Source organism: Quercus lobata, chromosome 4, assembly GCF_001633185.2.
Source record: "Quercus lobata isolate SW786 chromosome 4, ValleyOak3.0 Primary Assembly, whole genome shotgun sequence".
Lineage (NCBI taxonomy): Eukaryota > Viridiplantae > Streptophyta > Magnoliopsida > Fagales > Fagaceae > Quercus > Quercus lobata.
Genome location: NC_044907.1, coordinates 15,114,564 through 15,186,652, shown reverse-complemented (window position 1 = coordinate 15,186,652; position 72,089 = coordinate 15,114,564). Strand labels below are relative to the sequence as shown.

The following is a 72,089-nucleotide window of genomic DNA, read 5'->3' as shown; positions in this document are numbered from 1 at the left end:
TTAATACATGATACAAAGTATATCATTGATACATGATATACATAGTTAACACACGATACAAATTATCATCATTCATACACGATGAATCATTAAAAAGTATCGTCGATACACGATACTTAAAGCTCAATATTCTAAATGCTTAGATCTTGTTTAGTCTCCCAATTCTTAATTATGGCTTGATTAATTTTAGGCTTAACACACTTAATGTGAAATATACGTGATTAGCAAATTAATCAAACAAAACATTCAACAATTGCATGGATGAACATATAAGTGCAAGGCTAATATGCAAAGGGTGGTAGGGAAAAGGGACTCAAGCTCAAGATAACATGGCGATGTGTTATTGAAGAGGAAGACTGAAGAACTCTTCATAAAAACCTTTCTGCTGCCCTTCAAACCGAAATGATCCACTAGTGAATAAGTTGGAGTACAATGATACCAAAAAAACCCTCCAAGCCTAATTTACCCAATGTAATTGTGGCCTCCAAGCTCTAGCTACCAACAGACTTCTTGGAGTCTCGTCTTCACTAGCTTCTTGGATCCCGCAATACTGCTCAATTGCACCGCCAAGCCTCACTGGCTTATTTTGGGAAACACCCAATGCTTCCCAAGCTCCAAAACACCCTCTACACTTTAAATGGGTGTGGGTTGTGTTTATGTACAAATCTCCTCTCAATGTATAACAATGGGAGAGGGAAGGAGAAGAGACTATAAGAATTTCTCTCTTGAGAATGAGTAGCTCTCTCTAACAAGGTGGGTGTTGTAGAAACCTTTCTAGGGTTTTCTTTTGAATAGCCTTCTTACAATTTTGTGGGTAATGATGATATATATAGTACGGGTGAAAGGCATAAGATTCACACTTAAATTCCCAGCTATTAGTGCATCTCGTAGGTCATCTTGCAAGTTGGTCTAATCATGAGATAAGTCGCTAGATACATTGACTTTTCAGCTTCCGGCATGTGTTCCTCATTTGACCTTCAATTGTCTTGATCAAATCTTCACCAACTTAATACTAAACCCATTACAATTAAATCCTACAAAACACAAGGAAACAAATTAATGTAATTACAACATTTTTTGTTATGGACTAAAGCCAATATAAATATTATGTGAAAAACCATAACTTAAAAGATACAAACTATCATTGTTCATACACGGTGAATCATTAAAAAAGTATCGTTGATACACGATACAAACTATCATCCTTCATACGCGATGAATCATTAAAAAATATCATTGATACACGAGACAAACTATCATCATTCATACATAATGAATATTAAAAAGTATCGTTGATACACGATACAAACTATCATCATTCATACACGATGAATCATTAAAAGTATCGTTGATACACGATACAAACTATCATCGTCCATACATGACAAATCATTAAAAAATACAAACTATCATCATTCATACACGATGAATCGTTAAAAAAGCATCGTTGATACACGATACAAACTATCATCGTTCATACATGATAAATCATTAAAAAATGTATTGTTAATGCATGATACGAACTATCATCATTCACACACAATGATACAGGCAAGAAACAAAGAAAGAGCTAAGAAGACTTACCAGGAACTAAGACACAAAGCAGAGGAAAACCAAGAAGAAACACCTGGAGGAAATAAATAAAAACCCCAAAAAATAATGGGCGGGAAACATGGCAAATAGTAGGGTCGAGTCAGGTTAATCGAGTTGCGGGCTAAACTTGCCGGGTTACGGGCCATTTTAAACTGGTTGAAAATAGGTCAGGCCAATCGGGTTGTGGGCGGGTCAGGTGGGTTTGGGCCGACCTGTACTGTCACATTTAAAAAAATTAAAAAAAAAAAACTTAAAAAAAATAAATATCAAATTTTTAGAGAGAATAAATCAAATCAATCAAAGAAACAAATTTTACATAATACACTTTTTTTTTTAAGGTTAAGTGGGCACCTACTATTATTAGACTATTTGTGTTATTAGTATACATGTAAAGGGAAAAAAATAAACAAACCAATAAACATAAAACTTTCCGTATCTTTCAAATTCTGATTGTTTTGTGCCTAACTAAAATTCTTTACACTCATAATAACAAAATCTTCTATGTTAATAACTCACAGGCATAATGCTTATAATTACAAATTTACAACTTGAGATAGAGATAGATTTTAATGAGCAAAAAAGGTATATATTAAGTTTACACACTTCTAATTCAAAGTTCACTAATGATATGGACTTTTGGACTTTCTCTTTTACTTTAGTTTAGTATTGTGCTAGTTAGACTTAATGTTTGTTACTTAGTCCTAGTATTTAACTCTACTACTTAGTATTTAATTTAGTGTTAGACATTTAGCAATGTAGACGGGTAGTTGTAAATGATTTTTCATTTTGTATTTTTTTCCTCTACTACTTAGTATTTAACTTAGTGTTAGACGTTTAGTATTGTAGATGTGTAGTTGTAATTGCTTTTGTCTTTTGTATTTTTTTCATCTACTACTTAGTATTTAACTTTGTGTTAGACATTTAGTAGTGTAGATGCTTTTTCCTTTGTATTTATTTTCTTTTAATTAATTTTTTTTAATAAATGGGGGAATGGCCACTGCCATTGGTGACTACTAAATGGCTAAATAGTGTCTGTGCAGTGCTTTATGCATTTATGTTTGTACACCTAGCACCTTGGTATGTAGTCTAAATATTTTTTAAAAAAATAAAAAAATAAAAAAGAGTCAGCGGGTTAGTCAGATCGGGTCAAGTTGGCCTGCAAAAAACGGGCGAGCCGTAGGTTAGCCCATTTTTAACTCAAGATAAAATGGGCAAATTTGGGCTAGGTTAGCAAATTTTGGCTTGTTTTGCCATGTCTAGGGAAACCGAAGAAATGACTCCAACACATCCAAGTAATCATAGACCGACATATGTCACGACGAGACCAAATATTCCAATTGTGTTTGTAAATACGACGGTAGGAATAGAGTGGCAACTAAAGAGGAGAAAAATCACCCTCGTCCATTGTATAGCAGAAGAAGATAAAAACTAGCATCGTCCATGTAATGGACGAATACAATCGACATTAAATGAGTTCTTTATAAATAACATAAGTAAACACACCAGATTGGCAAAAACGTAACCGATGGACCAACGAGCAAAAGACCATTGAAATCTATAACACCCCTGCATTCATTACCAATGGATCCATAATCATAAAGAGAGGCATTTACACCCATCTTGAGGGACAAAGACCTATAAAAAGGCACAAAGAATCATAAAAAAGGTATGCAACATATGCACAACAACTCTAGCCAATTAAGCAATTTCTTTGTACAATCGAGCTTTGATCTTACTAACTCGTTGGAGGCTCCTTGGGACACACCACATTGGTGTATTCCAAGCTTACTTATCCATTTTTACAGGATTCTACAGCCATTGACTTGACATCGTCCATCTATCTTAATGAGGAGTTCAACTGACGATTTTCTATATTATCAAATATTTTAATAAAAAACTAATAATTTTATCGTTCTTTAACTATGACGACAGTTTTCGATGAACACTATGAATTTGTTAATCTTGAAAAAAAAATGTCCCTAATAATAATAATAATACTAATGAATTGGAGCACTGATTTGTTTTTTCCTGCTATGTTAGATATTTGGCAAAAATCCAAAATTGACCCTCTAACTTTCAGTTTTTTTTTCATTTCAGTCCTCTAACTTTCAGTTTTGTCATTTCAATCCTCTAACTTTCAATTTTGTCAATGTAAGTTTCTATTAGAGCTGGGTTAGGGCAATCGTTAAAGGTACTGAAACGGCGCTGTTTTGTCCTTTTTTTTTTTTTTTAATTTCAAAATTAAAAGAAAATAACAAAAATTTAAAATAAGAAAAAATAAAAAAACATTTTAGGGGAACGACGACCCTTAAATGTTTGGGGATAATGGGTCAGTTTGTGAGAGAGAGAGAGAGAGAGAGAGACTGAGTTGAGAAAGAGATCGAGTTTGGGAGAGAAACCGAAATGGAGATAGAGAGATTGAGACCGAGATAGACCTATTTGCAGAGATAGAGAGATTGAGACCGAGATACTGTGGAGCATACACGTGACGGACACGGAGGTGAACAAGAAGGTCGTCGGTTTTCCAAAGCCACCTCCTGCGTTGCTTCCTTAGGAACATCTTGGATATTGATGCTCCTATAAATGTAAGTTTTAATACCTGATCTTTCAACTATGAAAACAAAACAAATATTTAGTTAGAAGTTGATAAGAACAATGATTGAATTCCTGCAACTCAGTCTCTCTCTCATACTCGGTCCCTTTCTCAAACCGATTTAGTCACTCTCTCTTAATTCAACTCAACCTCTCTCTTAAACGGACTTGGTCTCTCTCTCTCAAACCGCTGACTAGTTCTTCCTTTTCCCCAAATTCTCACGTTAGGGATTTGGCCCATTTGGGTGTCTCAATGTTTCTTTGTTTTTAATTTTAGGTAAGGGGAACGACTTTTTTTTTTTTATATAGATTTTTCTTATTTTCTTTTAATTCCAATTTTTTTTTTTTTAAAAAAAAGGGAAAAACGGCGTCGTTTCAGTACCCTTAACGGCAATTACTAACTGAACTCTAACGAAATCATGCATTGACAAAAATTGAAAGTTAGAGGAAGAACTTTTAAGAGGTAATAATTGTGTTGGGCTGTGCTTGACAGTGACGAGGGCCAGCTGTATTTGGAGTGTGGATCCTTCTTTTTTTGTTGAATAATTGGAGTGTGGACCTTGACTACGAAGTCTAGAAATCTTTTAATTCAGTCAAAAAAATCAAATAAATATATTCCATGCAAAAGTTTCAGTTTATTTTAGTAGAAAATTTTATTTCTTTTTATACCACTTTTAAAAACATTCACAAAATAATATTTTTTATTTTATTAAAATATTAATTTTTTAATTTTTTTTTCATTGTTTCTCTCTCATCTCATACATCACAATTACCATCTATTTTTTCTTTTGTTCTCGAAAAAAAAAAAAAGAAAAAAAGAAAAAAAATGGACTATATATGCATAACTTTAAAGATGTGAATGATTTTTATGATTGGTTGGCCAAAATTTTGCATTTAGGTCATTTTATTTGGACCAATGCAAGTACTCCAACTATTGCAATAAATTTAAGACACACCTAATTTACAATTTTACAACATGATGAAATAAAAAAAAAAAAAAAATTATGTTTACATTGTATTTGCAAGGTAAACTTACATTTGCCTCTTTTAGCGTGTCTATAATACAATTTGCGTTGTAAGTACAATATAAACATATAAAGGTCTGATGAGATGATCTATAGTATAAGTGATAGATACTTTATGTCCATTTATTGCATGCATTCACCACTATTTTTTCTTTTTTCTTTTTTCATTTACAATCTACCACCTCAATAAATTATAAATTATAAATTATAAAGCTGAGTGTGAACTTCATAATAAAAATATATATAAATAAATAAACTGAGTGTGAACGTAGTATTTTACAAGCTTTGGAAAATATTGAATGAGGTTGATAGGAGTAGGTTCCTCCCTTTTCTTTCTTATCAAATGTCCCTATAATCGCTAAAAAAAATAAAAAAGGATGTCTCTATAATCGCTCAAGTCCTCGTAGTCAATGAGGACTAGGGGAAAAGTAATGCATGTAATAAATGGACATAAAGGATATAAATGGACATAAAGGATTACATAGGGGAAAAGTATATGTCATAAGATTCCCACCCCATAGGGGAAAAGTAACATGACATATAGGTCCATGAAGCATCTTTATTATCTAATCAATGGATTTTTTTTTTTTTTTTTTTTTTTGTTGAGAATTTCAATTTATGACGATTGCTCTTTGATGATAGTTTTTTAATATCAAACCAAGACATCTATCAATTTTTTGTGTAAGCCGGAATTGAAACTCATATCACTCTTCTTCAACTAATAAAGATTTTACTAACTGAGTTAAATGAATTAGGTGAATAGGTGTGAATAAGAAACCATTGATTTATTTATGATATTAACCCATAATTAATCTTCAGGACACATAATGATCATAGAGGTGTATGGTGAATTGAAGTTTCAATATAAATTAATTTACCGAGTACGGACATTACACTTTTCCAAATCTTTAATTGTTAAGGGGACAATTAGTAGTGTGGCATGTGAGAATTCAGGAAAAACTACAACATTCCATATGGATAATGGGTCACCGTCTAGGCGTCTATTACACGGTTTGATTAATAAAGATTATCAGACCGACCATAATCCCCAAAAGTTTCTTGCAATCTTGGACTGGGACCGTAACCTGCAAAAGTTTCCGAAAAAGTTACTTTGCCATTCCTAGGATGAGACATGAACCAATCTAATACGTACACGTGGCTAATTAAGTAACTGACTTCGTGCAAAACGACAACACATTAACTAAAACCCGGAACCAACGACTTGTAGTATAATTCGAACACTTATAAGATAGTTGTTAACTGACATGTCGTATGAACTCAATCAACTGTACAACTTAGTCGTTTATCTTCCTCTTTTTTAATCTGTATATCTTTGTACAGGATGCTAGTTTTCCTATGCTAACATGAGTATCAATAAATAAATAAATCAAATCAGTTTGTGCATGTTCGTCACTGTATACCGACTCTTAAAAGATGAGTTGTTTTTTTATTGTGTTTTCTTCTACGAAAATATCATTGAGTGGATTCTTTTAACTTAAGAGTCATGAATAACCCAAAAATAAGATTGTCCACTAAATCAAAATTGAGGGTAATATACACAAAATAAATAAATTGTTATCAACAATTTACCATCAAATTAAAGTTAAAAACCTTCTCAAAAAAAAAAAAAAATATTAAGGGGTGGAAACAACCTAGTAACATTGGAACCTATGTCATAAACATGTAATTTATATATGATATACAAAATTGGAACCCACTTTATCTTTGTAGTTAACTAAAAACTTTAATATCAATAAAAATAAGGGAGATCATGAGAGAAGAATTATAAAAAGAAAATTCTTACATGCAAGTTCATAACAATTTTTTTACAATAATATACAAAATAATATAAAGTCACCTCTAACCATATTTAATGATTGATTCTCAAACCATAAACATATAAATTGGATAAAACTTAAGGAAATAAGGTTAACAAAAGAAAAAAAAATACACAAAATCTACAAAATCTATTCAATTTGATGAAAAATAAAAATACATACCTCTGCAAGGTTATGTAGGTAGGAGAAGAATAGAGTAAAAAGTTGTACGGTAGGTAGTAAAAGATCATAATTTTATCACATATATTTATACTTCACGTTGAAGAAGTTGATATGAACAAAACATCTCTACATTGAAGAAGTTGATATGAACAAAAAATTGTGCCGTGCAATGAGAGGAAATAGCAAAATATTCTATACTAATGTCTAACATAAAATTTTAGATAAAAAAAAAAAATGATCAGGCACCTAATCTGAAAAGTTAGATAAAAAGGATGTATATCAATTAATTAGAACTCTTTTGTAGATAAATAAAAAATAAATAAAAAATTGCATTTCAGACACCTAATTTGAAATATTTTAGATTAAAAGGACTCATGTATTTAGAACTCTATATCTATATTAACGTTAATCATAACACTATATTAAATTTTAGAGTTTATCCAAAGAATAAAAAAGTGAAGGAAAAAATAAATAGTTTTTAAAAAATGAGTCCATGAGATGTTTTGAGATGTTAAATTAGAAAATATATGGATGAACAATTTTAGTATATCAATTAACGTAGGCCTCATGTATTTAGAATTTTATATCTATATTAACATTAATCATATATAACTGTATTTTGGAGTTTATCCAAAGAATAAAAAAGTGAAGGAAAAAAATAGTTTAAAAAAAAAAGAAAAAAAGAGTCCATGAGACATTAAATTAGAAAAGATATAGATGAACTATTTTAGTTTTTTCTATTCAAACTGATTTGATCTCTCTTAGATATAGTAGTTGTATGCCATCAATTAACTAAATTTAATTTTTTAAAAAGAAATTTAATAAGCTTTTTTGCAATTTAGTGTAGCCACTTGACGCAACCATAGCTTCTAAGCTCATTTTTTATTATATAGTATATAGATGATGTGGGTTTTGGATGAGCACTATGAATTAGTTAATCTTGAAAAAAAAATTGTCGCTGGTAATAATAATAATAATAATAATAATAATAATAATAATAATAATAATAATCAATTAGAGCACTGATTTTTTTTCCCCTGCTATGTTAGATATTTCTTCATAGGAGTACGTTGGATTGAATAATGAATGTGGCCATGTGTGACTTGCACCTCAAGCATGGAGTAATGCTAAGGATACTAATTTTAGTACAACTTTGTGCCATAACTCGTCATATGATGAGTTATGATTGGTAAAAATATGTCCTCACATGGCCTACTCACACACCCTTACCAATCACAATTCGTCATATGACGAGCTGTGGCATAAAATTATGGCAAATTGTAGCACAAATTATGTCAAAATTGGTGTTTGCATTGCTCATCAAATTAAAACGTCAGAAAGGAAAGCTGTGACTAAAAAAAGCTAAAACTAAAATCACCTGTGACAGAAAAGTTTTTTATGCACTAGATTAATGTTTCATAGTGAGACATGGGTCACATACTTGACAGTGACGATGGGTACAAAGTGTGAAGTCCAGCAATCTTTTAATTCAGTCATTATCTATCTTGGCCATAAAAGTCAAATAAATATATTCCACCTAAAAATTTCGGTTTATTTTTAGTATAATTTTTTTTTAGACCACTTTTTTTATAAAAAAAAAAAAAAAAAAAAAATTCACATAATAATATCTATTACATTTTTTATTTTATTAAAATATTAATTTTTAAATTTTTTTTATTGTTTCTCTCTTAACTCGTACATCACAATTACTATCTATTTTTTCCTTTGTTCTCGAAAAAAAGAAAAAAGAAAAGAAAAGAAAAAGAAGAATAATAATGGACTATATATGCATAACTTTAAATAGATTGATGTGAATAATTTTTAAGATTGATTAGCCAAAATTCTACATCTTCGATCATTTTGCTTGGACCAATGCAAGTGCTCCAACTATTTCAATAAACTTAAGACATGCCCAATTTACAATTTTACAACATGAAATAAAACTTTATTTAAATAAAAAACCATTGGTTTATTTATGGTATTAATCCATAATTAATCTTCAGGATACATAATAATCATAGAGGTGTATGGTCAATTGAAGTTTCAATATAAATTAATTTACCGAGTACGGACACCACACTTTTCCAAATCTTTATTTTTAAGGGGATAATTAGTAGTGTGGCATGTGAGAATTCAGGAAAAACTACAGCATTCCATGTGGATCATGGGTCACTGTCTAGGCATCTATTACACGGTTTGATTAATAAAAATTATCAAACTGACCACATTCCCCAAAAGTTTCTGAAAAAGCTATTGTACAACTTAGTTGTTTATCTTCTTCTTTTTTATTCTGTATATCTTTGTACAGGATGCTAGTTTTCTATGCTAATATGAGTGCCAAAAAAAAAAAAAAAGCCATGATCTCAACCCGATCTTAACCCACACATCTTGCGTAGATCAAACTGTAGCAGGATGTAAAATTTTTCCATTCCCAAATGTGAAATATGAAATGTGGAATGTGTTTTGTGCATTTTTGTAAACAATGAGAGCTATTTTGCATTTTTAGCTCCCCGGATGGATGGGAATGCTTGATTAGATAGAGTTCAATAAAAAAAAAAAAGATCTTTCAAACATGGGTTCGTCCCAAAAATAGAAAATTAAAAAGAAAAAAAAAAGATTCACTCTTGGGTTTCAACTTCGACCAATCATTCAAAAAGCGACTAGCAAAAATAATTTCCCCTGAACACAACCATGGTACAATCAGCTAGCCCGCTCAATATTTACCGCCTTTCTCTCTCTTCTCTGCCAGTCAGTTTCTTTTCTCTCTTCTTTTTATCGTGTAAATAGTGATTTAGTTAGTTTTTAAAGGTCATGTGCTTCTCACATGCTCATATTCCGTTAGTGTTTTAACGTGAAACTAACTAGAGTAATGATTTGGCAAGTGTATATAGATTAGGGAGTATATTGACCAATAAAAAAATTTAGGGGGTGTCTTGGCCGGCCACTAGTTCAAAGTTTAGGTGGTGTATGGGTATTTTTCCTAAATTATTTCACATAAAATTGCAAAGTATGATGAAAAGGCACAATCAAAAGGCAAAAGCACATTTACTAAAATACTAATATAATGGTTGTTAGGTTTTTGGAAAATCTTTGCAAAACTTACCTAACCAATGAAATAAAAAGGCAGAATCAAAAGTTACCTTTGGAAAATCTTGGCATACTTGACTTGTGGTCTTGCACTATCAACTTTAGACTTTGCAGAGTCTTTTAAGTAACTATACTTTGAAATCTCCCCTTCCAAGTGGAGATTCGAGATTAATTACTTGATCAAAAAGCAAAAGCACATTCACTAAATTACAAACATAATGGTTGTTAGGTTTTTGGAAAATCTTTGCAAAAACTTACCCAATAACCCAGCCAATGAAATAAAAAGACAAAATCAAAAGATGCTTTTGGAAAATCTTGGCAAACTTTTTTTGAGAAGGAAAAATCTTGGCAAACTTGACTTGCGGTCCTGAAGTATCAACTTTAGACTTTAGACTCTGCAATATCTTAAAAAAAAAAAAAAAAAAAAAATTCACACATAAGTTTTCTTATTTCTTGAACATCACGTAGTTTTGAGTCACTATGCTATGAAAATAAAATTCACCTCTTATATAGAATTTTTTGTTATTTTCAATAAAAATATTCAGAATTCAAATCTCTTATTTGCAATCGAACAAAGTTTCTCTCCAAACTAATTTAGAAAGAAATTCTATAAACTCCACATATTTCTCTATATTGAGTGTGAATTTTGAAAATCTAACTGTTAGATTGCATGTTCTTATTATATTCTTCATGCAAGTAAAATTTCAAGAAAATAAAAGATCAATTGCTATTTCATCAAACAAATATTAAAATTTCAAATTTTTATGATCTAAAATTATGTATAAAAAAATAAGTTTAATGATCGAATAGTAAATAATATCCAATTTGAACGAAATTTGATATATATGTTAAGAACACAAGAACATGAAATTAAACGGTTAGATTTTCAAAATTCACACCAAAAAATATATGAGAAGTTTGAAAAGTTTGAAAAGTACTTTGTTCTTTGCAATCTGCCCAAATTGGGTGGAATTGAAGGGTGAGAATGGTTTTTAAATAATAAAACCCACATATATAACATAATATGACATGAAGTTACATATTTTCCCATAACTTTTATGTATTTTTTACATTTATATGGGCATATCCATCAAAAAAAAAAAAAAAACATTTATATGGGTATAAAAGTAAAAAGAAACATATATTTTCTTTTCATTTTCTTTCTCATTGCAATCCAAACAAAGGAAAAAGAAATACATTATTCTCTTTTCTTTTCTCCTCCTCTCCCTATTTCCAAACGTACACAAGACAATTGTTTTTTTTTTTCTTTTCTTTCTCATTTTTTTGCTATTATTCATTTCTTTTGTCTTATCTTCTCTTCCCTCTTTTCTCTTTAGTATTTTGAAAAAAATTTCTATTCCTAACTCTAGTTAACACTAACAATACATCTTTTCCCACACCTAAATCAAGTATCTTTATGTGTCAATTAGTGATTGAATTTTAACGCTTTCACATAGCTAATAGGTTAACTACAATTTCTTTTAAAAGCTAAAATCTCTTATTGACAAAAAACTATTGTGCACCATACGAATGATTTAATTTTGAAGTAGGACCCACGTATCGTTTTTTGTGCACCATAAGAATAATTTAATTTTGAAGTAGGACCCACGTATCAATGATACATGGGTCTCATACTTAGTCATTATGCTTTTCCAAGTAATTGTACTGGGTGGTTCATGATAGTGACGAGGGTCACTTGCATGTGGAGTGTGGACCTTGGTTACAAAGTCTAGCAATCTTTTAATTCACTCATTATCTATCTTAGACATAAAAATCAAATAAATATGAATAATGTTAGAGATATAATTTTTTTTACAAAAAATTTTACAAATTGCTAATGTAGTAAGTAATTATTGGTAAAGGAAAAAGTGATATTAATAGTAGGTCTAGATGAAAAGCAATAAGAAGTTGGTCACATTAACATTTTTTAGAAATATTGTAAAATAGTTTGTAACTGTAGCATTACTCAATAAATATATCTCATGCAAAAATTTTGTTTATTTTAATATAAAACTTATTTCTTTTTAGGCCATTTTTCAAAAACATTCACATAATAATATAATTTTTTATTTTATTAAATTTTTTAATTGTTTCTCTCTCATTTTGTACATCCATCAAACAGCATTCCACAACTGAAAATTAAAACCTTATCAACACCAATATTCTTAAACAATAACGTGGGTTTTGGTCTTTTGGGTGAAGATTATGAATTTATTAATAAAAAAAAAATGTCCTTGCTGATAATAATCAATTGAAGCATTAATTTTTTTTTCCCTGCTATGTTAAAAATTTCTTCATAGGAACATGGTGGATTGGAATATAGTTGGCAATGGAAATTTAGAAAAACAAATGAATGTGGTCATGTAGAGACTGGAGACCCATTAATCGTCATGCACGTCTTGTAGAATTATGAGTCACTAATCCTTGTATAATCTATAACTACAAGAAAATTTCACCATTTCAACTGAATTTTTATGTGGTTCAAAAATACCTTCATCAATGAAAGGTCTCTTAGAAATATAGTCAAAAATGTCAAATAACAAATTTCATTTTGAATTACAAAGGAGACTCCTAAAATTTAGATTTTTTTTTTTCTTTAGGTTCATATTTTTATTCCCAAAAATTTAGCATTTTTTATTCATTTTTCGTCCAATAAAAGTAAAACAGCCCCCAATTTTAAAAAATAAAAAAAAATAAGAGAACTTCTAAAATTCAGTCTTCTTTCCCATTACGTTCATCTTATTTTTCCTACCCAAACTTTTCTCTATATATCACTATACCACTTTCAAACACACGTCTAAGAAAGAAATTACAGTTGCTTATTTCTAAAATTTATCATTTTTATTTTTTTGTAAAAAAATATATTTTCAAATTATAATAGATGCAAATTGTTAACCTTTGACCAAAAAAAAATAGAAGAGCCTCTGAGCACGAGGCTAGTAACTAACTAAAGTAATTATATATGTAAATCAATGTATATTGAAACTTCAATTAACAATACACCTGTACGATCATTATGTGTCCTGAAGATTAATTATGGACTAAGACCATAAACAAACCACTGGTTTTCTATTCACACCTATTCACCTAACCCATTGATTAGATGACAAAGATGCCTCATGGACCTACATGTCATGTTACTTTTCTTTTCCTTTCTTCTTTCATTTATTTTATACATACATACATACATACATACATACATATATATATATATATATATATATATATTTATATATTATCAATTGCAAATGAGGAACTAGACCCATTTCATGATAGACTTAATTCATCCGTTCATCATTTTAATTTAGCGACATTATGACAGATTTAACTAAATTGACAATATATTATTGGACAAATTTTAGCTACAAAGTTGGTTATAGTCTAAGACTACAACCTTATTTAACATCATTAACATTACTACATATTTCAAAAAGTTAACTATTGAATTGCATGTTCTTTACGTTTTCAATACACATGTCAAATTTTGTACTAATAAAATATTATTTACTATATAATCTACAATATTATATTTTACGCATAAATTTAAAATACAAAAACTTACAATTTAAACATTTTATTGATGACATAATTATTGATTTTTAATTTTTCAGAAATTTTGCAAGAATGGAAAATATAAGAAGAAAATTTAATCCAATGGTGGATTTATCAAAATTCATCTCCAATAAAAAGATATTGAGTAAGGTTGTACCCTTAGGCTATAATTATAAGTATTCTCATGGATATCTTCAGATTATCATAAGTTGATACTAGCTATAATTTAATAATGTTAAATGTTTTGTTCTTTTTTTTTTTTGTTGTCACTATCCCATGACCCATTTTGTATCATCTATTAAATTTTTGAAGATAACTGAAATTGTTAAGTTCAAATCAGTAAGGAAATTCTAAAACAATGCTATCTGTGGATCACTTCGTAATTATATTTTGACATTTTCCGCACCATCTGATAGATGTGATTGTATCAAATGATTATTTGACTTTTTCTAACCACCACAGGTGCTAGAAGAACAAGAGTACAAACGGCAGCAGAGAATCGTTAAGAATCGTTAAAGAAAATCTGTTAAAGAGTAAGGCATTTTCCATATTTCCATATACAACATTCCCTAAAAAGTTTACTAGCCTATGTTCTAAAGGCTACGTTATTAAATTCCCTAAAAATTATAGGTATATACATATAATCATGTTATTTGATATCATTGTTTTTTTTTTTTTTTTTTTTTTTTTTTTTTTTTTTTTTTTTTTTTTTTTTTAAGTTTCTATCAAGTTTATCCAAATTTCTTCTAGGCTGCTTTGAGCTTCCTCATTCCGAGCGGGTTTACTTCTGATCCTAGCTATAATTAGCTTTGAAATTTAGATTTTATCTTAAATCAAAGACCGGATGAATTGACCTTAATGAGTCATGCTCTATTCTTTATTATCATATCAAAACAACAATTGACTTTATGGTATAGACATAAAAACTAATAATATTTGAGCTAAATAATATTTTACTAAATGAATAAACAACCTTTCAACCAAAATTAAGTTGCATCCAAACTCAAAAGCAAATATTTATAATTGTAAATAAAGCAAAAAGGCGTTGACCAGTTAACTTGTGGCAGCCCTGCATTATGTTTCCTGACTTTAACTAGCCTAGGTGAAGTACAATAAAATTTACTTGTACGTGACCTCTCAAACCTAGACAGATACTTAATTCGGAACTTTCCCAATGCCCAACTCATATTGAAACACGTGCGTAAGACGCCATTATAGTTGGTTTATTTATTTATTTATTTATTATTTTATATATATATATAATGCTCCAGGCTTATATACACTAATGAAATAGGATGAATAAGCGCATGCCCTACGGTAGAACTCCTATAAACCTCGTTCAAAGAACGAAGGAACAGATGAGGGAAACTGATCGACGTACCAGAAACAAAAGCATACAAAAACACACATCGCTCTAGAGGGATGGTGTGGAAATGAAAAATAGGCCACAACGAATGACACGCTATCCTAAAGAAAAGATAGGTAGTCTTAGTAAGCTCAACGGACGTGATCCGAGGATCAGAACCCCGCTGGATAAATGACCCAGTGATGTATAACATGACAACATCTAAGAAGGGCGACTCATCATAGGGATATTCAGGCTCCCGAACAACCGGAACCCCAAGAGCCTCAGCCACTACCTGAGGGGTAATGGTGAACTTAACACCTCGTATCCAACTCCTAACAAGGGTGTTGGAATCATAGACATGGCAAGAGAGGTTCGAGAGGAACACTCTAATCAGGGCGGTCGGGGGTGGATGATCTATCTCTAAGAGAGGCAACCAACCTCTAGACTCAAAGTTAGCCCTAATAATGGCCGGATCAATCTCATCTAAAACCACAGCACGCTCAGCCAAAATCTTACGCTTACTGTTCAAAGTATCAAAGGCCTCTTTGCTTTTATCATTCCTAAACACCTCACTCCTAGAGGGAGACTCAGAGGAAGTGGAAGGGGTCCTATGGGCTCTAGTTTTCTTAGGCATGGTGCTAGAATAAGGACCCAAACACAAAGCAAAGGAACAAAAAAAAAAAAAAAAAAAAACAAAGGGCAGACTGCAAGTTAGCACATAAAAAATATAGAACAAAATCTATATGATGCATGAACAATTTAAATGGCATGATGCATGTCCTATTGCAGTGCAATTAAGTTCAAATAAGTTCAAATTCACAAAATTGGCTTGAACATAGAGGTATTAACACAAAAACCCCAAAATTTGGAAAACCACTTGATCAATTTGAAAGATATTGACTAATTGATCATTTTACAAGATAGATTTCAGAAAATAATGACCAATTACATCAATTGAACAAGCCAATTTCATCAATTTAACCCAATCTGAGCAAAATCCCCAATTCGGATCAATTTCAAACCCTAGAATTTTCAATTTTTCACAAATCCCCAAATTGATCAAATTAACCAACATATATCATGAATATAACAATATAGAGACAAAACCCAATGATCAATTTCAGAAAACATGGCTTGAAACATCAAAAACCCCAATGTGAAAAGTGCCGAAAATACCCAATGAAATGCATGAAAAATGCATGAAAACATGAAATAAAATGCAAAAGGAAGGGCATAAAGGACTTACCGGCTTAGAGAGAGGAAAACCTTGCAAAAATTTCGAAGGAAAACGACAAAAAATCCTTAGTGGAGCCTTGCCAAATCGGAGAGAGAGAGGAAAGTTTGAAAAGGTTTGAAAACGTGGCTTTGAAAAAGTCCAATCTGACTTTTAAAAAAACATGATTCACGAGTTTCGATCGATCGAAAAACAGCCTTGATCGATCGAAACAGACAGGGACTTTAACAAAACAATTTTTAAAAAGTTCGATCAATCGAAAAACAGTTTCGATCGATTGAAACAGTCAGAGGCTCTCTCAAACATATTTAGAAAATTTTGATTGATCGAAAAATAGAATGGATCGATCGAAATGGACAAAGGCTCACTAAATTTGAGGAAAAACACAGTTTTTTGAAAAAAAATCAGAATCAACTCAAAGCATTGAAATTTAAGAACAAAATGCATGAGTATGTGATGATGTGATTTTCAAAAACAAGAATTTTAAGCCAAAATTCCCAAAAATAAAATTTCTTGCATTCTCCATAAATTTTCAAGCAACAAATTAATTTTGCACAAAATTCAAAGTATTTGTAAAACTTGGTTGGTCAGACCATAAACACACACAATAACATGTACAAAGTTTAGCAAAGAGTAACTCTTGTAGTGTGTGCAACTAGCAAAAACTTTAGGTACATGTGAGGTGATATGTGAATAGCAATCAATCACAAAGTCTACAAAATTCATCACAAAGAATTTAAAAGAGACTATCACCTAAAGAGTTACATCATATAGCTCCCACATCTCTTAGATTATAAGCTTGCAATCATGTAAGTTTCTTGAATTTATGCCTCATAATATACACACCAATTTTAAGTCATGTGATTTTGGCATCAAGCCTAATAGTACACACCAATTTTAAGTATTAAGCAATTTAAACCGAGGCTTCACCTTATGTTCTTTTCGTGCATGTGCTACACTTTTTCGAGCACAAAATCTTATGATATGCACTAAGGTGTTCATGATTGGCTAGTGAATAGTGGTGAGATGGTTATTTATGCCTTTCTCTAAAAGTTCAAGTTCGACAGTCAAAAAACATGTGACTTCAAGATTAAGACAGAGTAATCAAAAACCATAACATCTTTCCTACACAACATGCACTACAAAGCTTCAACTAGTAAAGTGCAATAAGTAAGCTCATCAAAGCTAAACAAGGTACAAACGACATGTTATGTGAAAATAAATTGACCAACCTAGTTCTTCAAAAACCAAGAAGAACAGTACAAAACACAATTTGCTCCTTTTTCTTCCTCTTTTTTTTTTAAAAAAAAAAAAAAAAAAAAAAAAAAAACACCTAGAATGAAATGCATGAATGTTATGCAATGCAAATCCTAGAAAACAAAAAAAAACAAAACCAAAGAACAATGGTCACAAAGGGTAGAGCAATGAAGCACAATGACCAAGAAGGCCAAGACAGATCAGGGACACAAAATCACACCAATTACTTGACGAAGAGTCTCAAACTTACTTCTATCAAGAGGTTTGGTGAAAATGTTGGCATTCTGACGTTCAGTAGGAATATACTCAAGACACACAATCTTTCTTTCAACAAGATCCCTAATGAAGTGATACCTAATCTCTATGTGCTTAGTCTTAGAATGTTGAACAGGGTTCTTAGATATGTCAATAGCACTAGAGTTATCACAGTAAACAACCATGGTATCTTGGGATATCCCATAATTAGTTAAAACCTTTTTCATCCAAAGGAGTTGTGAGCAACAACTTCCAGTAGCAATATATTTTGCCTCGGCAGTAGACAAGGACACAAAATTTTGCTTTTTACTCATCCAAGCAACGAGATTAGCTCCAACATAAAAACACCCACCAGTGGTGCTTTTTCTATCATCAGCATTACTAGCCCAATCAGAATAAGAGAAACCAGCAAGAGACAGATTAGACTCTTTACTATAAAATAATCCATAATCACAAGTTCCAGCAACATATTTAATTATTCTTTTGACAGCATTTAAGTGTGAAACTTTAGGATTAGATTGAAATTTAGAACAAACACCAACACTAAATGCAATATTAGGTCGACTAGCTGTCAAATATAAAAGATATCCAATCATACTTCTGTATAATGTAACATCAACAGACTCACCTGACAGATCATTTGTTAATTTTGCGTTGGCGGCCATTGGTGTTCTGGCATGTGCAACATTGTCCAGTCCAAATTTCTTGACTAGATTCTATGCATATTTTACTTGGTTGATGTAGATCCCTAAGTCCGTTTGCTTCACCTGTAATCTCAAGAAATAAGTTAGTTCATCAACTATACTCATTTCAAACATCGCCTTCATTTCATCTGCAAAAGAATGAGCAAGAGAGTCATTAGTAGCACCAAAAACAATATCATCAACATAAATTTGATCTACAACAAAACTGTTCTTATTCTTTCTTATGAAGAGAGTAGTGTCTGCAGATCCCCTTTTAAAGCCATGCTCAGTGAGATATGCAGTCAATCTATCATACCAAGCCCGTGGAGCTTGTTTCAAACCATACAGAGCTCTTTTCAATTTATACACATCATCCGGTCTGTGAGGATCAACAAAGCCTTTTGGTTGTTTAACATATACTTCTTCTTGCAGCATTCCATTCAAGAAAGCACTTTTGACATCCATTTGATATAGCTTGAAGTTCAGATGACTAGCTATAGCCAACAGAATCCTAATAGATTCCAATCTTGCTACCGGTGCAAAGGTCTCATCAAAATCAATCCCTTTCACTTATGTGTAGCCTTGAGCAACAAGTCTTGATTTATTTCTGATAACAGTGCCATGTTCATCTGACTTATTCTTAAAGATCCATTTAGTTCCAATTACATTTACACCATTTGGTCTAGGAACTAATTTCCACACATAATTCTAAACAAATTGATGAAGTTCTTCATGCATAGAGTTTACCCAATCACCATCTTGAAGTGCCTCATCTACCTTTTTCGGTTCAAATTGGGACAGATAGCATGAGTGTGTAATTACACTTAAGGCTTTTGACTTTAATCTCATGTTATCATTCAGACTTCCCAATATATTTGAGGAGGGATGATTAAGCCATACTCTAGAGGAAGGACCTTTAACTAGAGATGTGGATGTACCTTTTTGTTCTGGTGAAGGACTAAACTCATGTTGAGCCTGTTGAGTCACATGAACTGGAGTGGATGGTTCAGGACTTGATGGCACAGAAATTGCATCATTCAACACCATTAGCTCCTCATCACTATGTTTCCCAACATAATCAACAGGAAGTGAATCATTTACCTCCATAGGCTTATCTTGGACCGGAGTAGTACTTTCCGAATGTGCTTCTGGACATACTTCATCATTGATCACACCATTAGATGATTCCATGACAGTTTTGGTTCTTAGATTATACACTCTATATGCTCTATTAGTAGAGGAGTACCCTAGAAAATATCCATTGTCACTCTTTGCATCAAATTTTTCTAGGTTCTCTCTATCACGTAGAATGTAACAATCACTACCAAATATTCTAAAATGCTTAACGATCAGCTTCTTTCCTCTCCAGAGTTCATAAGGAGTCTTCTTGGAATCAGGTTTGAAATACACCCGGTTGAGTGTATGACAAGCAGTGTTAACTGTTTCTCCCCAGAAAGATTTTGGCAATTTTTTATTATGTAGCAAGACACGTGCCATCTCCTGAACGACCCTATTTTTTTGTTCAACTATTCCATTTTATTGTCGTGTCTTGGGTAAAGAGAACTCTTGATGTGTGCCTTGTTCATTGCAGAAGGTAGCCAGCTTGGTATTCTCAAATTCTCTTCCATGGTCAGTTCTGATTCTGGCTATCACAGTATCTTTTTCAACCTGCAATTTCTTACACAGATGTATCATCTTCTTAGGAGCCTCAGCTTTATCTTTCAAAAGCACGACCCAAGTATATCTGGTAAAGTCATCCACAACCACTAGAATATACTTCTTTCCTTCTAAACTCTGAACTTGAGTAGGACCCATAAGATCAATGTGCAGTAACTTCAAAGGTCTTGAAGTTTGAACATTAGCCACAGACGGATGTTTAGACTTTATCTGTTTACCTATCTGACATGGTCCACATATGCTCTTATCTATCTTCTCAAACTTAGGTAAACCAACAACTGCATCACATTTAGAAATATTTTCTAACTGCTTATGACTTGCATGCCCCAACCGTTGATGCCATAAATCAACTTGATCAATCTTTGCACTGAAACACTTGTTGCTTATGCTTGGTGTCAATCCATAACAGTTGTCCGCTGTCCTTACACCAACACACATACAGTCACCTCCTCCATCAAGTATCTCACATTCATACTTAGTGAAGAGAACATTCAGTCCATTGTCGCAAATCTGACTGATGCTGAGTAAATTTGCCTTCAGTCTATCAACATACCAAACATCTTCAAAGACTGGTAACCCTGGGATGTCCATAGTTCCAATGCCTCTGATTACAAATTTGCTTCCATCTCCAAAAGTGACTGTCCCAATCTTTCCTTCAAAGGGGGTCTTGAATAATCCTTTGTTTCCTGTCATATGCCTGGAACAACCACTATCCAAATACCAAAGACAAGAATCACGTGCCTTTAAGGCGGTTAAGGCAGTATAACACAAAAAATTATTATCACATATGATAAGACCAAGGCGTCTAAGGAAAGATTTAACAAACTCAACAAGTGACAAATACACAAAGTAAGTAAGTTGATGAATAAGCAAAAAGAATTTCCAAGAATTCATAACAATAGGGGTCAAGGATCAGCTCAGTGATCAAAAGATCAACAACAAAAGAGCAACCCGCTCTGATACCACTTGATAGTTTTTAGACCCCTTAAAACAATTGATTTAACTTAGGTAATTAGCCAAGTTGTTACTTAGTCCAATTTAACAAGTCTAGGTTATCACAATAACAAAAATCATATCATGTAAAGCAGCGAAAAAATAAATAACACAAGATATGATCACCTAGGAAACCAAACCGGTAAAAACTTGGGGAGGATTTGACCTAGTTATCCTCAAGGTAAACTTGAATCCACTATCTTGAAAGAATCAAAGTTCATACAATAAGACTTTTAAGCCCCCACGCTCGACTTCTTATTACTACCAACTAGTAGAACTTACTGACACGACCACGTGCAAGCTCCGAATCCACGGATTCCTTCTTTCTTGGATTCACCACCAGATACAAGCACACCCGCTTGTGTTTTCTTTAAGCTTTAATGGCAGCAACTGAGTTGATCATCAAGGTGTATATAAATCTTCTCCTTGAAAACCCTAAGTTTGTGTAAAGGAAATCTCCTCTAGATCTCATAAGAGATTTACACAAACTGCAATATGGGCAACACTAAAACGTGGTTAGAGTTTGCCTTTTATACTTAGGACAAATTAGAAAACCCTAAAACGTTTTAAAACAACTAGGGCTGAGTTGGAAAATCTACAGAAAAAACATTCTGCCCGAGCTTCGATCGATCGAGCCTAAGCTTCGTTCGATCGAGCCAGGCCGAAATGCATAAAAACTTTTCTGCATTAGCTCGATTCCAACTTTATATAAATGCACAACTTTGAGCAAGACTAAAACACTTCTAAACACATTGTTTTGATCATGGTTTGCCAACAATACATATTAGAGTTCTAAATACATAACTGCCTAAGTCTTTAGAACCTAACATACACTACAAGAAAACTGAGCATTTGCGGCGGGCCTATTGCGGCGGGTGCAAAAACCGCCGCTATAGGTCACCTATTGCGGCGCATTTTTCGCCCGCCGCTACACATGAGATCTATTGCGGCGGTCTATATGCCCGCCGCAATAGCTATAGTATTTTGCGGCGTTCTATAGCGACGGGCCAATGGCCCGCCGCAATAGACATATTTTAGCGGCATTTAGCTTAGATATAGCGGCGGGTCACTGACCCGCCGCAATAGCTCAAGTATTTTGCGGCGTACTATAGCGGCGGGCCAATGACCCGCCGCAATAGACCTGTTTTAGCGGTGTTAAGCTTAGATATAGCGGCGGGTCAGTGACCCGCCGCAATATGTACTCCTTTTTGCGGCGGGTTGGACCGCCGCAATAGACATTTAAATTTCCCACTATTTTTTCGTCTTCCCATTTAAAGATCAAATAGTAAATTACACCCGATTAGCATGAAAATTGGCATGCATGTTAAAAACATATAGAAAATGTGATCCAACGGTTGAATTTTCAAAATTTGAATTGAACAATAAGTTATTGGTTGGTGTAACATTTTTTAGAGTTACATCAAGTGTAACTAGAACCCAACGATATATTTCTTAATTCGATGTGAATTTTGACAAATTTACCGTTAGATTACATTATCTTCATATATTTTTCATGCATACAAAATTCCAAGGTGATCAAAGATTCATAGTCATGTCATCAATCAATTATTTAAATTCAAGTTTTTGTAATTTAAAATAACGCATAAATGATGAGTTAAAAGATCAAATGGTAAATTACACCCGATTGGCATCAAAATTGGCATGCATGTTAAAAACAAATAGAAAATGTGATCCAACGGTTGGATTTTCAAAATATGAATTCAACAATAAGTTATTGGTTGGTGTAACATTTTTTTCGAGTTACATCAAGTGTAACTAGAACCCAACGATATATTTCTTAATTAGATGTAAATTTTGACAAATTTACCATTAGATTACATTATCTTCATATATTTTTCATGCATACAAAATTTCAAGGTAATTAAAGATTAATAGTCATGTCAGCAATCAATTATTTAAATTCAAGTTTTTGTAATTTAAAATAACGCATAAAAGATGAGTTTAAATATTAAATGGTAAATTACACCCGATTGGCATGATAATTGGCATGCATGTTCAAAACAAATAGAAAATGTGATCCAACGGTTGGATTTTCAAAATATGAATTCAATAATAAGTTATTGGTTGGTGTAACATTTTTTAGAGTTACATCAAGTGTAACTTGAACCCAACCCTATATTTCTTAATTCAATGTGAATTTTGACAAATGTATCTTTAGATTACATTATTCTCATATATTTTTCAAGCATACAAAATTTCAAGGTGATCAAAGATTAATAGTCATGTAATCAATCAATTATTTAAATTCAAGTTTTTGTAATTTAAAATAACACATAAAAGATGAGTTTAAAGATTAAATGGTAAATTACACCCGATTGGCATGAAAATTGGCATGCATGTTAAGAAAAAATAGAAAATGTGATCCAACGATTAGATTTTCAAAATGTGAATTCAAAAATAAGTTATTGGTTGGTGTAACATTTTTTAGAGTTACATCAAGTGTAACTTGAATCCAACCTTATATTTCTTAATTTGATGTGAATTTTGACAAATCTACCGTTAGATTACATTTTCTTCATATATTTTTCATGCTTAAAAAATTTCAAGGTGATCAAAGATTAATAGCCACGTCATCTATCAATTGTTTAAATTGAAGTTTTCGTAATTTAAAATAATGCATAAAAGATGAGTTTAAAGATCAAAGGGTAAATTACATCCGATTGGCAAGAAAATTAGCATGCATGTTAAAAACATATAGAAGATGTGATCCAATGGTTGAATTTTCAAAATATGAATTCAACAATAAGTTATTGGTTGATGTGACATTTTTAGAGTTACATCAAGTGTAACTTGAACCCAACCCTATATTTCTTAATTTAATGTGAATTTTAACAAATCTACCATTAGATTACATTATCTTCATATATTTTTCATGCTTACAAAATTTCAAGGTGATCAAAGATTAAAAGTCATGTCATCAATAAATTATTTAAATTCAAGTTCTTGTAGTTTAAAATAACGCATAAAAGATGAGTTAAAAGATCAAATGGTAAATTACATCTGATTGGCATGAAAATTGGCATGCATGTTGAGCACAAATAGAAAATGTGATCCAACGATTGGATTTTTAAAATATGAATTCAACAATAAGTTATTGGTTGGTGTAACATTTTTTAGAGTTGCATCAAGTATAACTTGAACCCAACCCTATATTTCTTAATTCCATGTGAATTTTGACAAATGTACCGTTAGATTACATTATCTTCATATATTTTTCAAGCATACAAAATTTCAAGGTGATCAAAGATTAATAGTCATGTAATCAATCAATTTTTAAATTCAAGTTTTTGTAATTTAAAATAACACATAAAAGATGAGTTTAAAGATCAAATGGTAAATTACACCCGATTGGCATGAAAATTGGCATGCATGTTAAGAAAAAATAGAAAATGTGATCCAACGGTTAGATTCTCAAAATGTGAATTTAACAATAAGTTATTAGTTGGTGTAACATTTTTTAGAGTTACATCAAGTGTAACTTGAACCCAACCTTATATTTCTTAATTTGATGTGAATTTTGACAAATCTACCGTTAGATTACATTATCTTTATATATTTTTCATGCTTAAAAAATTTCATGGTGATCAAATATTAATAGCCATGTCATCAATCAATTATTTAAATTCAAGTTTTCGTAGTTTAAAATAACGCATAAAAGATGAGTTTAAAGATCAAAGGGTAAATTACATCCGATTGGCAAGAAAATTGGCATGCATGTTAAAAACATATAGAAAATGTGATCCAACGGTTGGATTTTCAAATTATGAATTCAAAAATAACTAATTGGTTGGTGTAACATTTTTTAAAGTTACATCAAGTGTAACTAGAACCCAACGATATATTTCTTAATTCGATGTGAATTTTGACAAATTTACCGTTAGATTACATTATCTTCATATATTTTTCATGTATACAAAATTTCAAGGTGATCAAAGATTAATAATCATGTCATCATTCAATTATTTAAATTCAAGTTTTTGTAATTTCAAATAACGCATAAAATATGAGTTTAAAGATTAAATGGTAAATTACACCCGATTGGCATGAAAATTGGCATGCATGTTCAAAACAAATAGAAAATGTGATCCAACGATTGGATTTTCAAAATATGAATTCAACAATAAGTTATTGGTTGGTGTAACATGTTTTAGAGTTACATCAAGTGTAACTTGAACCCAACCCTATATTTCTTAATTCAATGTGAATTTTGACAAATGTACCGTTAGATTACATTATCTTCATATATTTTTCAAGCATACAAAATTTTAAGGTGATCAAAGATTAATAGTCATGTAATCAATCAATTTTTAAATTCAAGTTTTTGTAATTTAAAATAGCACATAAAAGATGAGTTTAAAGATCAATGGTGAATTACACCTGATTGGCATGAAAATTGGCATGCATGTTAAGAAAAAATAGAAAATGCGATCCAACGGTTAGATTTTCAAAATGTGAATTCAACAATAAGTTATTGGTTGGTGTAACATTTTTTAGAGTTACATCAAGTGTAACTTGGACCCAACCTTATATTTCTTAATTTGATGTGAATTTTGACAAATCTACCATTAGATCACATTATCTTCATATATTTTTCATGCTTAAAAAATTTCAAGGTGATCAAAAATTAATAGCCATGTCATCAATCAATTATTTAAATTCAAGTTTTCGTAGTTTAAAATAACGCATAAAAGATGAGTTTAAAGATCGAAGGGTAAATTACATTCGATTGGTAAGAAAATTGACATGCATGTTAAAAACATATAGAAAATGTGATCCAACGGTTGGATTTTCAAAATATGAATTCAACAATAAGTTATTGGTTGGTGTAACATTTTTTAGAATTACATCAAGTGTAACTAGAACCCAACTATATATTTCTTAATTCGATGTGAATTTTGACAAATTTACCGTTAGATTACATTATCTTCATATATTTTTCATGAATACAAAATTTCAAGGTGATCAAAGATTAATAGTCATGTCATCATTCAATTATTTAAATTAAAGTTTTTGTAATTTCAAATAACGCATAAAATATGAGTTTAAAGATCAAATGGTAAATTACTCCCGATTGGCATGAAAATTGGCATGCATGTTAAGAAAAAATAGAAAATGTGATCCAACGGTTAGATTCTCAAAATGTGAATTCAACAATAAGTTATTAGTTGGTGTAACATTTTTTAGAGTTACATCAAGTGTAACTTGAACCCAACCTTATATTTCTTAATTTGATGTGAATTTTGACAAATCTACCGTTAGATTACATTATCTTCATATATTTTTCAAGCATAAAAAATTTCAAGGTGATCAAAAATGAATAGTCATGTCATCAATCAATTGTTTAAATTCAAGTTTTTGTAATTTAAAATAACACATAAAAGATGAGTTTAAAGATCAAATGGTAAATTACACCCGATTGGCATGAAAATTGGCATGCATGTTAAGAACAAATATAAAATGTGATCCAACGGTTGGATTTTAAAAATATGAATTCAACAATAAGTTATTGGTTGGTGTAATATTTTTTAGAGTTACATCAGGTGTAACTTGAATCCAACCCAATATTTCTTAATTCAATGTGAATTTTGACAAATCTACTGTTAGATTACATTATCTTCATATATTTTTCAAGCATACAAAATTTCAAGGTGATCAAAGATTAATAGTCATATCATCAATCAATTATTTAAATTCAAGTTTTTGTAATTTAAAATAACGCATAAAAGATGAGTTTAAAGATCAAATGGTAAATTACACCCGATTGGTATGAAAATTGGCATGCATGTTAAGAACAAATAGAAAATGTGATCCAACGGTTAGATTTTCAAAATGTGAATTAAACAATAAGTTATTGGTTGGTGTAACATTTTTTAGAGTTACATCAAGTGTAACTTGAACCCAACCTTATATTTCTTAATTTGATGTGAATTTTGACAAATCTACCGTTAGATCACATTATCTTCATATATTTTTCATGCTTAAAAAATTTCAAGGTGATCAAAGATTAATAGCCATGTCATCAATCAATTATTTAAATTCAAGTTTTTATAATTTAAAATAACGCATAAAAGATGAGTTTAAAGATCAAAGGGTAAATTACATCCGATTGGCAAAAAAATTGGCATGCATGTTAAAAACATATAGAAAATGTGATCCAACGATTGGATTTTCAAAATATGAATTCAACAATAAGTTATTGGTTGGTGTGACATTTTTTAGAGTTACATCAAGTGTAACATGAACCCAACCCCATATTTCTTAATTCGATGTGAATTTTGACAAATCTACTGTTAGATTACTTTATCTTCATATATTTTTCATGCTTACAAAATTTCAAGGTGATCAAGGATTAATAGCCATGTCATCAATCAATTGTTTAAATTCAAGTTTTTGTAGTTTAAAATAACGCATTAAATATGAGTTTAAAGATCAAATGGTAGATTAGATCTGATTGGCATGAAAATTGGCATTCATGTTAAGAACATATAGAAAGTGTGATCCAACGGTTGGATTTTCAAAATATGAATTCAACAATAAGTTATTGGTTGGTGTAACATTTTTTAGAGTTATATTACGTGTAACTTGAACCCAACCCTATATTTCTTAATTCGATGTGGATTTTGACAAATCTACCGTTAGATTACATTATCTTCATATATTTTTCATACTTACAAAATTTAAAGGTGATAAAAGATTAATAGTCATGTCATCAATCAATTCTTTAAATTCAAATTTTTGTAGTTTAAAATAACGCATAAAAGATGTGTTTAAAGATCAAATGGTAAATTAAATCCGATTGGCATGAAAATTGGCATGCATGTTAAGAACATATAGAAAATGTGATCCAACGGTTGGATTTTCAAAATATGAATTCAACAATAAGTTATTGGTTGGTGTAACTTTTTTTCCTCTCTCTCTCTCTGAGCTATCAATTTTGGGTGATGGGTTTTGTTGTGTTGATCATTTGAGTTAATGGGTATGTGGATTTCTCTTGGGGGCATCTTGGTCTTTTTTTAGGTTTAGGGGGTATTTTTTGGTCAATTTCTTTGCCGCCCTGTTTTTTTTTTTTTTAATTAAAATCACATTTTATGTGGTTGTAATTTTAAGGGTGTATTAGTCATTTTTTTATTAATATATGTTAATAACAGCATCATTTTAAGTTTTACTAAAATAATTTTAAAAAAATTAATCAAGAAATTTATTTATATATATATATATATATTTGATAAACTATATATATGCAAGCCCAACTTGAATAAAAATAACAAAAAATAAATCATTTATTCTGAACTTATATATATTATTATGGGTAAAATACGTTAAGTAAATGTATTTTGCGTTAGTGGTAAGCACGTGTCTTTTTCAAGTTCCTGGCCCTGGTTCAAACCTTCGAAATAGCTTTTTTTCATTTTTTAAGTTTCTATTATCAAAACTACGTCGTTTTGAATTTATATAAAACGAAACATCTAAAACTAAAACCCTAGCATCTCTTTCTCATTCAGACGCCCCATCTCTCTCTTCACACACAGCCTCCATCACTCCATCTCACACTCTCAGATCAGATCACGCACTCAACGTCTCTCACTCTCCAAGACGCCAATTGTCGCCGCCGCCGAGCTCCGATCCACAAGTCTCTTGTTTTTTCTGCTCTTCGTCTCTTTATCTCACTCCTTCTACCTTCCTGGCGTTGCTCCTAGCGATTTCTAAAGTATGTTCCCTTATAATCCAAACCCACTTCTCAACATCTGTGCTTTATTTCATTCTTTCACCTCTCATTGCTTGCTTTCTTCTATAGGTTTTTTTGTGGGGTTTCTTTATTTTCTATGTTTTTGTTGTATTGTTTGAGTTCTCTTTGCTTTATGTGGAGTAGTATTGGATCTGGGTTTTTGAGTTTGATATAATTTTATATTGTTGTCGATCTGTGGGATTGTTTTTGAGCTGTTTTTGGATTATGGGTTTTGTTCGGATCTGGGTTTTTTTTTGACGTTTTGATTGGTATTGTTGGGTTGTTCTAGTTTGTGGGTCTAGGAAATACTGGATTGGTTTGATCTATGTGTATGTTTGGGTTGCACATAGAGAGCGGATTTGACAAGCTAAAGCCTACTGTTACGTCTCTATTGCGGCAACCTTTTCTTCCCTGAACTTTCTAATCGTAAAAAAAAAAAAAAAAAAAGTCCTGCCTTATTATTGATGAAGCTATACATTTCTCATTGTTGATAATTTGTGCGATTGACATTGGCATAATCTGCTTTTTGGTTGGCTAAAACGGGTCTATCAGAAGGGATCCTCTTGGAGAGACTAAACTGGAGGAACTCTATTGTAAACGTTAAGTTATATAAAGTTGACTGTTGAAAAATATAATATCATTAAAAAAATAAAGATTATTATTGAAAATACATAATGACTGTTTCAAAACTAGTTTTTATTCATCAATTTCAATATTTCTTATAAAACTAAATGATTAATGGTGGTGATAATATGTCTTTTTAATTAATATGATTAATGGTGGTGGTTGCAATATGCCTTTTGCAGTATGATTTCAGTGGAAGATGTGATTTAGTAAAATTCATAAAGGAAATTCATGCACACGGTTTATATGCATGCCTTAGGATTGGACCCTTCATTGAGAGCGAATTGTCTTATGGGTAAAGCCACTTCTTTTTTCTTCTTTCTTTTGATACCTCTCCTTATTATATTATATATAAAATATTTACTTCTCAAATATAAAAAGCTCGATAATGTAAATTATTTTATACAATTAGTGCATGAAATTTAATTTGCAACTAAGCATTTTTTGGTGTTGGGCTCAGGGGTCTGCCATTGTGGTCACATGACATTCCAGGCATTGTCTACCGTTCTGATAATGAACCAGTCAAGGTATTGACTTTTAATTTCCCAAATTCAATACAAGTTGTGATTTTCAACAAGAATATTTATCATTCTCATATTTATCTAATCGGTTTTTTCAGACTTGTGTTTCCTATATTGCACGGATGCTTCTAGAAAAAAGAATCATATTTGTATTAGATACAATACCAATGCAACTTGATATATCATCTAAAGTTTGTAAACTTATGCATCAAATACATCCTAAGCTCTTAGATATGTTCCTCTTTGGTTGGCTGTTATTGTTTTGATCATCTAAGTACAGGAAGGAAGAGCATGGTGGAAGCTTAGTTACCTGATTGTTTTGTGGATTATTTATGTTCCTCTGAGAATAAACTGTATGAGAAAAGTAATAGCATGAATATAATTGGTTGATTTAGATCATTTTGCATTACTACTTTGTATAAAAATGAATTAGCAAAACTGTCACGGGATTATCATTTCATAGAGAAATAGGCCAGTTTGATGCTTAATTATGCATTTTAAGCAAAACAATTGTATTACAAAGTGTCAATCCTTTCAAAGTCTAAGAGGAAATTTATTTTCAAAATATCCAACTACCTCAGATGCAGTGCAAGGTACAGTCAGCCAGACAGCGTGAGTATGATGGAGCACATACAAGATATCTTGAGCCTTTAAGCCCCAGCTCCCTCTCCCTCCTTAATCATCTCCGACTCTATATCCCTGATGTAATTACCCATTATTTTCACCGCATCTTCTCTAAAAGCCTATATATATATAGATTTTTGGTGTTAAATTTTGGGTATAGGAGCTTTGGGATTTGTAAGGGTTTATATTGTGTTGTAACGTGTTTAATTTTGTTCGATATAGGCCGAAGGTTTCATCGGCACTTTTCTTCAATTACAACACCTCGATGGGACTGCTATATCGGGTTTTGGTAGATACCAACTTCATATTTTCTCTATCCAGAATAAAGTGAGTGATTAGTAGTTTTATTCCATTTTATTTTAAATGGGTTTGGTTCAAAAAAATGCATAGTTTGAGAGAAATTTTTATTGTTCATGACTTACTGAATGTGTGTAATTACCAATTGAGAAGGAAAAAAAATCTAAGAATGATATAGAAATCTTTATTCAATTCTAGAGCTTGTTCTCTTTCCATTAATGCATTGAAGCATATGTTCTGGAAGCATGGATAAAAATAATAACTTTATGTATTTTGACTTGGTAACTTTGCATTATAATCCTAACTTATGCAATTTTTTTCATTGTTGTGTAGCTGGACATGGAGAAGGGAATGACGGACTGCCTATATGCAAAATGTGAGTTTAGAATCACAGGTTTCTTCAATTTAATGTGAATATTAATTTGCTGCAAGAATTGTTGTGCCGTGTTGATGAGGTATCCTAAGTTCAACATAGTTGTTAATGTGGTTTTATAACAAGCATTGAGTGCCATGTATCATTGGCAAACACTTAAATATGTGTTGGTTGCTTAATGATATTTATCAAAATATTACTCTTGGTTGTGTGGATGTCCATGAGAATGCTTAAGGAATAAAATGAGGATCTTTTTTTAAATTATGATTTTATTGAATCCGCCTAGCTTGTGGATTGAAGGCACTTCTTGTATCACACAATGTGTGATGGCACTCCTGTGTAATGACTACGTCTTTTCTTTTGTTAATTTTATGACGATGGTTATAGGCATTGTTATGTATTAGATAATATAATGTTAGTTTTGAGATAATTGTGGTGTTATCTGGTTAAATTTATGGTATTGTCTTAGTGGGGCTAAAATTATTACAGGATTATTTGTAATAGAAAAGTGGTTTTAAAACCCACTAGAAAATTGGAAAAAAAAAAAGACCTATAGCGGCGGGCAAAAACCGCCGCCAAAGGTGCACATTTTATGTTTTAAATGATTCCCTATAGCGGCGTCGCTTACCCGCCGCTAAAGATAGACACCAATAGCGGCGGGCATGACCCCGCCGCTAAAAGTCAAGGCCACGAATTCTTAACACGTATGGCGGCGGTTTTATGCCCACCGCAGTAAACCTTCACCCGCCGCTAAAGGTTACATCTATAGCGGCGCTTTTTTCGACCGCCGCAATCGACCTATAGCGGCACTGCAACACTGACGGGACGGCCCGCCGCAATAGCACCCGCCGCTATAGGTCGAATGTACCTTTAGCGGCGCTTTTTTGGGCTTTAGCGGCGGTTTTGGCCCGCCGCAATAGCCCAGTTTTCTTGTAGTGATACCTCTTTGCTTTTGTTTTGTGTGGGATTTTATAGCCCTTGTCTTCATTGTTTGAATAAATATCTTCATTTATGAGATATGAAGCCGCTGGTATTAATAGCTAGTTTTTATTTTCTACCAACGGCTATTCGTCCGTTGGTGTCTGTACGTTACTCATTGGCTACCTGGGGCATTGAATATGGCTTTGTCCGTCATTGATGTATGTACGTTACGCCTTGCATTGAATAACATTTAATTTATCCGACAAGAGATAGCCGGTCTTGATAAATTAAGACTTATCAGTAATGAATGTGGAGGCATCATAGACTTCAATGGTCTATTGCTTGTTGGTTCGTTGGTTACGCTTTTGCCTGTCTTATGTCATTTATGGAGAACTCATTTAATGTGTGTTGTAGTCATTCATTATATGGACATTGTTGGCTAGATGGACGATGCTAAATTTTTCCTCTTTTGCTATATAATGGATTGGTGATTTTTTTCCTCTTTAGTTGGCCCCCTATTCATACCATCGTCTTTATGGACGCGGTTGGAGTATGAAAGGTGATGAAGTCAAATTCGTTAGTCGATAGGTTTATCCAGGTAGAATCCGACATGAATGAGTCTGAGACCTACAAGAGAATAACAATGATGTTTCTCTCCTTCTAGCCACCGTCGTGGTGCCAGACAAGGTTCTTTTTATTATTATTTAGTTTTAAGGTGATTTATGTAGGATCTTTGACTTCTCTAACCGTTGGAGGTCATCAATGGTCATTAATGACTCTTATAATGCCTCTGGTGGCTTTATAAGGTGATTGATTATCTTGCCAATGGTCATGTATACCTTTAGGTGACTTTATGTTTAGATCGTTCACTTGTAGGCAACTTTGGTCATCCATCCACCTGTAGGCGACTTTGTGTTTGGAATGTCTACCCATAGGCAATTTTGGTCGTCTGTCCACCTATAGGAGACTTTGTATTTGGACCATCCACCTATAGGCGACTTTAGTCATTTGTCTACCTGTAGGTGACTTTAGTCATTTGTCTACCCGTAGGCGACTTTGGTTGTCCATCCACGCGTAGGTGACCGTCCACCCATAGGCAACTTTGGTCATCCGTCCACCCGTAGGCGACTTTGTGTTAGACCGTCCATCTGTAGGAAACTTTGGTCGTTCGTCCACCCGTAGGCAATTTTGTGTTTAGATCATCCACCCGTAGGTGACTTTTGTTTAGACCATCCACCCATAGGCAACTTTTGTTTAGACCGTCCACCCATAGGTGACTTTGGTCGTTCATCCACCCGTAGATGGCTTTGGATGTTCAGCCAAATGTAGGCAACTTTTATGTTTAGACCGTCCACCCCTAGGCGACTTTGGTTGTTCGGTTCCTTCTACCCAAGCACCAGAATTGGAGAAAATGTTTTTATTCAAATAGTAAGCTCACAAGAAAGTAAGTTAAGTCTCAAATAAGCAAATAACATCATACTATAAGTTGCGTCAAAACATGACACTTATAAGCAATGTATGCAAAGGAAATGCAAGCAAAATAAATGTAAACATGGTTGAAGGAGTGAACTACCAATAGTAAAGTGTTTGGCGTTCCAAGGGTAAGGTAGCTTCTACCCATCAAGTGTCTCTTGTTGGGTGGTTGCCGTCCAAAGCGACATATTCCAGTTCCTCCATCGGTTCTACCATCTATCTTTGGTCTTCAATGGGTGCTCTAAGTCGCTCTTCTGATCTGCCGTCAATCTTGCAATGCCTCTTGTGATCATTCTTATCTCTCAAAGGGTTGCTCTAGGCCGCTCTTCTGCTCTACCTAGTTGATTTGGTCCTTGTAAAGGTTGTATCCCAAGTCCACTTTTGAAAATTGCTACAACTTCCCCTTTCTAATAAGGGCTTTGATTTGACTTTTCAGCTCTTAGCATTCGGAGGTTTCGTGTTCGTGGTCACAATGGAAGCGGCAATATTTTTCCTTGGATCACTTGTCTGGGTCTCCTTTTAGCATTTCTGGCCAATTAAGTGCGGAGTCATCCTTGATTTGCATCAATACTTGATCCAGTGGAGTATACAGTAGGGTGAAGTTAATGATTCACTCGGATGGAGTATAGATTGAATTAGTATAGGGATTCTATTCCCCAAAGTTGTATATATAAACAAAGCTCTATAACTGATTTTTTTCACTGAAAAAAGGAAAGTAATAGAGACTTTGTGGATGTGGGCTTTTATAGCCAAACCACATTAAAATTGTCGTCTTCTTTCTTTTGTTTGCTTTCATTTTTACAAAGCAGTTTTACATCTTGGAGCCTAACATAGCACCAAGAGCTAGCCAACAAGGCTTCTGGTTTGATAATGATTAGTTCCTTTGTCACTGCAAATTATTAGCACTAAATCATATGTTTGTCACCCATAATTTGATGATTACGAACAAAAAAGAGCGATGCGTTCTGGCAAGATCATACCATCAAGGTTACTAAGAAGCATTCAATAGTTGCTTATAGATCTTGTAATGAGAGCCTTTTTATGTTTAAAGAGAACCCTTTTTTTTTTTGGCTTTCCAGATAATATCTTTTGAAGTATACTTAAATAAAAAGGGAGAGTCCATTTCACATTATATTTTATGAATTTAACAATATACACATTATAACGTTATTTTAAAATTTGAATAAAGCAACATTAGATGTATATTTAAATTTCTAATAATTAATTTTAGAGATTAATTTCTGTAAGAATATAGTGTAAAACTCATGTTTTACCCCTCCAATCTCAACATATCACATCATCTTATCATATATTTAAGAATAAGTACAATCACACCCAATCAATTCTAATATCCATATATAAATCCAACCAAATTAGGAGTTATTGAGATATTATTAGGTGTTGTAGAATGTATTGAATTTTAAGTAAAATGCAGATGTGGCAATCTCTTATTGGATGGTGTAAAACATGGATTTTACACTCCATCCTTACCAAATTTGGACTCTTAATTTTAATGAAGAAATTGATCATTTTTCAATTCAAGAAAAAAAAAAAAAAAAAAAAAAAAAAAAAAAAAAAAAAAAAAAAAACCAATGAATGGTCAGCTGTGAATTAGAACGAAGTGGACGGAAGTGGATTGAAGTGAACGAAAATTGGAATGAATTGGACCAAAGTGGACCGAAATTGACCGAAAATGAAGGTACTTGTCTATGAAACTTGAATGCCAAATAGCATTGACTGAATTAGTTGCACTCTCCCAGCGACAACATTTAAGCTGACCAATTTAATTTATCCAGCAACAAACTTTGAAGAGATGAGGGGAAGGCCAAAGTATTTGAGATTAAGAGAACACTCTTTAAGTATTAAAATATTCTGCCAAAACAAAATTACACTTAAAAGTTAAAATACATTAAAATCAGTTGAAATCGGGTCTCCAAAATACGATTTTAAAAAAGAAGCCAAGTTTCCAAATAATTTCAGGGCAATGCCAATTTAAGTAAATAGATAATATTAAAAGTATTATTTTACAAATCTAACCAAAATCTTAGGGTGATTTTTATGCACATAGCTCTTGAATGTAGATCGATCGTGTCTATTTGGACTGAACCAAAGGCAGCACTTCTAGCAGTTCCAAAAGCGAATGAAAAGGGCTTGTCAAACACGATTCTTGAAGGAGAAATGTTGAATTTTATCAAACTTATTCTATACTCACATATGAGTATATGCCATATCTTTCTTATAGCTTTTATAATGGAAGACATTATTAGCTTCGATACTTGAATGTTGCCCAACTTATTCAGTGCTCACAATTCTGTCCCCTCACTGGTTTATTACTTTTATAGTGGAAGATACATTTAGTTTCTACCCCCAAAACAACGGTGTTGTTTATATTATTATGTACTAGCTTGTAACATCATGCATATGCATGGATACATTTAAAAATATACAATAAGATGCATAATATAATTCCTATATATATAATTTAAATACTATTGATAGTCATTTTTATATTTTGTTAACTCTTTAAAAAATTTTGTAAGGATATTATTAGGTATAAAATGTAAATTGTCCATTTAAAAAAAAAAATTTTTTTTTTTTTTTTTTTTTTTTTTTTTTTTTTTTACGATTCATTTATTATAGACTTTTTGGTTTTTGTACTTAATAACTTACTTAGATGAATATTTATAATGTGATCTCATATTTGATTCTAAAATTAATAAATAAAACTCTTTAAAAATAAATAATTTAGGACACATGGCGCAAAATTGGAACTCTAATTTGGAATTCTAATTTGAGTTTCTCTCAGCTTCACTTATTATTATATATATAGATATAGATTTATGAGACAATTGCTCATTCTTTAGTAAACAATGAATACCCTTGTGGAATATTTCATGTGTTTAGGTAGGGTAATTAATACTACTCCCTAATCCCTCATTGAATGATTACTCCTTAATTCATTGTAATGATGATGAGATTGACATATTTAGTCTTTTAATTTGATGATGGCGGATATGAAAATTTTAGGACTAGGGCTTGTCGCCATCATCATATTTTTGCGGAAAATTATTAGGTACTCCCGGACAGTGGCGGGTCTAGGATTATTTTCTAGGGGGTGCAATGAGAAACATAAATTATATAAAATCTAAAACAAAAATGAAGTTGAATATATTGGCATTAAAAAAAAAAAAAAACCCAAATGCAAGAAGTTTTACGATTACCTTCTTTGAGGTTTCATATTTTGAAATCGTTACATGATATCTTCATTATCAATTCTATCAATTACATTTTTTTCAATGTACATAGCCAAACAATTATTCATCCATTGATCTCCCATTTAATTGATTGATTTCAAATTTTTTAAGATCTAAATGAGCTTTTTATAAGGTTTAAGAATTAAGATTAACAATTTTATACTTTCCTTGTTGGGCTTTTGAAAAAAAAAAAAATTAGATCAAATTAGTTTGTTATTGGACTTTTTTGTGTGTTTAAAAAGGAAAGATATTGTTAAGAGCATCAGATTCAAACTTATTTCAATTGTGTTTAACAAAATTTTAGAGTTAGGGGGTTCAAATTTTTATTTAAGGGGTCAAAAAAAAAAAATTTACATTATAATATATATTTTTTGGGCTAGTTCAGGGGGTTCATTTGAACCCCCTGAGCTTAATGTGGTGCCGCCTAGCTCCCGGAGTACTATGAATGTATACTCCTTCCTTTCACATGAATGGTGGGTCCCACCTTGAATTTAATTAGTGGGACCCATCATTCAAAAAGTTTTATAAATGATTATGATTTGCGATTCCACCTACCTCTCACGATTCTACGTAAGATCTCGATTTTGACAACCTTGGTTGGTTCCCTATATTGTTCCTAATAAATTATTATCCTTATTTGCGAAAGCAATTGCATGCATACCAAATATGAATTCATAATCATTTTTGGTGTGGTTTAGAAAATCAATACTAAAATGCTCTCACCATGCCAATGCATCCCCTAAGAATACTCATGCATGCAACTGTGCACGGTCTCAACTCTAGAGCCGACTTGCTGAAACTTGAAACAATTTGAAATAAAAGAAAGACTATTTATTTCTCACAATTAAAATTTCAAATTTCTATTGGTTCATATCAAATTCTTGTAATGAAATAGAGCATTGAGGGTTTTTCCATAAAATAGGTTTAAGGCTTGTAGAATAAATGGTCACACATTTGACAATTTCACTAAAAAGTATTAAGGGAATTCTTATATTTTAGAACAGCTTAAAGGCTAAAGTTAATAAAAACTATTAATTGACATAATTTTGAAAAATATTTTAATATTTATAACTATTAAACATTTTTTAAGATGTAACTTTTAAAAATAGAAGTTGTCCCCTCAAGCAAAAATTCCTGATTTCACCCCTACATGCTGATAATAGTCAATTGGAGCATAAATATCTTTCCTCCTATGTTTGAAATTTCTTCCGAGGAATACGATGGATTGGAATATTGTAGGCAATCAAAATGTAGAATAATCAATGTGGGACTTGAGAGACCCGTCAATCCGTCATACACGTCTTGTACATGGGACCATTTTTAGTCACAAAGGTCAAGGGTCAGCTATGGACTTTGCCTCATTCATTCTCATAGTTAGTAAGGTGACCTTATGTAATCTGACATAGATCAGATTACTCTTACACATAAAAGCGAAACAAATATACATGTCCTATAACTATTTCTATAAATCTAAAGCACGTCAATTTCATACACAATTTCATTGGAATATCATTGGCAATGAAAATTTAGAAAAATGAATTATGTGGTCATGTGGATACTGGAGACCTTTCAATCCGTCGTGCACGTCTTGTGGAATTAGAACACGACTCACTGTAAGTAGGACTATTTTTAACAGTGACTATGGCCCGTTTGGTAAAAGATTTCTAGTAACATTGTTTAAGTGTTGTGGAAATATATATGGGTGAAAAAGAGTTATGGAAACAAGCAAGGGTGTAGCCAGGAATTTTTGTTTGGGGGGCCAAGTTGCAGCACTAATATATTTATTAAGACAACCTCCACATACACATATATACACTCGTTTTTTTATTATATACACACTTTTTTATTTGATAAGTTATATCTATACACACACCAAAAAAAAAAAAAAAGATCTTAGTATTTTCAATCAAAATTACAGTTAATGGCTATCTTTCATAAAATGAAATTCATTTTTACCATTTTTATAGTGAAATTCTTAAAAAGTTTCATTTTCGATACAAATTATCAAATTTTATACTAAAGTAAGTAAAAAAAATATTTCAATTGAACTAATGAAATTTTCATAAACATGAATGATCCAAAACGTGGAGGAATAAGTTAGGCTTAAACATATTTGAAGTTATTTTGCTCTAACCCTTTATGTGGCAACTAAAGAGACATTTCATGTGTAGTTTTATTGATGATATTTTTTTAATGAGTCAATGACTTGTTAATTGCTACATAACAGGTTGAAAAAGATATAGATTCAAACATATTTGGTGCCAAACTTTATCAAATATTTAACAGATATAAGAGCATAATTTACAATAACAAATAGAATTGCAAAAAATAAAGTTATGTCTCTATAACTATTAAACCAATTATTTTTTTAAGAGTATCATTGGACTAAATCTATTTTTTTGGGGGGGTGGGGGTGGGGGGAACTCTTATTTTTTAGACTAAATTTTGAAAACATTAAAATAATTATATATTTTTTCAAAGTTTTGGGGGAGGCCATGGCCCTCCCACCCTTGCACATAGTTATGCTCTTGGAAATATGTGTTGTGGTGTTTAAACAATGAAAACTATTTTGTAAACAACAGTACCAAACTAGCCTTATGTGAGCGACAAATTGTTTTGGGTTGTCTTTACCTTGACAGTGACCCATGTAATTTGACAAGGGCTGGTCAAAAGTCCATCAACCTCTTGCAATTCAACCAAAACTCTCCCATACGGAAACTTACTTGCTTCCAAGAGTTCACTTTTATTTATTTATTATTTATAAGAGTTAGGTGATCAAGCATCTTGTCCATCTAATCTTAGCACTTAGATTCAAGACTTGGACAATATTAGAACCATATTTTACAAGGTTATTTAGAGTGGGAGTTTAACTCATTATGGTAGAAAGTGAATTGTTCCCACTATTCCACCTTTTCTTAATAAGCAAAGGGGGAAAAAAAACAAACAATAACTCTCTTACACATAAAAACCAAATAAATCGTATGTACAATAACTATATTTTTCAATAAATTTAAGACCCACCCAATTTGCAATCTCACACAATTTTACCACATGATGAAATGATCTACTATAAGTGATTCATAACTTTTTATAGCATTTTAGATGAATGACCATGTTTTTTTCTATAATTTTTAATCCCCACTTCAACAAATTATAAAATTACTTGCTAAAAGAAAATTCAGTGGAACATAGTATTTCGTGCATATGACTTCTAAGTTCTAAAATTGAGTAGGGTTAGAAGCTTTGAAAAATATTGATGGACAAAGTTTCTTTCTAAACTAGTTTAAAGAAAAATGTTTTAAACTCTCACTAAAAAATTAACATGATTGCATATTTTGAAAATCTAACAATTGGATTAAATGTTCTTTATATTCTTAACATGCATGTTGACATTTACTATCATTTGACGTCAAATTTCTTTTAAATTTAATATCATTTACTATTTGATCCATAAACCTATTTCTTATACATAGTTTTAAACTACAAAAACATGAATTTATATATTTTCTTGATGACATAACTATCGATATTTGATTTTCTTAAAAATTTGTAAACATAGAGGATATAATAAGAAAACTCTATCTAATAGAAAATTTATCATAATTCACTTTCAATAATAATTAAAAAAAAAAGAAAAAAAAAAACATATGTCCAATATTGAATGAGGTCGATTGGGGAAGTTTCCTCCCTTTTGTTTTTTTTTTTGTCAAAGGACCCTTATTAAGTGGAGGGGAAAAAAAGAAAATAGAAAAGAAAGGAAAAGAAAGAAAGAAAGAAAGAAATTTCTATAATCCCTAAAGTCCTTGTAGCCAGTTTGTTCTTCTCTACCTTATTATAAATATGTGCTTTTTCCTGAGTACCTAAGTAGTGAAATCAAACTCAATTTGTCTTCACACCAAAAAAAAAAAAAAAAAAAAGACCCAATTGTAGCACTTAGCAAAAACAAAAATTGTTAATATTCAATTTGAGCATTGATTTTTTTTTTTCCAACTATGTTAGAAATTTCTTCATAGGAATATGATGGATTGAATAATGAATGTGGCCATGTGTGACTTGTGAGACCCGTCAATCCGTCAACCACGTCACAAATTATTGAACATTGAATGTGGCCATATAGAACAAAACCCCTTGACCGTGGGACCATTTTTAATTAGATATTTTGATCTATGACTATGTAAGCCACAAAGGAAAGCTGTTCTCTATTATTTTGGGAAAAAAAAAATTCCTAACTCTGGTTAACACTAACAACACACCTTTTCCCACACCTAAATCTAGTATGTTTATGTGTCAATTACTGATTGAATTTTAACGCATTCACATGGGTGATGGGTCAGCTAAATTTTTTTTAAAAAGCTAAAATCTCTTATTGATGGAAAAATTATTATACACTGGATGAATAAGACTCAATTTTGAAGTAGTAGTAGGAGTCCCAAGGAAATCAATATTGTACCGGAGGCTGTATCGGTTTGGCTAACAATACAATATATTTCGAGTACCGGTCAATACCGGTGTACCATTTCAAGTTTACCTCTATTTTATATATTTAATATATATACACACACAAATCTATATTTACTATAAAACATTACCTCAAAAATCTTTGTTTACCATAAAATATTACTTTAATTGTTCATTGCATACAGAAAAAAAAAAAAAAAAAAAAAAAAAAAAAAAAAAAAACAAAAAAACAAAAAACTTAATTATTCGTTGTATACAAATAAAACTAAAAGGTTGTTACTCAAAAAAAAAAGAAAAAAAGAAAAAAAGAAAAAACAAACAAAACAAAAAACAAAAGGTTCTATTGATGTGATGCAATTAATGCATCACATAATGTGGGGCTCAAAACTGAAAAAGAAGTAAAGGCTGAACCATTCAGCCCATCCTTAAAAAAATATAAGTTTTCAACATTTCCAAGGCTAGTCACGTGTAAAAGGGCTTAGGAAATTTCAAATAAGATACATAACAAAAAGAGAAACCACATAGGAATGTTCATTGTTCAGCAAAAAAGAGAAGAAATCAGAGCAGTGGAGAAGGACAACAGACGAGAAGAAGAAAAAAAAAAAAAAAAAGGAAGAAGAAGATCTAATCGACGATGTCAATGTGGTGGCAACTTGCTGCACTGGGGTTTGTTCAAATCGTGCATTTCTTCTATCTTTCCTTTCAGTTTTTGTACCGGCCGAATTTCTATTTTCTGACCGAAACGTCCGGTATACTCCGGTACGGCTGGTATCTTGAGTGGTACATTTTGAAGGTGTTTCGGTACCGATTCATCGACCGGTACGAAAAATTCCGGCCATATTGGCCGGTACGATACGATATCAACTTCCTTGAGTAAGACTCACATATCGGTGATACATGGGTCTCGTACTTACTCATTCGTCCCTTATTTAGTTGAGGGGAAGAAAAGAAAATAGGAGAGAAAAGAAAAGAAAAAAAAAAAGAAAGATATTTCTATAATCCTTCAAGTCCTTGTAGTCAGTTTGTTCTTCTCTACCTTATTATAAATATGTGCTTTTTCCTGAGTACCTAAGTAGTGAAATCAAACTCAATCTGTCTTCAAAAAAGAAAAAAGATCCAATTGTAGCACTTAGCAAAAACAAAAATTGTTAATATTCAATTTGAGCATTGATTTATTTTTTCCCAACTATGTTAGAAATTTCTTCATAGGAATACGATGGAATGAATAATGAATGTGGCCATGTGTGGCTTGCAAGACCCGTCAATCCGTCAAGCACGTCACAAATTAAGGAACATTGAATGTAGCCATGTAGAACAAAACCCCTTGACCGTGGGACCACTTTTAATTAGATATTTTGATCTGTGACTATGTAAGCCACAAAGGAAAGCTGTTCTCTATTATTTTGGGGAAAAAAAAAATTCCTAACTCTGGTTAACACTAACAACACACCTTTTTCCACACCTAAATCTAGTATGTTTAATTGTTTATGTGTCAATTACTGATTGAATTTTAACGCATTTACATGGGTGATGTGTTAACTACAAAATTTTTAAAAAGCCAAAATCTCTTATTGACTGAAAAACTATTATGCACTGGATGAATGAGACTCAATTTTGAATTAGGACTCACATATCAGTGATACATGGGTCTCATACTTACTCATTCATCCCTTATTAAGTGGAGGGGGAAAAAAGAAAATAGGAAAGAAAAAAATCTATAATCCCTCAAGTCCTTTCAGTTAGTTTGTTCTTCTCTACCTTATTATAAATATGTGCTTAGCACCTAAGCGGTGAAATCAAACCTACTCTGTCTTCACAAAAAAACACCCAATTGTATCTCTTAGCAAAAAAAAAAGTGTGTACCAAGCTGCGTGACTGTGCATGGGGCTTTACAACATGAGTTCAGCTCCACTATCCTCATCTTTTTACATGCATGCTTTTATCCTTCTCTTGTGGTGTGGCTTGTTAGTCACCTTTGTGGTTGGTGGGAATAATGAGACTGATCGGTTAGCGTTACTTGAGCTCAAAGCCAAGATCACTGATGATCCTCTCCAAGTTATGAGCTCTTGGAATGACAGCATCCACGTTTGCCAATGGCGAGGAGTTACCTGTGGTCGTCGACATCAAAGGGTCGTTGTGTTGGACCTGCAATCTTCGAAACTGGTAGGCTCCATATCACCACATGTTGGTAATTTAAGTTTTTTGAAGAATCTAATACTCTCAAACAATAGCTTTCAAAATGAAATCCCTCCAGAAATTGGCTATTTACGTAGATTGCAATCACTGAGCTTGTACAATAACACACTTAGTAGAAAAATTCCAGGCAATATATCTGGTTGCACCAACCTCAAATACATTCATTTTGGTCACAACCTTTTGGATGGGGAAATCCCTACAACTCTTGGCACTTTGTCAAAACTCCAATTCTTTTCTTTTAGAAAAAATAATTTGATAGGAAGTATCCCACCTTCTTTCGGAAACTTATCCTCTCTAGTATTGTTTTCTACACTTTATAATAACTTGGGAGGGAGTATCCCTACTTCTTTTGGCCAACTGAGGAAACTTACAATTTTTAATGTCGGTGAAAATAGGTTGTCTGGAATAATTCCTCCCTCAATCTTCAATTTGTCTTCGCTAAAAGAATTTGATTTAGGAACCAATCAAATCCAAGGGCATCTTCCGTCAGACATTGGTATCACCCTACCAAATATCGAATTTTTAAGCATTGCCTTCAACCAATTTATTGGACCTATCCCTATTTCAATATCTAATGCCTCAAATCTAAAAGTACTTGAATTTACCGGAAATAAACTAAGAGGAAGAGTTCCTTCTTTGGAGAAGTTACATAGAGTTTCATTTTTTGTCATGGCTCTTAACGAGCTTGGAAATGGAGGAGCAAATGACTTGAGCTTTCTCTGTTCTTTGACAAATGCCACATATCTGACCACATTGGAGATAAATTTCAATAATTTCGGAGGAGAGTTGCCCAAGTGCATTTTCAATTTCACAACTACTCTCATCAAATTTATTCTAAATAATAATAAAATATCTGGAAACATTCCTATTGGAATTGGAAATTTGACGAATTTGGAGTCACTAGATATGGGGAACAATAAATTATCAGGTCATATTCCTTTTGAAATTGGAAAGCTTCATAAGTTACAATATTTGGATTTATCTGCAAACAATTTCTTTGGGAACATTCCATCTTCTCTTGGAAATTTAACTTCTTTGATAACTTTGTATTTAGATGATAATAATCTTCAAGGAAGCATCCCCTTAAGTCTAGGCAAGTGTGAAAATGTGATTGATTTGAGTCTTGCTAAAAACAATCTCAATGGTACCATATCATATCAAGTAATTGGTCTCTCATTCTCACCAATTTCTCTAGACTTGTCAGCCAACAAATTTACTGGTGTCCTTCCTACAGAAGTAGGAAATTTAAAAAATTTAGAATACTTGGATATTTCTGAAAACATGTTGTTTGGAAATTTTCCAACAAGTCTTGGTAGCTGTGTAAAACTAGAATCTCTAGCCATGAGAAGCAACTTCTTTCAAGGGGTCATTCCTTCATCTTTGGAATCATTAAGGGGCCTTCAACTTTTAGATCTTTCTAAAAACAATTTCTCTGGCAATATTCCAAAATTTTTGGAAAGCTTTATCTTCTTGGAGTTATTGAATTTGTCTTATAACAATTTTGATGGGGAGGTACCAACAAATGGAGTTTTCAAGAACATAAGTGCTACTGTGATTAAGGGAAATAGTAACTTATGTGGAGGCATGCCAAAGTTTGATCTTCCTATATGTAAATACAATAGACCCAAGAAGAGGAAGTTGACTCTTTCCTTGAAGCTAATAATCTCTATACTTTCTGGCCTTCTTGGAGTAACTTTGGTAATTTTATTTTTACATCTCTGCACTTTAAAAAGAAAAAGGAGAGAATGTATTTTAAATAACTCGAGAATTACTTTTGAATGTATCTTACCAAAGTCTCCTAAAAGCTACAGATGCATTCTCTAGCACTAATTTAATTGGTGTGGGTAGCTTTGGATCTGTGTATAGAGGAATTCTTGATAATGATAGAGGTAAAGTTGCTGTCAAGGTGCTCAACCTCTTGCACCATGGAGCTTCGAAAAGTTTTATTGCTGAATGTGAGGCTTTGCGAAATATCAGACATCGGAATCTGGTAAAGGTATTCACAGCATGTTCAGGTGTTGACTATCAAGGTCATGATTTCAAAGCATTGGTATACGAGTTCATGACTAATGGCAACCTAGATGAGTGGTTGCATCCAATTTCAAGAACAAATGAGGTTCCTGAGGTACAAATGAATTTGAATTTTCTTCAAAGATTGAATATTGCCATTGATGTTGCAAATGCATTGGAATACCTCCATCATCATTGCCATACACCAATTGTTCATTGTGACCTCAAGCCTAGCAATGTTCTTCTCGATGATGAAATGATTGGACATGTTGGTGACTTTGGCTTAGCAAGGTTCCTTCGCGAGGCCACCCAAGAGCATTTCACTAATCAATCAAGCTCTTTCGGATTAAGAGGAACAATTGGTTATGCTCCGCCAGGTGAATATCTTTCCACTTTTGTGCATTAAATTCTTTTCTTTTCATAATATTTCTTAATGTACTTTCAAGTATGAAAATAACTTAAGGGAGCCTCTTAGAAGATGGAGCGTGTCCTAGAAGAAATTTCCACTAGTCGTAATTATTTTTGCCTTTTATATGCCACTAAAGAGCTATTTCAAAGTTGTGTTGTTATATTGTTTACTTTTTTTTTAATATGAAACTAGATCAATCATATTGTAATGTTATGTGCAATTGCAGAATATGGTATAGGAAATGAGGTGTCAATAAATGGTGATGTCTATAGTTATGGGATACTATTATTGGAGATGTTCACAGGAAAAAGGCCAACCAATAACATTTTCAAAGACAACTTGAACCTTCATGATTTCGTTAAAGGAGCTTTGCCAGAACAAATGATTAACATTGTGGATCCTATTATTCTTTGGGAAAGAGAAGATATGGAAACAAGGACAAATGATACTCACATTCAAAATCAAGTAGGAAGTCCCAAAATTCTAGAGTGCTTGATTTTGATATTTGGAATTGGAGTTTCTTGTTCTGTGGAATCTCCAAGAGAAAGGATGAACATTAGTGACGTTGTAGCTCAGTTGCATTTGATTAGAGACAATCTCCTCAGAACAAGAAGACGCCAAGAATGACTTCAACTTACAGGTAAATTGCTCATGACATAGTACTTGTTGCTCTAACACCCATTCCAAACCTTTATGGAAGGAGGGGGATCATATATCCAACACAATGCCATGTGCTTGTCACGATACTTTCTTTTATTCTAGTGAAATTGATAATATTGATGCCATGTGAAATTTTATTACATGATGGTACTATTCATATGATTAAGATTCATCTAATCAGTGATATTGGCTTAAATTACTCTAAGTATGGAATTTAATGGGTAAGAAGTTTAACTAATTTACTGGGAATGATTTAGTTGTTTATAATCTTAACTATCTCTCAAGTACCAGGATAAACATTTCCATAAAACATTTAATGAGTTTAGGATTCGAAAATTGAACCTTCTTGCATCATTATGAATCCCCTTAATATTTTGAAAACAAAAAATTCTTCCTATGCATTGAAATGATTTCCCTTAATTCAATGATTTAGAGGGATGATTGTCCTCCTTGAATGTAGGTGCAGAGGGCCGGTGACCCTATTGGAAGGCATCATGACTTGATGAGGTTTTGATTTGGTATAATGTTGGAACAAATTAATCAGATTTGTAGCACCTCCTTTTGTTTCTTTTAACACTCATTAGTTTATCCTGTATTTGTCATGGCTCTTTTTTGTTTTTTATTTTTTTTAATATCCATGGAGTAATTTGTGGCTGTAACATTGCTTCTAAAAAATAATAGAGACTCTATGGATGTAGGCTTTTATGGCCGAACCACGTTAAAATTGTTGTCTTTGATCTTTTATTTGCCTTCATTTTTCACAAAGAAATTTTCCTGCTTCAAGCCTTGGATAGCACCAGTGGCCAACAAGGCTTCAAGTTTGGTAGTTATTAGTTCCATTGTCACTGCAAATTATTAGCACTATAAAGATGTTTGTCACCCATAATTTGATGATTACGTACAAGAAAAAGTGAGCATTCCTATTAAGAGCATTCTCATCAAGAATGCTAAATATTTTAGCATTTACCATTTCAAAATCATACTTTATCAATTTTAACATTCCACTTTACAATCCACCAAACATCAAAAGTTCCATTATTTTACCACTTTATTTAAATATTCTTTTTTTATGTTTTCTTTATTCTTTCTTTATGTTTTCAAATAACTACCATTAACTACCATGTGAGCTGTACCCAGCAGCAACCCTAAAAATAAAGCCTCTACATATGCATGTCACTCAAAATTTTTCATTTGCCAAGTCTGCATTACTACACGGATCACATACACAAGATCTTCCCATTACATTTTTCTCTGAATAGAAATCACATAGCTTTCTATTCTGATACCTAGTGACAATAGAATACTACTAGTACCATAAAACAGAATTCAAACATTTTAGATAACTAGTTTAAGTAGAAGTTGGGCCTCATCAACGGTCTAATTCAGACAGCGCTTTGAACTTGAAGCTGGCTGTCTTGAACCTGCCCTTGCCTTCAGATTTGAAGGGTACTTTTAAGGTGTCTTTAGCAGCAAATGCTTCACCAAGTTATCTGCAAAAAATTATTTACAGTTAAAGATAAAACTAGAGTTGTTCATAGATATAAAGAAACAAGCACAAGTCTCATGTAATAATACTATAATGGTACAATGTTCAGAGCAGAGAGTGGAATTCAGATCATAGTAAAATTTCTTGGTCTTTATTCTTAGTTGTTTCAGCATCAAAATTTGTGTAAGATTGTTATTTTATATTTTGTATCTTCAATCTTAATATGCTAAACTCCACATTTCCAAGCGACATTCATCTGGTTTGGGATGGGTTCATTTAACTCTAAACACATTCAAATCCAATTGAACTCCCTAAATTTTAAGCAAGCAAAGAAGAGAGAGAGAGAGAGAGTGAGCAATGACCAAGAATAGCATTAATCTCCCACACCTTTCAGTTGATCGGCACCCAGGTTTACAGTAACCAGATATCCATTGTCAAATTTTCCATCAATTGTTCCAGTCACCGAACAGCCAGGTGATAGTATTGGAGAAGCTGCATATAAGATAAATAGCATAGATCTTTATTGCAGCCACACATGCTAACATATAACCAACCACTTGAAAAACTATATCACATAGGCATAATGCTCAAAATGGGAATCGTGATGCAGGGTGTTAACAAATGTAAAAACTTCTCAAAGCAAGTTTACAAATTTCACAGACAGCTTCCCTATTAAAATTTCTATAGCTGATTGACTTTCTTAATTACAATTTGATGAAGCCAGTGCAAAGGGGCATTGTACAAGCTTAATCACTAATAATGACTTTCTGTACTCAACTATTTAACTTGAAATGATGAAAAAAAGCAATTCTACTTCAAAGCTTAATATGTTCTCCAAAGAAATTCTAAACTTTGCAAATAAAAGGTAATCTAAAAAACTATTATGCTCCAAAGTGCAATCTGGACCTGCAGACATGGGAGGAAAATTACAGAAAAGGAGTGATTTGAATTTGAGCCTTGTAACTTGACCGTGAAACATGCCCAGCAGTGCTGCACACACTAAAATCAATGCCAAAGGCCATTTCATCAAATATTTTAGGCCATCTAATTAAATTCATCATAAATTTTTCAAACAAAAGTTGTACAACACTTAGAAATAGCATTGTCAGATCTCATGATTCAAAATCAATCGTTAAAAAAATTTCAGCATTGTGAGACCCACTAAATTTAATGTCACAATTATTTGTTGCAACATATCTGAATAAGTATGAATATAACCACCAAAAAATACGGCATCAACAAGCTCCTACAGAAGGCAAAAGAACAAACTGTACTAATTTAATCCTCTATAACTAGTGTCAGAAGTAAGAAGTTAAATATGCTATTTAGAAGAGAACCTTAACAAAGACAAATATGAATATTAGTGATATAATCATAACCAACACAATAGAGCCTAATGCTGGTGCTAAGGTTCTTCCCTTCTATTTACTTCTACATTAATAATGCTTTAAAAAAAAAAATTGTAATCATGTGGAAATAACAATGAAATTTCAAGAATGTCTTTCGATGACTTATGCAATGATTGTTATGGCCTTGTGATGCGCACACCAAACAGGGAGATACATCCTAATCTCAATTCTTAAATAGTGATTGCCAAGAAAATGTAACAAAAAAAAAAAAAATCACTTGATAACAATCAAACTTAACACAACACTTGGGCAACTCAGGACAATCCTTTGTGAGAAACCTAAACTAGATGTGCGTTCCAAAGATACTCTCTTTCTTATCAATGAAGTCAGAGACACTTTCAACTCTGAAAATACAAGAAGAAGAATGCTTTCCAATACATCATCATGATAAATTCCACAAAAACATTTCAAAAAGAAACGATTAAAGATTCAGACTGTAAGGTTGAATTTAATCAACCATGTGTTGGCTTTATTCCGTGACAAATTTACTTGTAATACAGCACTTAGAAACCCTGTATTTAGGTGGGAATCATGTAAGGGTAGTGTGTGAGAGAGTGTGAAGAAATGCTCAAGACAGTGCAGTGAAGCAGAGACTCACGGCTAGGACTCGTGGGAGGTTCGCGGCTTGCAAGCCGCCAAAAGTTGCATACGTGCAGAGCATGCAGGGGAGCTGAACAGTCATGCCACTTGGAGCACTACAGGACAAAAATCCAGACTGGCCATTAAGTTAGCTCGAGGCTTGAACTTGCGACTCAGTCAAGTTGCGAGGTCAAGTCGCCAGCCAGCTCTGTTTTGGAAAAACTGACTCTTTGCATTCCATTCTCACACTAGTATAAATACCCCTCATTCCCACAAAATATGGGTGGCTATTTAGAAAGAAAAACCCTAAGAGATGTTTCTTCAAAATACCCACCCAATTAGAGAGAGCTACTCATTCTTAGAGAGAAATCTTTGTAGTCTCTTCTCATTTCCTCTCTCATTGTCATACCTATTGAGAGGAGATTTCTATCCAAACACTACCCACACCCATTTAGAGTGTTGAGTGCTTTTGGAGCTTTGGGAAGCAATGGAAGATGCCAAGGATGGCGGATGCTATGGATTATAGCGGAATCCGGTAAGCTAGAAAAGAAAAAGGTTCAGCGCAACCTTGTTGGAGCAAGAAGCTTGGAGGGCTTAGGTACATCGGGTAGATTAGGCTTGGAGGGTCTATTGCTGTTCATGTATCCCAACTACATTTTCTAGTGGATTATTGACCGCTTGGAGGGCGGTGGAGAGGTTTTACGCCGAGGGCTTCGGTTTCTTCTTCGATAACACATCGTGTGTTATTCTTGTGTTTGCATTTCTCTTCCCTTAATCTTTGCCTTTTATTTCCTGTTGTGGATGTGATTTTAATTGGCTTAGATTGTTTACCAATTCTGTTTATAGCTTTTGTTCATTTTCTGCACACTAGTTGTTTGACATAAAGCTTGAATTGGTTGTTTTGTAATTGGGGGTCTAAACGTTCAAGGGTGTTTTATACACATATTTGAACTTTCAATTGGTATCAAAGCCAGGTTCACTTGTTGTGGTTTAAATACCTAAGTGTGATCCTTGACCCCTTGTGTTTATTTGCCATGGATTGTGTTTTGTATGCCTCTTTGTATGATTTGGTTGGTGATGAATGTAACATGCCATGTGTTTGTGAAAATGCCTCTATGAGTGTTAATCCTCATAAGTGTGATGACATGTCATTTGAATCTATGGGTGTTGTTGACAAACTCTTGAAGAAAAATGCTAAGAAGTTTCAAAAGAATTTGAGCAAGTTATTTTGTGAAAGGGATGATTTGATTGCTAAACTCAATGAATCTAACAAATTGGTTGAGAAATATAAAAAACTTGCTGAAATTTCTCTTGAAAAGCTGAAAGAGTTTGAATGTTTGAATAAGGACTTGGATGCTAAACTTGTTTTATCTAACAAACTTGTTGATGATCTTAAATTTGAAAATGAATCTCTTAAGATGCATGCCAAGTGTTTGATTGCTGAACCTGTTGCTAAAATGGAAGAAAATATATGTTGCAATCATGTTGTGGTACCCAATTTTGTACCTATTGTGTGTTCTACCTCAAAGGACAAATCGGTGTACATTCCTCCACACAAAAGAAATCAAAAAGTGGAGAGAAAGGCTCTTAAGCCTAAGCCTCTGTTTAGGTCCCAATCTAGGAAATTGAGTGGATCTAAGTTTGTTCCTATTTGCCACCATTGCGGTGTGATTGGTCACATAAGACCCCAATGCCCCAAGTTAAAAAGAGAACAAACCCTTGTTGTTAGATCCCTTCCCAAAAAGCCTAATGGACCTAAATACATTGTTTGTCACCATTGTGGTGCCTTTGGTCATCTAAGACCTCATTGCTCTAAGTTTCAAGCTCTTAAGAGAATCAAAAGAAAAGAGAAAATTGAGCTTTTTGGAAGTTGTGCTTTGAAAGCTAAACCGGATTGGATGGAAAATGGTAAGTTGTTGAAGAAAATGGTTAATGCTCTTACCTCCTTGTCTATGTGCATCTCCGGTTTTCATTCTTCCAATCCTCGTCTCACTTCCCATGAGACACTCATTCCAAACAATCATTCCGTTTGGATGAGGAAGGGTTCCTATGGTTGAGCTTTTGCTCTTTTGGTCCTTGATCTAATTTTTTCGATCTTTGTAGGACCCTTCATGCATTAAATGTCATAACTTCATGCATTTTGTGCATCTTGCATTTATTTGTATGCATTGTTTCGTTTTTTATCTTACTTTTATGTTTCTGTTTTGTGTGAGTAAAAATCCAAAACCACATAAAAAGTGAAAAATTCAAAAAGTTTGATCGTATTTGTTTGAGCACATATCACATGTGAGTTTGGCCTTGTACCTTTGTACAAATGACTTTGTGCATTTTCGAGCTTAGCTTGTTATTTTTGCACTTATATCCTTGTGGGAAAAATCTTGACATCTTTGTGTGATTGTTGTAAATCGATCTTCAAGCTTGTCATGAATGATTAGTCAATAGTCATGTTGGTTTTGATACTTGCATAGACTTGTCCTTATATCTCTTCCCACTCTTTTATTTTTTTTGCTTAAAGAGCTCAATAAATGTAAATCTCAAAATGAAAAGAGATAATGAGCTGCAAAAGCCGTCGCACATACTAGTATTTGACTAGGAAAAAAGGAAAGCAACTTGTATTGAAAATGTTTGATGCCCAAAAGCCAAAGGCTTGTTCATCAAATTGGAATATCAAAATTTCAGGCATCAATCTCAAAAATGAGATGTATTGCTCAAAATGAGTTGTATTGATTCAAAATGATCAAATGATATGAATTGTAAGAAGCCAAATGAAAAGCTTCAATCTTATGTAATCATTTTCTTGTGGGAGGTCATATATAGACCACTTGACTTAGTACTAGTTGTGTATGACTTGATTGAATTGATCATTGAAATTTTACTCTAGACTAAGGACTATTCCACATTCGATACACACACACAACACACATGCCTAATGTTCAATGAATGTCTTATTCATTTGTTAGATTGTACTTGTCTAAATGTGATGTGTGTGTGCTCAATCATATATGGTTCAATCCAAAAAGATTTTTGATCATTTTATATGTTTTTGGAAGTGATTTTTATCACTCTTTGTGTTCATGTTTAGTGTTTACTTTGTTTTTCATTGTTTAACCATGTTCTGTATTGAAAAACAGATGTCAGTGTTTTTCGCGGCTCAGCTGGCGACTTGCTAGTCGCGAAACCCCAGTCGCGAGTTCATCCAGAAACTTTTGCCGACTCACTTGCGGCTTGCTCGTGACTCACTCGCAACTCGCGAAAATTTTCGCGACTGAACCTTGCGACTCGCCCAGTCGCGAAACGCCCAGAAATAGCTTTTTAAAGGGCTTTTTGTGGGAAACTTGTTTTAAACCTCTCCCATCCTCTCTAAAACCCCTCTTTCAATATTTTTTCATCAAAACCCAACCAATTTGAATGGTTTTTCATTCCATTAACATTTCTAAGATAATTATAAATTCTTTTCATTAATTTTAATCATTGGATTATGTTTTGGAGAGTTTTGTGCTCTTGGTTGGGATTTTCATCATAGGGGTTGGGAAAACTTAATTTTTGTCAAATTTTTTCATGGGATTGGTTTCTTTTGTTGATTTGCATTGGATGTTGGCCACTTGTGGCAAAAAGAACATGTATTAAGGGTGGATTTCATGATGTTCATGCATTGTTTCACATTATTGTTCATAGTATGTATGCTAGGTGTTTGATAAAATGCTTCTTAGACATTTTCTCGCTTGTTTGAACTCCGATGAGTACCAAACTTTGGGGTTTCTCATGTTTCCTCATTAGGAACATGTTTGGTTCATTGGTTATGTATTTAACACACCTTGCCCCACATGTGCATTTTTCATGCATTGCACTTAGCCACCTTTTGCATACACCTTTGCTACCCTTGTCATGCATTGGTCTAGACCCTGCTTCTTCATCCTAGCATGTCATGTCTACCTTATGCTCTGTAGCATTTTACTTTGTCTTTGATTTGAGCTTCATTTTCTCATTCATCTCACACCCCTCATGCATCATTATCATTGTTCGTTCCTTCATCTCTTGCCCTCGTTTCTCCTTGACCCTTTGTCTATTCCTGACAAAAAGGGGAGAGTATACTCTAGAGAGTATACCGGAGTGTTTTGTCGTTTCTATATGACTCTTATGCACATCCTTAGGGGGAGAAATTCTATTTCTCATGCACATTTGTAGGGGGAGAGATATTCCATAGGGGAGATGCATATACCAAGGGGGAGAAGACATTGAGATAATAAGAAAACTTTGTTATGTTTGTTTTCTTGTTGGCTTTATGGTGCTTTGAGTTATGCTTTGTGGTTCTCATCGCATCATGTTTTTGTTTTGGACATGCATATATCCCTATGCTATTGTGCTCCATTGAATGCATGTTTGGATGATCATTTGCTTTGCTATGTGATCATTGTAGTCATTTCTATATGACTGTTTTGGTATATGATCAAGTTGCTCACATGTTTCACATCATGTTTACTTGATCGCAATTTACTTGTTACATTATACTTGTCCTTTTATTACTTGCTTTACCTTGAGGGTCTAATGTGTTTTGTGCAAGTGTTTCAGGTTACAAGTATATATGTTCCAAGTGCATCACAGCTTCTCATCACTTTGAAGGGAGAAACTTTAAGAACTTTTAGTTTATATTGTTTAAGTTTATATTTAGTATTTTGTGCTTTGTACCCATGTTACTTTTGTAAGCTTTTAGGGTTTGTTTTCATTATCTGTAGACTTTATGGTTTGTACCATGCTTTATGCAGCCTTTATGCTTTGTTAAATCAGTACTTTTAACTAAATGTCATGCATTTTCTTGTTAAGTACTGTCACTCTTGTGCCCTTGTAGGATTGTTCCTAGATGCATATACTTAGTGTATTATGCATTGGTTGAGTGTTGGGTATAAAAGTAACTTGCATTGTTCTTGTTAGCTTGTATGTTCAAGTGTTCATTCCAAGTGTGAATGAGCATTGTGATCACTACCTTGTAGTGATTGCTTGTTTGATCAAGCCATGGTTTGTTTCTTAACTCCATCTTTGCTTGATCACATATTGCTTGCTTCATATGCATTTCATGCTTTTCTACATACAATGATCATGGTGTATTGTTGTGTTTCAGGAGATTCATGTTCATATGATTCAAGAGCTGCACAGCTTCTAGATTTAGGTGTGAGTGAGTTTTGCCATTGTTCTCAAACTCACGTTTAAGTCTAGAGTTTGTTTTAGGGTGTTTTGTCACGGAATAGCCAAAGGGGGAGATTGTAAGGTTGAATTTAATCAACCATGTGTTGGCTTTATTCCATGATAAATTTACTTGTAATACAGCACTTAGAAACCCTGTATTTAGGTGGGAATCATGTAAGGGTAATGTGTGAGAGAGTGTGAAGAAATGCTCAAGACAGTGCAGTGAAGCAGAGACTCGCGGCTAGGATTCGCGGGAGGTTCGCGGCTAGGACTTGCGGGAGGTTCGCGGCTTGCAAGCCTCCAAAAGTTGCACACGCGCAGAGCATGCAGGGGAGCTGAACAGTCATGCCACCTGGAGCACTACAGGACAAAAATCCAGACTGGCCATTAAGTTAGCTCGCGGCTTGAACTCGCGACTCAGTCAAGTCACGAGGTCAAGTCGCCAGCCAGCCCTGTTTTGGAAAAACTGACTCTTTGCATTCCATTCTCACACCAGTATAAATACCCCTCATTCCCACAAAATATGGGTGGCTATTTAGAAAGAAAAACCCTAAGAGAGGTTTTTTCAAAACACCCACCCAATTAGAGAGAGCTACTCATTCTTAGAGAGAAATCTTTATAGTCTCTTCTCATTTCCTCTCTCATTGTCATACCTATTGAGAGAAGATTTCTATCCAAACACTACCCACACCCATTTAGAGTGTTGAGTGCTTTTGGAGCTTTGGGAAGTAATGGAAGATGCCAAGGATGGCGGATGCTATGGATTATATTGGAATCCGGTAAGCTAGAAAAGAAAAAAGGTTCGGCGCAACCTCGTTGGAGCAAGAAACTTGGAGGGCTTAGGTACATCGGGTAGATTAGGATTGGAGGGTCTATTGCTGTTCATGTATCCCAACTACATTTTCTAGTGGATTATTGACCGCTTGGAGGGCGGCGGAGAGGTTTTACGCTGAGGGCTTCGGTTTCCTCTTCGATAACACATCGTGTGTTGTTCTTGTATTTGCATCTCTCTTCCCTTAATCTCTGCCTTTTATTTCCTGCTGTGGATGTGATTTTAATTGGCTTAGATTGTTTACCAATTCTGTTTATAGCTTTTGTTCATTTTCCGCACACTAGTTGTTTGACATAAAGCTTGAATTGGTTGTTTTGTAATTGGAGGTCTAAACGTTCAAGGGTGTTTTATACACATATTTGAACTTTCATAGACTAAAATCATAGAAAGATTGACAGATATAACTAACCTGTTTGGAGTTAAATCGGCTAGAAGTTTAGCCCCAATCGGTGATGAACTTGTGACAGCAATACAAGACCCACAAAATCTCTAACCCAAAACAAAACCTAAATGGAAGCCTGACCCATGGAGCTTCAGTCTGACCCAAATGGAAGCCTAATCCCCTCCCTTGAATCTTTGGTTTTGAGATGAGAATATGGGTTTCAAGACTGGGATTTTGGGTTTGGTCAGGGAGAGAAGAGTGGGTTCGGTATGGGTTCACTCAGAGGAAGAAGAGCAGAGGCTGTGTTTGTGATGATGGTTCGGTCAGAGGGAGTAGTGAAGCGGAGATGGGTTTGGCGGCGTGGGTTGAGGGAAAGGAAGAGCGGCTTGGGTTGCGGGAGAACGAAAAAAAATAAAAGAAAGGAGGCAGAGGTGTAGAAGTAGGCGTAAAAAAAAAAAAAAAAAAGGTGCGAAAAGGCAAGCGTGTGAGAGGAAAACTGAAACGTGTTTTATTAAACAAATATATATATATATATATATATATTTTTTTTTTTTTTATAATTCTGCTACAGTGGCTGCTAGAGCAGTCTACTGTAACTGGAATTTATAGGATTTAAGAGCTTTAATGGAGTATATTTTTTGATCTTTTGATGCTAAAATTTAGCATTTATAGCATTTAAAAGACTTAATGAGAATGCTCTAAGGATGCTAAAAAGATAAATTTATCACCAACACACAAAAACACCCATTACATCAAAGATCCCATACTTAGGGGTGTGCAACCAATCCACCAAAATCGACCCAACCCAACCCAACCCACCGGGTTGGATTGGTTTTTAGGGCTTAGTGGGTTGGGTTGGGTTACAAAATTTTTTTTGATAGTGGGTCAGGTTGGGTTTGGGTCATAAAATTCCAAACCCGCTAAATCTAATCCGACCCTCCCATATATTTAATATATATATTATATAATTAATACAATTTTTAAAATAACTAGCTCTTCCTATCCTATATAAAAGCCAATTAGTTCACACAAACCCTAATAAATTACTATTGTTATTTAGTTATTAGTGTTGTTTGATTTTAAGGAGTTACATTGATACTAATTTTTGGTGTTTTTTAAAATATTTATATTTATATTTTTTTTCTATTCAATTTAATAATAATAATAATAATAATAATAATAATAATAATAATAATAATAATAATAATAAATTTGTCCAACCCATGGATTCAACTCGACCCAACCCGACTCATGTGGGTTGGGTTGGGTTGGACTTATGTGATGGGTTGAATTTTTTTTTACCCACCATGGTGAGTTGAGTCAAAAAATCTCCTTAACCCAACCCAACCCATGCACACCCCTACTCATACTTGAAATATTTTGGCACTCAGCTACAGTGAGTTGTTATCTCTAACAGCGCACTGTAGCTGACTATTATAATAAACTAATATTAAGTTAATTCACCTCTTTTATTATTATTATTATTATTATTATTTATTTTTATCTTTCTTTGCTTTTCTCCCTCTCCGTGTCTCCGAGTCTCACTTCACTTCTCCCTCTCATCTTCTCTCTATCTCTTCTTTGTATCATCTTCATCCTTTCTCTTTCTTCTATTTTTTTTCTTCTTTTGCTATGGCTGAAAATATCTCTTTTCCTATTGTGTGTATGATTTTTGGTTGATTTGGGTTTGAGTTTAGGTTTGAAAGGTTGGATTTTGTGGTGGTTATTGGTTTGATTTTGGCTTGGCTTGTAGGCACTATGGCGGTGGTGGATGGGTTGTAGTCACGGTGGTGGTTATTATTATTATTTTAGTGGGTTGATTTATGGCAGTGGTGGATGGGTTCACAGTGGTGGCAAGTGGTGGGTGGGTGAGTGGGTTTTGGGTTATGGTGGTTGATGGTGGGTGGGTATGGTTTGCAGTGGTGGTGGCTAATGGTGGGTTGATTTTGGGTTGGGGTTTATGGTGATGGCTGGGTGAGTGGGTTTTGGTTTATGGTGGTTGATGGTGGGTGGGTGTGGTTTGTAGTGGTGGTGGCTAGTGGTGGGTTGATTTTGGGTTGGGATTTACGGTTGTGGCAAGTGGGTGGATGATGGTGGTTGGTGATCATGAGTTTGTTAAGTTGAGAAGAAAAAAAATGTGACTTTGTTGATGATTTTGGTTCAGAGAAGAGAGGGAGAGATGGGTTTGTGTTTTGGTTTTGAGTTTGTTTTTATCTGTAATTTTGGTGGTTGTGGGATGAGGTTCTGGGTGGTGGTGGGTGTGGGTGTGAGTGTGGGCAGTGGTGGCTGGTGGCATTGGCAGTGGGTTGGGTTTTGCAATGGGTTTGTGGGTAGTGGAAAAAATGAGATGAGAGTAAGAATAAAAATAATTTTAAAAAACTAAAAAATATTATATTTTATTGAAGTGGTAAAAAATATAAAACTTTTGATGTTGGGTGTATTATAAAATGTGGTGTTAAAATAAATAAATTAATGTTTTGAGATGCTAAATGTTATATTTTTTAACATTCTTGATGGGAATTCTCTAAGCTTCGAATAGTTTCTTGCAGATCTTATAAAGAGAGTCTTATTATGCTTAACAGGAATTTTTTTTTCCAAATAATATCTTTTGAAGTTTACTTGAAATAAGTAAAGATGGTCTATTTCATAATTAATTTAGATTGTATTTTATGAATTTAACTATATACAAACTATAATGTTATTTTAAATTTTAAATAATGCAACACTAAATACATATTTAAATTTGTTATATTTAGAGTTGGTTTGACAACAACTTATTTAGCTAACACTGAAAACTTTTTGCTGAAAATACTATAAATAAAGCTAAAAGCTAGCTGAAATAGTACAGGGAAACCCATGAATAGTATCAAAAAGGGTAATGAGACCCATGAATAGTAGCAAAATAAGTTGAATAGTAGCAAAAATAAGTTAAATAGTAAAAAAAAAAAAAAAAAAAAAAACTGCATTTTTCAGCCAATGCCAAGTGCAACCTTAATCTTAATGAAGAATTTGATCAATTTCCAATTCAAGAAAAACTCAAAATATGGTACATCGGAAGTGAGAAGAATGTATATAAATAAAACATCTTTGCAAAATTTTGGCTAGATCTAGTGAGTTTTAGCCAGATCTTTCTTCCTTGACTCTAGCCGACATTCAAGAAGACCCCCGACTCACCCAAACCAATTCATTTTCCTAATCGACGACTAGTCCAAATTTTGGGGACTTGAAGTGATCAGGTCGGGTCCGAGTTGGGCACAAACCCAACCCAAACCGACCCGTAGACTATTCTACATCCAATCCATGTCGTGAACCAATATTAATCAAACAAGTATGAAAATTGTTGTATATATTACATGGCTTAATTATGGCTCACATGTTCAAGAATAATGAGGTCAAAACCACAATAGCCACACACAGTACTAACCATATATATTTTAATTGAAATTGAGAAATATATTAGAACATCACGAATCAAATTCATACTAAAAGAATCATATTTTCTTGCACAGAACAGGTGCAGCCTGATCTGCGAGGAAAAACACTCTTGTCAAACACTATCTAGAGAGGAAAAGGGCATATAATGGGGGGAGAGAGACTGTGAGATAATTATGAGGATATTGAAATAGAATCCTGTTCAGATGTCAACACCGAAAATATGGAGTAGAGAAAATCTTCCCTTCGTAGCTAGAAATGTGTTTTAAGAAATAAAGGGATTTCAAATTCAAAAGTCTCTGTCAATTCAACATTTCTCCTTTCCAAACGGCCTACTGAAGTCTCTGATCTGAATACCCAGCTTGAATCACATCCTAAGCAGACAAAACTAGATTCGGCTTTTCCCATCACTGGGGTTGGTACCCAACCCCCCCTTTCTCCATGAAAAATTCTCAGTCCTAATTGCTTTGGGCATCTCCAAGTTTCTCCAAAAAAAAAAAAAAACAAATTATCCACATCACATTGATGTCTCAATAAATCAAGAGGGTGTTGTTTGGCGCTTTATTGATTTTATGGGCATCTAGAAACTCTGAAGAGAAGATTTGCTCTTTTGCAGTAGCTTGGATCTTGAAGACATTAAATTTCTTTGTGGTAGTTTTCATTTTATTTCTTTTGTTAGTCTATCGTGCTGCTCTAACTTTAGCTAGTGTTGCAAAAGAGAATAAGGGGGTATGTCCCTCTTTTCTCTTTCCCATTGTATAACTTGATTCTATTTAAATAAAGTCTACTATCGTTTCCTCTAAAAAAAGAAAAAAGCTGAAGCGTAGTATTTAATGTTGCTACGCTTACGTTGAGCTACATTAACAGTCACATCATCATTTTTTGTTTCCAATTTTTCTTATATATTTTTTTAAACATTTTCTCATTTAAGGTGACTTAAAAACTCCATTATTTAAAAATTAAAATATTTTTTAACCATTATTTTTATTATTAATTTTCCAAAACTCTGCCTCCCTTTTAGCTCTTCCTCTCCCCACTACTTTCTACCTTAATATCATTCTTTCTTTACATTTTTATCTTCCTTTATTTTGACTCTTCATTTTCTCAACATCTTACTATAAATTGGACATTTTCTTTTTCATTCTATGTATAGTTTTCTCACACAAAAAATGTTACTTCTCTCTCTCTCTCTCTCTCTCTCTCTCTCAATTTGTTTTTCATTTTTTGTTTTTTATTTTTTATTTTTTATTTTTACTGCATCTGAAAGTTCAAAAACGTGTAAAAACACCTTTGAACGTTTAGATCCCCAAATAACAACTTAATCAATTCAAGCAATATGTCAAACAACTAGTGTGCGGAAACTTAACATATGCTATCATACGAAATTGATTAAATACTATCTAAGCCATAACAAAATAAAATCCACAGCAGATAATTTAAAGGCAAAGATAGAGGAAGGAAGATGCAAACACAAAGACAACACGCGATGTGTTATCGAAGAGGAAACCGAAGTCCTCGGCAAAAAACCTCTCCGCCGCCCTCCAAGCGGTAATCAATCCACTAGAAAATATAGTTGGGATACAAGGACAGCAATAGACCCTCCAAGCCTAATCTACCCAGTGCACCTAAGCCCTCCAAGCTTCTTGCTCCAACGAGGTTGCGCCGAACCTTTTTCTTTTCTAGCTTCCGGATTCCGCTACTACACCGTAGCATCAACCAATGAAGATTGGCTTCCTTCCTAACTGCTTCCCAGAAATCCAAACGACTGTCTCACAGTGATGATGATGGTGAGAACCAGGTTTGGTATAATGCCTCTCAAGGATTCAACAATGGAGAGGAAGAGAGTTGAGGAATTTGAAGAGACTCTAAGGTAGAGATTGTGGGTGAAACAATCTGGTTTTTCTTTAGGGTTTCTCTCTCAAAATTCTCTCTGGAAGCTCTCTTTCAATCGTGGGTAATAGGGGTATTTATACTTGAGTGGAGAGGAATGTGAAACGTCAGAATTCTACAAAACAGGGGTGGCTCGCGGCTTGACCTCGCGGCTTGACTAAGTCACGAGATCCAGTCGCGAGATAACCGTATGACCAGTTGTCCTGTTTTTTCCTGTAGTGCTCCAGCTAGCAGACTGTTCACCTTCCAGCATGCTTGGCACGTGAGGTTGCTTCTGGCGGCTTGAAGCCGCGAGTCACCCGCGAGACCCAGCCGCGACACTCTGTTTTCTTGCACACTCTTGAGCAAACTTCACTCTATCTCACTCACTACCCTTACATCAAACCCACCTAAATACAGGGTTACTAAATGCTGAATTACAAGCAAATTTGGCACGGAATAAAGCCAATAAGATGGTTTGAATAATTTCAACCTTACAGCATCAATTCTTTAGGTTGATGAATTTTTGTGTTAATTAGAATTCTACTTTGGGTTAATGCAATTTAGTTTTGTGTTTTAAGTTGTTATCTTTTATATTCTCTTTGATTAAATATTATCCTACTACATTATACATATAGTATATAATAATATAATGTTATTATATTACATAGAATGACTTGGAAAATTTGATGTTTATTGCTATATATTTTATTTTTATTCTTTTTTCCTCTCATCTTATTTCATTCAATATTTAAATCCAGTCACATCCTACATACTATTAAATTATTCAGCATAAATCAAGAAAATGGCTACATACAAACCTGCCTTCTTTTTCCATACATTGGGGGAATCAATATATTTGTGTGATATTATAGAATTTATAATTTAGATAGCACCCTTTGAATGTGTCTAGGCCCATAGATTGAGCAATTTGTAGATTTAAAAGGCTACTGAGAATGAACTTTTTGAATCAAGTCTAAAAAAATATGAACTACTATATATCATTTAGATAAGAACTTTTATCATAGATACATTAATATTTTTTTTGCTACAAATTTAAATCATGCAAACTTAATAATTTTATATTATGTGTTAGCATTGTCTCTGCTTTCTTCTTCTCAAAAATATTATGTATCATCTTTAAAGGATGCCAACAATATTGATCCTATGGGAAAATTAAGTTACATAAAATATTGAGAAAAAAATGTTTAATATTACAATCTACTAAAAATGTTTTTTAAATATTTAAACCTTTTTTTTTTTTCATATCACTAACGTGTTTTACAACTACCACATGTGTTACCTTAAGTCTTTAATATTCTTAAGTTGTTTAGGCAAAAAGGAAAAAAAAGTTGTCACAAAAGATGAGTTCATGTAAAGTTTTTTGCAAAATGAAATATCTGTTTTGTAAGGCCACCAAACTTGATAATTTGCTTGTATGTTTTTAGACCCCTGTAAACTAGATTGTTTAACCTAATTAATTAACCAAGTGAATACTTAGATTTATTATTCAGATCTAGGTTAAAACAATAACAATCATATCATGTAAAGTTGTGGCAAAAATAAAGAACACAATGATATAATGACCCAGGAAAAACAAACCAGTAAAAACCTGGGGAGGATTTAACATAGCTATCCTCAAGGTAAAAAGCAAATCCACTATGAAAGAATTGAAGTTTGTACAATAGAACTTTGACCACTAACATTCTATTGCTACCTCGAGTAGAAAACTTACTACCACGACCCTATGATATGATTGTTTAACCTAATTAATTAACCAAGTGAATACTTAGGTTTATTATTCAGATCTAGGTTAAAACAATAACAATCATATCATGTAAAGTTGTGGCAAAAATAAAGAACACAATGATATAATGACCCAAGAAAAACAAACCAGTAAAAACCTGGGGAGGATTTAACATAGCTATCCTCAAGGTAAAAAGCAAATCCACTATGAAAGAATTGAAGTTTGTACAATATAACTTTGACCACTAACATTCTATTGCTACCTCGAGTAGAAAACTTACTACCACGACCCTATGATAGCTCCGAGTCCATGGACTACTTCTTTCCTTGGCCTTTGCAACAACACAATCTCACCTGCTTGTGACTTTGAGATTCCATTCAAAGGTTTTGGATCTCCTTAAATGTTGATCTTGTGTGTAGCAACTTTTACAACACCAGATCTTGAAATTATTCAAGGAATAACACCGGTAGAAGACATTAGAGAGCTTTTTGGGTACAAAACCCTAGATCTACAAAAGAGGCACAAGATTAGGGGCGGCTCTACCCTTTGTTCAGGGGGTTCAAATGAACCCCCTGACTTCAAAAAAAAAAAAAATATATATATATTTATAATATATTTTTTGTTAGTTTAATATTTTAATTTATTCTTAAAATATTTTTGCACACTCTAATTTAAATCTTATACACCCTTACTACAAGTATTTCCAACTCTAAGAGTCCGAGTAAGTGTTTGTGAACTGTGTCACTCTTTATTATAAATTTATATTATGTGTGTGAGTGTGTTTAATATTAATTGTGTGCATTGCTTTTTGTTATAATGTTATTTGTGTGAATAATGATATGTGTGGATATTTGTGTGTATAGTATAAATATAATATAAATTTATATAATTAAATAATTAGGAAAGAGAAAGGGTTAATTACATGTGTGTATTTTTATCATATTATAATAACTTTTTGTTATAAAGTCAAAAAAATTCAAGAAGAAAAATTGTAAAGTTAGTGATTGTTTAAGCATTTAATTAGTTAAGTAGAAACATAGTGTATTATTTTATGTATGAATGAGTGTGGTTGTATGCGTCAATAATTAATACAGAGCCAATGAGTTAAGTTTATTCATTTAGTTTAAAATATTTTTATAAAAACAATGACAAATTAATAGATAATAACAACTGCATAAAAATAAAAATATTAGACAAACTTAACAAAATAAAATGGTCATAGCTACCCACATTGGCAATAAATACTCCTAATGAACTATCATGTAACAATTCAAAATTTGAAAACTTGTAGAAAGAAATTGTAAAACTTTTTTTTTTCCTTTTTTGTCGATAACTTGATATATTCAAGTTCTCTTTTTATTAATATATTTTTTTTTAATTTAAGTTTCTTAATGAACCCCCTAAACAAAATTTCTGAAGCCGCCACTGCACAAAATGCACTCTAATCTCTCTAAAACACTCTGAAAACCCCCTTTAGGGTTAGCTTATAATGTCCTTTAAATACTGGAAAAAACGGCTCACGATTTGGGCTTCAAACAGTCAAGTTATGGGCTTTTTACATTTGCTGATTTTTGCTGATATGCGATTTTCAATTGATCGAGTACCAATCGAACGAAACAGCTTGTAACTCATTTTTTTCATCCCAAACTTGAGGTTTTTTTGTCTTGGACTTCAATGTAGACCATTCTAAACCAATGACACTTAGTTTTTGTCATGTTTTGTCATGGTTTGCCAACATTACAAAACCTAACATTGCTAATGATGGAACCACTCGCAACAATATTTGCATAGTTATATAGTTCCGGCTAAAACAATTGTGTATACTTTTAGTCTTCAAAAAACACACATCTAAAAGTGGTTAAACATTCATCTTGGGAGTTTTAACTTTTCATATAATTTTACCTTTACATATTCATCTATTTTAATTTAGATATTTTTTCAAAAAAAAAATTAATTTAGATATTTATAAGTAAACAATGAAATAATGATTCATGAATAAAAAAAAATTATCTATACATATTTATCTTGTGTGGTTATAACTTTACATATAATGCATTTATATATTCATCTACTTTAATTTAGATGTTTATAACTTAATAATGAAATCTATAAAAAGGTAATTAAAACAATCATATTTCTACAACTCAAAAAGTCACAATTTCTTTTATCAAAAAAAGGCCTTTTACATTTCCGTGGAATTATTTTAAATTTTCTTTTTTAAACCTTTGACATACAACTAACCTAACCACTTCATACATTAAAAAAAATTTAAGGCTCATTATTACTTTCGTTAATATATTATGGATATCTTAATTGATTGAGATCAAACTAGAGAAATGTCTTTCATATTTCCTTGAAAATTCAAAAGGAAAAAAAAAAAAAAAAACCCCTTTGGCATACCACTAACGTAACTACATCTATAACTATTTAAGCCATCCATGATATCTATTTCGTATTGATAACCATAAAATTTACAACTAGCAAGGGAACATGCAAAGTAATAAAAAAGAAATGAAATCAAACGTCAATTAATAACCATTATTTGGAAAATAAAAAGGTGTTCAAGAGGAGTAAGAAATAAAATAGAGATGGCTATATAGTGGACATTGAAAACTTTATAGTGCAAAAAAACAACCATTACATTCACTTAATTAAATAAATAATCAACAATTAAATATAATAATACAAAATTTAAACTTAAAACTAATCAAACTCTAACTAGGGAAATTATATATATATATATATATATAATCATAATCTTCATACATCATGACTTAAAAAAAATTTAATGAACAGTTCTACCTCTTATTTAAAAATGTCTATGTAATGCAAATCATCAACCAATAAATATATGATAATGGTAAAAAACGTTACAAACAAGATTATGAAAAATATGATAAAAATATATATATTTTTTTAAATCTCTTTATAAAGTCTAGGAACTAAAATAGTATTTTATCTAAAAAATTATCACACGCAACGCTCGGGTCTGCGACTAGTAAATAACAATACTAATCTATCTAGGAAGCCTTATTATATCACTAAACTAAATTTGAATAATTTATTCAGCACTTGGGTCATAACAAATTCCTAATTTCACCACTACATGCCGATAATAATCAATTGGAGCATAAATATCTTTCCTCCTATGTTTGAAATTTCTTCCAAGGAATATGATGGATTGGAATACTGTAGGCAATGAAAATGTAGAATAACCAATGTGGGACTAGAGAGACCCGTCAATCTGTCATGCACATCTTGTAGAATTAGAACACGACCCCTTGTACATGGGACCATTTTTAGTCACAAGGGTCAAGGGTCAAGGGTCAGCTGTGGACTTTGCCTTATTCATTCTCATAGTTAGTAAGGTGACCTTATGTAATCCGACAATGGCGGATCAGATTACTCTTACACATAAAAGCCAAATGTTATATATATATATATATATATATATATATGCCCATAACTATTTCTAGAAATCTAAGACACATCAATTTCATACACAATTTCATTGGAATATCATTGGCAATGAAAATTTAGAAAAATGAATTATGTGGTCATGTGCATACTAGAGACCCTTCAATCTGTCGTGCACATCTTGTGGAATTAGAACACGACTCACTGTAAGTGGGACTATTTTTAACAGTGAAAAAAAAAAAAAACATTTGTCCAATATTGAATGAGGTCGATAGGGGAAGTTTCCTCCCTTTTGTTTTATTGTCAAATGTCCCTTATTAAGTTGCTTTTTCCTAAGTACCTAAGCTGTGAAATCAAACTCAGTCTATCTTCACACCAAAAAAAAAAAAAAAAACCAATTGTACCACTTAGCAAAAACAAAAACTGTAGATTGAATAATGAATGTGGCCAAGCGTGACTTGCGAGACTTGTCAATTCATCAAGCACGTCACAAAGTGTCACAGGGTCAAATTTAAGTAATAGAGCTCCTAAGTCCTAACACAAAGGAACGTTGAATGTGGCCATGTAAAACAAAACCTCTTGACTATGGGACCATTTTTAATTAGAAATTTACGTTGTGTTTGGAAAGGTTTGAGGAGAGAGGAAGCGAAGAGAAATGAGAAGATATGAAGTCCTTTCCTCTGTTTCGTTACCATGGAAGAAATAAATAAAAAAGGAAGAAACTATTTTCCTTGAGCCTACATATTTGCAATCAGCCCAAATTGGGTGGATTTGAAGGGAGAGAATGGTTTTTCAATGATGGGGCACACATACATAACATAATATGCCCATAACTTTTATGCCTCTTTTACATTTATATGGGCATAAAGGTAATAAATTAAAAAAAAAAGTATAATTTCTTTTCATTTTCTTTCTCATTGCAATCCTAACAAAGGAAAAAGAAATACATTATGACGTTTAAGCTCTTTTTTGTCATAAATAATTTGTTTTCTATGATTTAGAATAAGCTATTTTTTGTCCCATCCCCCCTCAAAATGTTTGCTGAAAAATACATAAATCAAAATGACTCGTTTAAACTATTTTCGATTTGGTGATTTTTACCATTGGTGTGGTTGAGATTGTTGACACTGTACTTACACTTTGTACTTTATATAGAGACACCTTTGATGACTTTGATGTAGACATGGGCTTAAATTACTCCAAGTACGATTTTTTTTTTTTTTTTTTTTTTGAGAATGTCCAAATACGAAATTTTAATGGGTAAGAAATTTAACTAATTTATTGGAAATGATATAGTTGTTTATAATCTTAACTATCTCACAAGTACCCAAAAAACCATTTCTATAATCTATTTTGAAAACCAAAGCATGTTCTTCTTATACATAAAATGACTTAGTTCCTCAAATAGACTGGGACTAAAGGGTCTCGCCTAGAAACGGGTAGGATGCTATTGTGATCACACTCAAGTAGGGAAGCCACACTAAACGCACTCCTTTACCTTTTTTTTTTTTTTTTTTTTTTTAACCAAAAAATTAATGACTTCCCTTAATTCAATGGTTTAGAGAGATGATTGTCTTCCTTGAATGCAGGTATAGAGGGCCAATGACCCCATTGGAGGGTGCGATCAAGTTAGTACAGAGGGCCAATGACTCCAGTGGAAGGTGCGATCATGACTTGATGAGGTTTTGATTTTGTATAATATTGGAACAAAATAATCAGATTTGTAGTACCCCCTTTTGTTTCTTTTAGCAATCACTTATTAGTTTATTTTGTATTTGTCATAGATTTTTTTTTTTTTGGTAATCATATCCATGGAATAATTTGTGGTTTTAATATTACTCTAAAAAATAATAGACTCTGTGGATGTAGGCTTTTATGGTCGAATCACGTTAAAATTGCTGTCTTCCTTCTTTTGTTTGCCTTCATTTTTCATAAAGGAATGCTACAGTTTTGAACCTTGGATAATTTGCCATCAAATTATTAGCACTATTCAGATGTTTGTCAATTACGTACTAGCAAGATCATACCATTAAGGTTATTGCAAAACATACAAAACAACGTTATTTAAATTATAAATAATGCAACACTAGATGCATATTTAAATTTCAAATATTTAATCTTAAAGAAGAAATTGATAATTGAAGAAAAGAACCAAGGAATGGTCAGCAATGTCTCCAAGTCATGATTTTTGAAGAACACTTGGGTCTAGTTTACAGCCCAAAAGAAATACCATTACTACTATGCTATTACCTGAAAGTGAAACTCAAGCTTGACCCATCAATTTCATTCATTTTAAATTATGAAATTTTGGACCCAAACAACACTTGGGTCTAATTTTAAACCCGAAAAAAATGCTCTGGGTTGTGGTTATACAACTTTGGGCGTATTATTTCCAGTATCCTTGGACCCATTTATGACATTTTTAAATTTGGATCCGGTAAACACCGGGTTCTTGTCGTAAAAAGCATGCTGTTCTTGCTACTTCCGGGACTAAATGGCTCCTATCGTATCCTAATCACTTGCATACAGCATGGCAATCAATAAAGAATGAAGATTAAGCATATTGAGTAAGGAGGTTGCAAACCCTTGATTGCTAATTTGCACGAATTGGACCGAAATTGACCGAAAATGAAGGAACCTGTCTAAGAAACTTGAATGCCAAATAGCATTGACTAAATTAGTTGCACTCTGCCAGCGACAGCATTTAAGCTGACTAAGTATTTATCCTTGCAGCAGTTTTATCCAGCAACAACCTTTGAAGAGATGAGGGGAAGGCCAAAATATATGAGATGAAGAGAACACTCTTTGAAGTTTTGAATACTTAGATTTTTTGTTAATCTTTTTGATGGATTCATAGTCAGGCCAGAGAGCTCATTGAACTGTTAAAGTACAGAGTTCTCAATCATGGATTATATCAAGTCATGGGCAAAACATAGAAACAAGAACCTCAAAGAAACATGAACCTCACAAAACATAGATTAACCCAGTTATAATCGCTTTATAATTGGAAAGAAAGTACTCAATGACCTATCCCTATCTAACCCACGTTAAGTAATTAAACACAAATATCAAAAACTTCTCTTTTTTCTTTTCTTCCAACAACAACACTCAGCAATTCAAATTTCATACATTATCCACACCATAAAAATTAAAATATTTTGCATGAAAATGTATAATGTAAATTTTATATGAATAGTATAATAAAAACTAATAATTTTTCCATTCTTTAACAATAGAAAAATTATTAGTTTTGGATGAACACTATATGAATTTGTTAATCTTGAAAACAACTTTTGTACCAGAATATAACAATAATCAATTGGAGCATTGATTTTATTTTATTTTATTTTTTTCTAGTTATGTTCGATATTTCTTCATAGGAATACGATGGATTGAATATGCGGGACTTGAATACTTGATAGACCCGTCAAGCACGGCACAAAGGAACGTTGAATGTGGATATGCATAACAAAACCCCTTGATTTTTTTTCCTGCTATGTTAGATATTTCTTCATAGGAGTACGATGGATTGAATAATGAATGTGGCCATGTATGACTTGCGATACCCGTCAAGCATGGAGTAATGCTAGGGACATCAATTTTAGCATAATTTTGTGGTAAGAGTATGTCCCCACATGGTCCACTGACACACCCTTACCAAGTACAACTTACCATGTGGTGAGTTGTAGCACAAAATTATACCAAAATTCGTGTCCTGGCATTACTCGTTAAGCACGTCAAAAAAAAATCTGTGGCTAAAAAAAGCTAAAACTAAAATCACTTGTTGACAGAAAAGTTTTTTATGCATTAGAGCATCTCCAACAGGTTATGTATCTCTATTTTTTGGAGATAAAATGCTACTGTTCACACTCCAATTGGTTCTTTAAACACAAAACTTTTCTAAATTTATTTTGAAGTTGCTACAATACTTCTCTAAATCTAGAGAACACTGTAGCAACTCCAAATCAATTTTTCTGCTTAAAAAATTATACCAGCTACTATTATATCAATTCTCTCTCTCCTCCGGATTTCTTTTTTTCTCTCATTCTCTCCGTTTCTCACATAATCCAAACACAAAAAACAAAATCCAATTCTTAAAATAAAGTTGAATCAAAACAAGCAAATATGAAAAAAAAAAAAAAAAAAAAAAAAAAGAATAACCCGATCTAACCCAGCCTGGTGAACGCTGATCTCCACCGGCTTTGTCCTTTCGACGACCTCGATCTCCATCGGCGGTGGGGCAGTGGATGAGCAGCACTCTCTCTCTCTCTCTCTTTTCTCTAATGTGAAGTAAATGGTGAGGTTGCTGGAATGTTCTTGAGGTGAAAAAGAAAATAAAATAAGGGGGGGGGATAGAGATTGGACACTTGTGTGGAGGAGAAAAACAAGAAAAAGAAAAAAGAAAAAAAGAAATGAAATGTGTATGGATGAAAATGAAATGAAAGAAAGAAAAATAATATAAAAAATAAAAAATCCTAATTGAAAAATACTATCACAATATTTTTACAATAATTTCACAATAAATTTTAAGTAACAGATTGTTATTAGTTAATATTGGCGAGTAAAAAACTAATTTCAGTGGTGGGTTCAAATTAGAACTAGTAACAACTTTCCACATAAATTTTGTTGTGAAAGTATTGCATAAAATGTTGTAAACATAACACTTCTCATTGCAAAATATAGTTGTTAAAAAAAGAATAAATGATGATTAAAAAAAGAATAAACAATGAATGAAGAAATAATATTTAAATGAGATAGAGAATGGGATAGAGAATTTGTTGGAAAGTGTATTTGAAAAAATGAGTAGGAAAAAGCAAAATGTCACTGTTCATTCTCCAAACAGTACAGAAATTTAGAGAATCTACTGAAGATGCTCTTAAACGAGCAAAACT

At 32.7% G+C, this 72,089-nt stretch overlaps 1 protein-coding gene and 1 pseudogene across 1 annotated transcript; both read left to right on the top strand.

Moving 5' to 3' along the window:
• The first annotated feature begins 28,289 nt into the window (after window positions 1–28,289).
• LOC115984672 lies at window positions 28,290–31,754 on the top strand. Its single transcript, XM_031107694.1, has 7 exons — window positions 28,290–28,293; window positions 28,820–29,025; window positions 29,850–29,962; window positions 30,128–30,194; window positions 30,761–30,892; window positions 31,035–31,101; window positions 31,443–31,754. The coding sequence occupies exons 1-7, from the start codon at window positions 28,290–28,292 to the stop codon at window positions 31,487–31,489; spliced, it is 636 nt and encodes a 211-aa protein (XP_030963554.1). The 3' UTR covers window positions 31,490–31,754.
• Window positions 31,755–43,469: 11,715 nt separating this feature from the next.
• LOC115984671 lies at window positions 43,470–46,909 on the top strand (annotated as a pseudogene).
• The last annotated feature ends 25,180 nt before the right edge of the window (window positions 46,910–72,089 follow it).

What these genes read in the sequence shown, in the direction of transcription:
- LOC115984672 (XM_031107694.1), top strand. An exon ending in TGCTCCTAGCGATTTCTAAA is followed by an intron (nt 29,026 to 29,849) that starts GTATGTTCCCTT and finishes TGCCTTTTGCAG; the next exon opens with TATGATTTCAGTGGAAGATG. An exon ending in GAGAGCGAATTGTCTTATGG is followed by an intron (nt 29,963 to 30,127) that starts GTAAAGCCACTT and finishes TGTTGGGCTCAG; the next exon opens with GGGTCTGCCATTGTGGTCAC.